Source organism: Mesoplodon densirostris, chromosome 15 (assembly GCF_025265405.1).
Source record: "Mesoplodon densirostris isolate mMesDen1 chromosome 15, mMesDen1 primary haplotype, whole genome shotgun sequence".
In the NCBI taxonomy this organism is placed as follows: Eukaryota; Metazoa; Chordata; class Mammalia; order Artiodactyla; family Ziphiidae; genus Mesoplodon; species Mesoplodon densirostris.
This window is the reverse complement of record NC_082675.1, coordinates 68341969-68414057: the sequence shown is the minus strand read 5'-3', so window position 1 is coordinate 68414057 and position 72089 is coordinate 68341969.

Here is a 72089-nt window from a genome sequence, read left to right as displayed (position 1 = left end):
GGGCAGGTGTGTAAGTGATATTCTTGCATCAGACACATGAAATTAGTACCAAGTTCCCCAGCCTGCAAAATGAGGCCATATGATCTAAATTGCAGATTTCCCCACCTGCTTCCCATGCAACACTAAAGGTGTAACTTTCATTACTGCCATGCGTTTTCAGTTCCTAAAGAACTGTTCTATGAACCAGAGAATAAGGACACTGCTAGGGCTGTGGGTCTCAAAGTTGGCTCTATATTAGAATTATCTGGGAGCTTTTAAAACCCCTGCCTTCCAGTCACACCCAAGGTCAATTACTTCAGCATTTATGGGAGTGTGATCCAGGCATCAGTATTGCATTGCTTATATTATATAAGCCTCATCTGCCAAGTGATTACGGTTTAAAAAATCTAGTTCTGGGTCTTTTCCCTAGAGATTTTGCTTTAATCGGTGTAGTGAGCAGCCTAAGTATCAAGATTTTCTAAAAGCTCCAACTTTTAGAGCTTGACTGGTCCAACTTAGGTCAGGTGCCTGCTGTTGGTCCAATCAGCTATAGCCAGGGTCATATAGTACAAACATGGCTGTCAAGGCCTTAACCCTCTTGGGAGAAATGAGGATACAATTCTTAATGAGCTGGGCATTTGGTGGGCTAAGAAAACACCCCAAAATTTGTCTGACAAGATGTGAGGCAGTAAGTCCAGAAACTAAAAGCACTGCAGAAAGACCAGAGGATGGACTGCACAGTGGAAGACAAAATTAAAGAGGAGTTGACCTCAACCAAGTATTACTAAATTAAAGCTGGGAACATCAAGGATAACACATCATGACCAAGTGCATTTTATCCTGGTAATGTAAGACTGATTCAAAATTCTTTTAAAAAAATCAGTGGGCCTCCCTGGTGGCGCAGTGGTTAAGAGTCCACCTGCCGATGCAGGGGATACGGGTTCGTGCCCCGGTCTGGGAGGATCCCATATGCCGCGGAGCAGCTGGGCCCGTGAGCCATGGCCGCTGGGCCTGCGCATCCGGAGCCTGTGCTCCGCAACGGGAGAGGCCACAACAGTGAGAGGCCCGCATACCGCAAAAAGAAAAAAAAAAAAAAAAATCAGTAAATGTAATTCATCATATTATCACACTAAAGAAGAAAACCTTGTGATCATTTCAGTAGATGGAGACAAATGTTCTGACAAAATTCAATAAACATTCACAATTTAAAAATAAATAATATCTAACTAGGGATTAAAGGAAACAATCAACTTTATACAAGTAATATATAAAAAAATCTGAAACTAACATCATATTTAATAGTGAAAGTCTGAATGCTTTTCCCCTGAAATGGGAAACAAAGCAAGAATGTCTTCCTTCCACTCCTATTCAGCATCACATTGGAGGTTGCAGTCAGTGCAGTAAGAGGTAAGAAAAAGAAATTAAAAACATACATATTAGAAAAGAAATAAAACCATCTCTATTAATAGACAACACAATTATCAATATGGAAAAATTGCAAGAAATCTGCTAAAAACTATAAAACTGAATTTGCAAAGTTGCAGGATTTCAGTACATAAAATTCAATTGTATTTCTATCTGTTGGCAATAACTAATTAGAAATTGAAAATTTAAGAATACAATACCATTTACTAAAGCATAAAAAATACACAATTCTTAGGGATAAATGTAACAGAAATATGTGTAATGTTTGTATTCTGAAAACTCCAAAACATTGTTGAGAGAAATCAAAGAAGATCTAAATACCATGTTCATAGATTAGAATACCTACTATTGTTAACATGAGAATTCTTCTCAAATTGGTCTCTACATTAAAAGCAATACCAATCAAAATTCTAGTAGGCAGAGTTGTAGAAATTGACAGATTCCAAAATTTATATGAAGGAGAACTAGAATAGCCAAAACTATTTCCAAAAAAACCAAAGGAAAGTTGAAAAACATCAACTGCCTGATTATGAAGACTTTTTTCAAACTACCATAATCAAGAGAGTGTAATACTGGTGAAAGGACAAATACCCGAATGCATGGAACAGGATAGAGAGTCTAGAAATAGAACTGTGTGTGTGTGTGAAACTGATTTTTGCAAAGGCATAGTCTCTTCAATGAATTTTGCTGAAATAATTGAAATTTGTAGACAAAAAGGAAAATTTAACACATGCATTGTACCTTGTACAAATGTTAACTCAAAATGGATCAGAGATCTAAAAGTAAAACCTAAAACTATAAAACTGCTAGACTAAAATATAGGAGAAAGTATTTGTACCCTTGGGTTGGGCAAAGACTTCCTGGATATAACATCAAAAGCATTATCCATAAAACAAAAATATTAACTTTGATTTCATCAAAGCTAAAAATTACTGATATTTGAGAGATGCTGTTAGGAAAATGAAAAGTCAACCTACAGACTGGGAGACAATATTTGTAAAATACATATCCGTTAAAAGATTATATCCAACATCCATAAAGAATTCTCACAACTCAATGACAAAACTTATTATTTTTAAAATGGGTAAACAATTTGAATAGATACTTCAAAGAAGAGATGATGGATAGAAAAATAACCACATAAAAATGCTCAATATCACTACTTATTAGAGAAATGCAAATTAAAACCACAATGAGATACCATTATTTACCTATTAGAATGGCTAAAAGTTTAAATATTAGATAATTCCAACTGCTGATGTGGATATGGAGCAACTAGAACTTCATACATTGCTGGTGGGAATGTAAAATAGCACAGCCACTTTGGAACACAGTTTGTCAGTTACTTAAAAAGTTAAACTAACCATATGACTCAGCAATCCCACTCTTAGATATTTATCCAGAAGAAATAAAAATATAGGTCAATACCCAAACTTTATTTGTAATCACCAAAAACTGGAAACAACCAGCCCATATTAGTTTTCTATTGCTGTTACAACAAATATGACAAGTTGACACAAATTTAATGGCTTTTAAAAATGCACATCTGTTATCTCAGTTTCTGTGGGTCTGGAGTCCATGTATGGCTTAGCTGCTTAGGTTCTTGCAAGGTTGCAATCTCACTTCAAGGCTTGACTGGGGAAAAATTTGCTTCCAAGCTCACTTACACTGTTGCACCCCAGCTTTTTGCTGCCTGTTAGCTGGAGGCTGTCTGTAGCTCCTAGAGGCCACCCTCAGCTCTTTGTCATGTGGACTTCCTTAGTATGACTGCTTACATTCTCAAGCCAGCAAAGGGACTTTCTAAAGTGAGTTTTCTAAGATAATCTTATATAAGGTAACATAATCAGTACAGTGCCATTGCACTACCTTTGCCATATTCTGTTGGTTAAAAAAAAGTCATGGGTCCCACCTGCACTTACGGGGAGGAGATTAATCAAAGGCATGAACACAGGAGCCGGGGACCGTGGGGACCACCTCAGAGTCTATCCACCACACCATGCGTCCATCAGCTAGAGAATGGATCAGCACACTGTGGCATATGCACACATGTACTCATGAAGTGTGAAATGCAAAGTGAAATATACTTCTCAGCAAGAAAAAGGAATAAAGTAATGCGTGCATGACATGGGCAGCTCTAAAATGCATCACACCAAATGACCGTAGCCGAAGTCAAAAGACTACCTGCTGAATTATCCCATTTATGTGATGTTATAGAAAAGGCAGTATAAGAGCAGACAAAAAAGATCAGGGGTTGTCAGGGGCTCGAGGTGTGGGGAGGGGATTGACTACAAAGAGGCATGGGGGAACTTTTCTGAGTAATGGGAATGTTCTCTACCTTGATTATGGTGGGTAGTTAAACAAATGTACACATCCTTCAAAACACATGGAACTATGCAACTAAAGGGTGAATTTTACTGCATATAAATTATACCACAATAAACCTGACTTTAAAAAAATAAAGGGACAGAGTGGCAGAGAAGCTGGCAACAGATAGAAAACATCCCTTTGATCTGGTTCCCAGTGCATACTGCCCTGGGAGAAATTTCCCGAAGGCCAATAATATAAATTATGTATTAGTACTATTCTAAAAAGTTTACTAATAGGAGAATCGCTTATTTTAGGTAAGATTCAAATGCTTTCATTATTAAAAGCACATTATATATGGACAGTATGACGTTGCCTAAAATGAAAGGGTTGATGCTCTGATGAGCCCAACTATTAAAATGAAAGTCAATTAGACTACTGAGAAACAAAACTATTTATTCAGAATTAACTTCATCACACAAGTTACAACAGAGCCAGACACAAAAGAGCCTCAACTCAAGTCATCTGCATGGCATCCTATCCCTGTATGCAGGGTTAAAAACCCTAACTCTGCCTGGCACATTTCTCTACCAGGAGGGACAGGAAAAAACTGGGGTGGAGGCGTTATGTTCCTGGACTCAGATCACCCCTCTGATCAAATGTCTGTTAATAACGCCCTGAATTTGGAAGCAATGTTGAGAATTTACCTATTCTTTTAGCAACAAAACAAACTGAGACACATCAGAGAGAGGAATTTTGACTTACTCCGAAAAAGCAATGATGGCCGTCAAAGGCGTATAAACATGGGGATGGCAGAAAAAGTTTTGTGTTTTAGGAAAGATGACACTTCAAACAGGATGGATGCTGGCCTTCAGGGGGCAACACTAGAAGCAAGGAGGGCAGTTACATGACTCCAGAAAAGAAAAGATAAACAAAGTTTGTTGCAATAGGAAGAGAAAGGAAGAGATTTTTGCAGCATTACTTGGGAAGTAGAGTTAAGAGACGATAGTGAAAGAGAGATGATGAAAGCTTATGCATATGGCTTGAGTAACTTCATAGATTCTAGAGGAATAAAAGGGAATGAGGGATTGAGAAATTCATGTTGGAGGCTCTGAGTGTGAGGTGCATTCGATGAAAGTTTCTGGTAGGCAGGCGGATATGGTCTGGAGTCCAGGTAAAAAGACTGGGTTAAAGAAAGGCTTGGTGCAAGGGCAAGTGGAGACTATGGGAGACCACCTATCATAAAGGGCACAAGCTATACTTAATAGACTAGGTAGTGAATGTAGAATAATAAGGAAATGGAAGTAATTGTGAACAAAGTAAAAGGGCTCGGCTAAAAGCTTTCTTCATCATTTCACTGAATGTTGGCAGATTTTTCTTCCCTCTTGATTATTTTGATTCAAGAAAACACAGAAGCACTGAGGAAAAGAGGAGAACATATGATAAGAAAGTGCTGTTCATATCCAAGTGGAGATAGAAATTACTCCAACTGGGAGATGGTAGAAGAACGATCCAATAAGAAGAGACCAAAGGTCCTTAGTCATAGAGCCACAGCACAGGGCCAAGAGGACCTCCGCTAACAGGTCAGAGTCACACCTTTGCCTGGTGGCTGTAAGAATGCTAACGTAACACTCAAGTTAACTAAAACCTGGAAGTCATCTAAGTATCTCTAAGTTGATTAAAGTTTGCTGTTGGTTCTCTTTCTTTTATAACCTTGTGGTACTTGCTTGCAAGTGAGGGCACTGCTCATTGACTGGTGAGGAAAATGACAGGCTTTGCAGAAATTTTCCAGCTGGCCTCAGCCCCCTGTGCCAGAAGGGGACTTGATCAACCATCCAGTTCATCCCTTTGTCTCCAAGGGAAAACAGCACGGCTACCAAGGCAACACAAGTCAATGGTCAGAAAAACTGCTGTGAAATGTTGCGTGGTGGGTAAAGCACTAATCTGATAACCTTGAGGAGGTCCTGGGTGGTCAGCATAAGTCTGCCACTGGCTGGGCGAGCTTGAACAAGTCGCTAACCTTCTCTGGCCTCAGACTCCACATCCACTAGGAAGAGGCTTGGCTGGTTTTGATAATAACTAGTTATTTTCTGGATCTAAAATTTAATTACTTGAATTATTTTTAGTTGCTTGCCTTCTTATGGGTTTTAATATCTCCACCCTTAAGGTGACTGAAACATAGATCTAAATTCCCGGCCTCTCTCTCTCTCTCCATATATATATATATATATATATATATATATATATATATATATATATATATGTGTGTGTGTGTGTCAAAATAGCTTAAGGGTGTCGTTTGGGAAACTTTCATGATATCTAAGCTAATAAGCCAGGGTGGAATCAAAAAGTAGGAAGTAGTGACCCATGCATATTTTACAATGAGGACAGCCAAGAGAACTTTGCATTATCAGTGATTCATAAGGAAAAACTGGTTCTTAGCTGGCCCATTTTGCGGTATTCATATTTGTTAATTTTGCATATTATATCATGTCCACTTAACAATAATGTTGCAGGCATGGGACACTGTGATGGAGTATTTCTGGTAACTGAATAGTTGTATATAACAGTTCCCTGTGGATTAGAATATAATTAACACCAGACTCAACACAGAGATAATACGAGAATCCAGAAGATTAGGATTCTGACACAAGTCTTCTGAAAAAAAGATTGATTGAGCAATAAATATTTATTGAGTGTTAAATACACATATATCTTTGTGGTAGGTATTACAGGGTTTCAAGTTTTTAGTTTGTTTGATCTCGAAAGGACATTTTAATACATTTTGACTTTTCAAATTGGGACCATTCCCATGCCTACCATGGAAGGTAAATTCTGTTCCATTATCAAGAAGTACCATGAGCAGTAAGGATCCCCTTATACTTAGATGATTCTTTGGTAATATGTTAGACATTCTTATCCAAAATACTAAGTTTTTTTTAACTCAAACATTCAATTTCTATTTATTCCTGTTTCCTTTTTTTTCTATAAGCATATATAAGTTTTAGATGACTGTAATAAAAATATAGAAAAAACCTGCATTCTTTCCAAAAGGCCTTCATGTTTCAAAATGTTCTTTATCAGAAAAACAAAATAAAAACAAGCACTTCGAATTTCCCCTTGAATACTTTCTCCTTGAGCCAACAGTTTGTGCCTGTGCTTCCTTTTGTGGTGGCTTCACTCTTCAGGGTTGTGCTGACATTTGCTTTCCGTGCAGTGGGCAAATCTCACTTGCTAACTGTCTGGTTTTGCTGCCTCCCATCAAAGCCCTGCAGGCTGACGCCCATGAAAGTTATAACTGCAGTTAAGTAATTAGACGGATGCCACTGCCCAGGCTCCTGGCATCACCCCAGGGACAGGCTTCTTAGCAACTGCCTGAACTTTCTGAAATGTTTGAAAATTGCTCCTTGGCCTGGCCTCACTGGTGACTCCCCAAGTAGAAGGTATTGCTCTGAACTTTGCAGTGACCCTTATCCCTAGGAGGCCTACTCCCCACCCCTAATCAGGTTTAACCCCTTGTCAGCCCAGCCTCACTGTCCAAGGCTGCCCAGGGCTCTCAGAGGTCTCCACCAACCAAGGCTGCAACCTCCCCTCCCAAACAAGAAGGCAATTTCGTGCATGGATAAATATTTGGGGAGTAGGACTTTCTCTAAAGAGCTGTACAAGATTCTAAACTGCTCTTCTTTTTTTTTTTTTTTTTTTTGTGGTACTCGGGCCTCTCACTGTTGTGGCCTCTCCTGTTGTGGAGCACAGGCTCCAGACGCGCAGGCTCAGTGGCCATGGCTCACAGGCCCAGCCGCTCCGCGGCATGTGGGAACTTCCCGGACCGGGGCACGAACCCGTGTCCCCTGCATCGGCAGGCGGACTCTCAACCACTGCGCCACCAGGGAAGCCCACTGCTCTTTTTAATGTTTGAATCCTTAGCACACACCTGAACAAACACTGGCATAACTGCTTTAAAAAACCCACAAAAACCAAAGACCTCTCCTTCAACAGAACATTGCTCATTCCTTATGCAACTATTTGAAAACTCTAAATGAGTAAATAAAATCTTCTGGTCTTTAAACCCCCATTTCTTGGCATTTAGATGATTACAAGTCTACTTTGGGGAAAGCATAAATGTTAACAAGTCTTTTCTAGAGTTAGTTCTAATAAATGGTGTCATAGAAGGAGGCTCAGACTTGGACTCTGAAAGACCCAGGTGTGATTCCCATTCCTACTTCTTGCCAGTTGTACGTATGGGTGAGGCTCAATTCATCCCTCTGGTACTTGGTTTACCCAGCTCTAAAATGGGGACAAGGCTGCAGTAGAAATTAAGATAATGCCAGAAGCATAGTAAAACCTGATACATATGCCAAGTCAGAAAAAAACATTTCCTGACCAGCCCAGTTGCAAGGGAGCTGCTTAGCCCTGGTCTCCTGCCACTCTTCCCCTCTCCCTCTCCTTTGGAATTCTCTCTGGGGCCTCACAGGTCGAGCATCACTTTATGTGTGTGTGTTTCTCTTCTTCCAGTACATCATGATCAGTTTGATCTTCTTTGTTGTTGTTTACTTCCCATAGCACCAAGTGTAATCCTTGCACCCAGCAGGCATTAAATAAATAGTAATTGGTTGATTGATTAAACTTGAATTTTAACACCTTCTCAGCACCTTCCTCAACTAGAGAAACCCTTATGTAAACACTAAAGCCATTTACCCAGCAAACATGAGTTTTTAGGGAAACTTTGCTTCTGTACAAAGAGCGTTGACTCTGGAAAGGAAAACACTGGTTGACATTCTGGTTTTGTCACATACTGAGTGACCTTTGCAAAGTTACTCAAACTGAGTCTTAGTTTCTCCCTTTTAAATGGAGGCAATAATACCTATTTCACCAATTGTTGTAAGGATTAAATAGAATAACCTATTGGAAAGTGTGTGGTACATCATTGATGTTAAAAATTGTGAGAGTCTGGGGGCTTCCCTGGTGGCGCAGTGGTTGAGGGTCCGCCTGCCGATGCAGGGGACGCGGGTTCGTGCCCCGGTCCGGGAAGATCCCACATGCCGCGGAGCGGCTGGCCCTGTGGGCCATGGCCGCTGAGCCTATGCATCCGGAGCCTGTGCTCCGCAATGGGAGAGGCCACAACAGTGGGAGGCCCGCGTACCGCAAAATAAAATAAAATAAATAAAATAAATAAAAAATTGTGAGAGTCTATGAAAAATATCATAAATAAATAATATGTAAATACCAAAAAGAAATTTCTTCTAATCCCTCATGGGTAAAACAATTTTAATTAAAGTAAGACATATTACTGATATCCACACATCCATGTCAAAAGTGCCTACAGCTCGCAATAAATAGCGGATTGAAGGTGGGTAGGCAGACCTCATTGGATATGCCTACCAACTACACAAGCCAGCAAGAACACTGACTACTGTCAACAAGTGTTTCCTTCGGGGGAAAAGCTTAGGAACCTGAATAATAGTGTGGCAATCAAGACTTAATGTCTGCAGAGCAATCTTTAACCCTAAAGAATTCCAAAGAATGGAATTTCTGAATTGAGAAGGAAAGAAAATGGAGGACTTATTGGATATCTGCTCTCCGATCACTGTTCTAGATACATAAAGCTCTCTTTCCTTAGTTGATTTCTTGTATTACAGGTAAAAGAACTGAGATCCAAATAGTTATTAAGACTTGCCTGATATCACAGTGAGAGTTAATATCAGGGCCAGGATTAGAAACCAGAAGCTGGTAATGAAGTCTTGGGCCCACATCATTTTCACAGTCATTTCTTACTCATCAAGCAGGAAAAGTCCTGTTTGGGCGAACTCCTGCCAGACCATGTGGAAAGAAGATGGTTCCTCTGTTCATCAGCATCATGAAAGGGTCCTGAAAACCTGCCATCTCCCACTCATGCCCCCACCTCCATGGTTCTGTAGAAGGTGCTACAGAGAACTTGATGAAATTTAAAAATACAGGGCGATGAAAAAAATGACAAGGAACAAAAAGATCTAATTGCATGCTTTCATTTTACACTGGAAAAAAATTGAGACCCAATAAAGCTAAGTAATTAGCCCAAAGTCACACAAAAAGACAGGAGAAATATGACTCCTATTCTAGGGCCCATATTCCGGGGTATTTCAGGCAAGAGACCAAGAATTCTATTTTTTCCATTATCTTTTATGTTTTGGAAACTATAGGTCAGTGGTTCTCAAACCTAAGCAAACATCAAAACCATCTGGATAGCTTCTTAAAGGATAGAACAAGGGATCACATCCCAGAGTGGCTGATTCAGAGGTCTGAATTGGGGCCCAAGATTCTGCCTTTCTAACAAATTTCCAGTGATGCCGATTCTGCTGGTCCAAAGACCCCATTCTGAGGACCCCCTTTGTAGAAGTGATGCTGGTTTCAATACTTTCACGCTTAGTACCAAAGTTCCTCCTTCCACTCTGGTGGCACAAGGAGTATAAATTCTTATCTGACTTCCTTGGGATTGCAAATGTGGAAACAAATACTCCTGGACCAGTGTAGTAATGGTATATGGACTCTTACTGGGAAACTTTTGGCCATAACCTGTGCCATCAGTGGCAGGGCCTCAGTGATCAAGGGATTCTTCATTTTGTCTATTCCATATTCTTTCAGAGCAGCCCCTAGCAACCTGTCCATCTGAGCAGTGCTTCTCAACCTTCTCCATGTTAGGATGTACCTTAAAAAGGTTAATGTTTGTACAGCACTGCAGTGAAAATATAGGCTCTACGTGGCCAGAAGCAGCCTGCCAATGTGTTCTGGACACCCCAGACTCTATGGCTAAAGGGATGAATATTTTTTTCTACCTGAACCGATTCATGGCACATGGTTGGGAAGCTCTGTTATATAATCTCAGCAAGCAGGACAGCTGAGGCTTCAGTACTAAGATTACACATATTATACATAGAAGACCCACCAACATTACTAGTTCCCTTCTTATTAATGATAGCAATGGAATCCCAATTATCAGAAGTAATTAAAATACAAGACTCTTAAGCAAGGAGAAAAGAAAGGTCATTCAGAGGATGAACATCTCTTCTAAATAGTAACTAAGGATATTAGAAATTGGGATTCCTTCCCAGTTCTTAAATTCTATGCCCAAATCTTAAGGTATGGTGTCTTTTTTACTGTATGAGAATTTTGACTCATTTTTTCATGTCATTAAAACCCCCTTGATGCTGATTCCACTGAATCTAAGAAAGCACTGCATGTTAGATGTACCATTACAGGATGTATCACTAAGAAGTAATTCTGCCAATAAAAAAACATGGTCCAATGCTTTTGTATCATCTAAAAGCAGAATTTTATAGAAAGAGCTCTTTTAAGCTCACTTAAACTTAGCCAGTTTCCATACATCACTCTGGGCATCCAGCAAGAGGAAAAATAAGCCAATTCTACCACTACTTCACATTCTGCATCTGACGCTTCACAGTCACTTCATGCCTCCTCCATTATATGTGCTCATTTCTACTCCGCGCCATGACTCAGTTCATCAAAATTCATTTTTAAATTGATGAACTGTTATCTCTAGGATATTCTGCCAGGTCCCTAACATTCATTCATTCTGCAAGTTTTGATGTCCATGCATACCTCAAAATGACCACTACAGCCCAATATCACTGGCCTATTATGACTGCAAGATGTACCCTAATTCATACATGTAAAAATATTTCTTAAATGTGTCTCGGGGTTGATGAAATATGGAAATTTCATTTACTATTGCTGAGAGTTCACAGGAAAGCAATGCCCCTGAGTTTAAGGACAACCACACTTTTGTTTACAGAAGGGTACCCTTTCTCAATGTAACAAAGCCCTTTTATGAGATTAAAAACCTGTTTTTTAAAAAATTTTTTGGAGTATACTTTTGAAGGAAACTCTCCTTTTGAGAGGGAAGGAAACCACACCTCGAAATCCTGAGCTGCTCATACTGATGCTGCCTTAGGAATAATCCTGCCATAGATGATTCTACTCAACTGCTTTGGTAGCACATAAGGCTCAGCAAACTCAGCCTTTTGAAGGTAGGAGACTTATTTTTTGATATGCAGTATAATATTTATGTGTCAAACTTTTTCACCTGAGCCTCTCCCAGGTTGGAATAAAACCCTTCCATTGGGCTTCCCTGGTGGCGCAGTGGTTGAGAGTCCGCCTGCCGATGCAGGGGACATGGGTTCATGCCCCGGTCCGGGAGGATCCCACATGCCGCGGAGCGGCTGGGCCCATGGGCCATGGCCACTGAGCCTGCACGTCCGGAAACTTCCATCTCAGCTTACTTCCAACAGGACTCCTGACTGAGAGCCATGCTAGACAGTCACCATGGGAAGCAGTCTTTTCGGAGTGAAATAAAAATCCAGGCTGCTACCCTACTAAGATAGTCTTCATTCAACAAGTACCTTGCCTGGGGAGTAACTTCCATGTGCTCAGCACCCTTTTTAAATCAGAGTTGCTTAGGAGTGAGGGTTAAAGATTATTATAGTAAAGACAGGGAGTCCTTGCATCAAGGAGCTGATGCTTTGGCAGAGAAAACAAGGCTTGGACACAAGAAATAAAGAAAAATCTAAGATTTATATCCATCTCAAATCTCCAATCAAACGTGAAGAAGTTGTACAAATGCCAAGCAGTAAACAGTGTGAGTGCAGTACTGACTGGAGTTATCAGGAAACATTCTGCGGTGAGCGTGGGCATAGCCAGCTCCTGAAGGATGCACAGAATTCAGTTACACAGAAGGACAGCTCAAAGGAAACAAACAAATTTCGGAGATGGGGACACTGGACAGACATTTACAAATGGAGTTTGGTAGATATATGCAGAAAATCCAGTTTGCACATGTGTTATCCTAAGCAAAACAAGTATGGAAGTGTAAAAAATTCACATGGAGATTATTCCACAGACAGAAGAATCTTTATCATCCTGTGCAGAAGAGTTGGCAAGGCTATGGAATAAAGTCTAAAAGACAAGTGTCATAAAAACACAATAGGGGAGCTACAAGATGGTGGAAGAGTAAGACATGGAGATCACCTTCCTCCCCACAAATACATCAGAAATACAACTACATGTGGAACAACTCCTACAGAACACCTACTGAACACTGGCAGAAGACCTCAGACCTCCCAAAAGGCAAGAAACTCCCAAAGTACCTGGGTAGGGCAAAAGAAAAAAGAAAAAACAGAGACGAAAGAATACGGATGGGACCTGCACCAGTGGGAGGGAGCCGTGAAGGAGGAAAGGTTTCCACACACTTGGAAGCCCCTTTGCAGGCAGAGACTGCAGGTGGCAGAGGGGAAGCTTCGGAGCCATGGAGGAGAGCGCGAGGGCAAAGTGGAGAGGTTCCCGCACAGAGGATCGGTGCCGACCTGCACTCACCAGCCCGAGAGGTTTGTCTGCTCACCCGCCGGGGTGGGCAGGGGCTGGGAGCTGAGGCTCGGGCTTTGGTCGGATCCCAGGGAGAGGACTGGGGTTGGCGGCGTGAACACAGCCTGAAGGGGTTAGTGCACCACGGCTAGCCGGGAGGGAGTCCAGGGAAAAGTCTGGACCTGCCAAAGAGGCAAGAGACATTTTTTTGCCTCTTTGTTTCCTGGTGCGCGAGGAGAAGGGAGTAAGAGCGCTGCTTAAAGGAGCTCCAGAGATGGGCGCGAGCCGTGGCTAACAGAGCAGACCCCAGAGACGGGCATGAGATGCTAAGGCTGCTGCTGCAGCCACCAAGAAGCCTGTGTGCAAGCACAGGTCACTTCCCACACCTCCCCTCCTGGGAGCCTGTGCAGCCCGCCACGGGCAGGGTCCCGGGATCCAGGGACAACTTCCCGGGAAGAACGCATGGCACGACTCAGCCTGGTGCAATGTCACGCTGGCCTCTGCCGCCACAGGCTCGCCCCACATCCATAGCCCTCCCTCCCCCCAGCCTGAGTGAGCCAGAGCCCCCAAATCAGCTGCTACTTTAACCCCATCCTGTCTGAGTGAAGAACAGATGCCCCCAGGCGACCTACATGCAGAGCCGGGTCCAGATCCAAAGCTGAACCCCAGGAGCTGTGGGAACAAAGTAGAGAAAGGGAAATTTCTCCCAGCACCTCAGGAGCAGCAGATTAAATCTCCAAAATCAACTTGATGTACCCTGCATCTGGGGAATACCTGAATAGACAAGGAATGATCCCAAATTTAGGAGGTGGACTTTGGGAGCAACTATATACATATTTTTTTCCCTTTTTCTCTTTTTGGGAGTGTGTATGTGTATGCTCTGAGTGTGATTTTGTCTGTATAGCTTTGCTTTTACCATTTCTCGTAGGATTCTGTCGGTCCATTTTTGTTTATTTTTTTAGTATAGTTTTAGAGCTTGTTATCATTTGTGGATTTGTTTTTTGGTTTGGTTGCTCTCTTCTTTCTTTTTTTATTATTTAAAATTTTTTTAATAATTATTTTTTATTTTAATAACTTTTTATTTTATCTTCTTCTTTCTTTCTCTCCCTTTTATTCTGAGCTGTGTGGATGACAGGCTCTTGGTGCTCCAGGCAGGTGTCAGGGCTGTGCCTCCGAGGTGGGAGAGTCAGGTTCAGGACACTGGTCCACAAGAGACCTCCCAGCTCCATGTAATATCAAACGGCAAAAATCTCCTGGAGATCTCCATCTCAATGCCAAGACCCAGCTCCACTCAACAACCAGCAAGCTACAGTGCTGGACAACCTATGACAAACAACTAGCAAGACAGGAACACAACCCCACCCATAAGCACAGTGGTTGTCTAAATTCATAGTAAGGTCATAGATACCCCAAAACACACCACCAGACAGGCATCTGCCCACGAGAAAGAAAAGATCCAGCCTCATCCACCAGAACACAGGCATTAGTCCCCTCCACCAGGAAGCCTACACAATGCACTGAACCAACCTTAGCCACTGGGGGCAGACACCAAAAACAAAGGCAAATACTAACCTGCAGCCTCTGAAAAGGAGATGCCAAAACCAGTAAGTTAAGCAAAATGAGAAGACAGAGAAACACACAGCAGATGAAGGAGCAAGGGAAAAACCCACCAGACCTACAAATGAAGAGGAAATAGGCAGTCTACCTGAAAAAGAATTCAGAATAATGATAGTAAAGATGATCCAAAATCTTGGACATAGAATAGAGAAAATACAAGAAACGTTTAACAAGACCTAGAAGAAATAAAGAGCAAACAAACAGTGATGAAAAACACAATAAATGAAATTAAAAATTCTCTGGAAGGTATCAATAGCAGAATAAATGAGGCAGAAGAATGGATAAGTGACCTGGAAGATAAAATAGTGGAAATAACTACTGCAGAGAAGAATAAAGAAAAAAGAATGAAAAGAATTGAGCACAGTCTCAGAGACCTCTGGGACAACATTAAATGCACCAATATTCAAATTATAGGGGTCCCAGAAGAAGAAGAGAAAAAGAAAGGGACTGAGAAAATAGTTGAAGAGATGATAGTTGAAAACTTCCCTAATATGGGAAAGGAAATAGTTAATCAAGTCCAGGAAGCACAGAAAGTCCCATACAGGATAAATCCAAGTAGAAACATGCTAAGACACATATTAATCAAACTATCAAAAATTAAATACAAAGAAAAAATATTAAAAGCAGCAAGGGAAAAACAACAAATAACATACAAGGGAATCCCCATAAGGTTAACAGCTGATCTTTCAGCAGAAATTCTACTAGCCAGAAGGGAGTGGCAGGACATATTTAAAGTGATGAAGGGGAAAAACCTACAACAAAGATTATTTTACCCTGCAAGGAACTCATTCAGATTCGACAGAGAAATTAAAACCTTTACAGACAAGCAAAAGCTAAGAGAATTTAGCACCACCAAACCAAACAACAAATGCTAAAGGAACTTCCCTATTCAGGAAACAGAAGAGAAGGAAAAGACCTACAATAACAAACCCAAAACAATTAAGAAAATGGTAATAAGAACATACATGTCAATAATTACCTTAAATGTAAATGGATTAAATGCTCCAACTAAAAGAAATAGACTGGCTGAATGGATACAATGGATAAAAAAACAAGACCCATATATATGCTGTCTACAAGAGACCCACTTCAGACCTGGGGACAAATACAGACTGAAAGTGAGGGGATGGAAAAAGATATTCCATGCAAATGGAAATCAAAAGAAAACTGGAGTAGCAATTCCAATATCAGACAAAATAGACTTTAAAACAAAGACTATTATAAGAGACAAAGAAGGACACTACATAATGATCCAGGGATTAAACCAAGAAGAAGATATAACAACTGTAAATATTTGTGCACCCAACATAGGAGCACCTTGATACATAAGGCAAATACTAACAGCCATAAAAGGGGAAATCGACAGTAACACAATCATAGTAGGAGACCTTAATAGCCCACTTTCACCAACGGACAGATCATCCAAAATGAAAATAAATAAGGAAACACAAGCTTTAAATGATACATTAAACAAGATGGACTTAATTGATATTTATATGACATTGCATCCAAAAACAACAGAATACACTTTCTTCTCAAGTGCTCATGGAATATTCTCCAGGATAGATCACATCTTTGGTCACAAATCAAGCTTTGGTAAATTTAAGAAAATTGAAATCCCATCAAGTATCTTTTCCAACCACCATGCTATGAGACTAGATATCAATTATGGAAAAAAATCTGTAAAAAAATACAAACACATGGAGGTTAAACAATACACTACTAAATAACCAAGAGATCATTGAGGAAATCAAAAAATACCTAGAAACAAATGAAGATGAAATCACCACGACCCAAAACATATGGGATGCAACAAAAGCAGTTGTGAGAGGGAAGTTTATAGCAATACAATCCTACCTTTAGAAACAAGAAACATCTCAAATAAACAACCTAACCTTACACCTAAAGCAATTAGAGAAAGAAGAACAAAAAAACCCCAAAGTTAGCAGAAGGAAAGAAATCATAAAAATCAGATCAGAAATAAATGAAAAAGAAATGAAGGAAACAATAGCAAAGATCAATAAAACTAAAAGCTGGTTCTTTGAGAAGATAAACAAAATTGATAAACCATTAGCCAGACTCATCAAGAGAAAAAGGGAGAAGACTCAAATCACCAGAATTAGAAAAGAAAAAGTAGAAGTAACAACTGGCAGTGCAGAAATACAAAGGATCATGAGAGATTAGTACAAGCAACTATATGCCAATAAAATGGACAATCTAGAAGAAATGGACAAATTCTTAGAAATGTACAACTTTCCCAGACTGAAGCAGGAAGAAATAGAAAATATGAACAGACCAATCACAAGCACTGAAATTAAAACTGTGATAAAAAATCTTCCAACAAACAAAAGCCCAGGACCAGATGGCTTCACAGGCGAATTCTATCAAACATTTAGAGAAGAGCCAACACCTATCCTTCTCAAACTCTTCCAAAATATAGCAGAGGGAGGAACACTCCCAAACTCATTCTATGAGGCCACCATCACTCTGATACCAAAACCAGACAAAGATGTCACAAGGAAAGAAAACTACAGGCCAATATCAGTGATGAACATAGATGCAAAAATCCTCAACAAAATACTAGCAAACAGAATCCAACAGCACATTAAAAGGATCATACACCATGATCAAGTGGGGTTTATCCCAGGAATGCAAGGATTCTTCAATATATGCAAATCAATCAATGTAATACACCATATCAACAAACTGAAGGAGAAAAATCATATGATCATCTCAATAGATGCAGAGAAAGCTTTTGACAAAATTCAACACCCATTTATGATAAAAACCCTCCAGAAACTAGGCATATAGAGAACTTTCCTCAACATAATAAAGGCAATATATGACAAACCCACAGCCAATATTGTCCTCAATGGTGAAAAACTAAAACCATTTCCACTAAGATCAGGAGCAAGACAAGGTTGCTCACTCTCACAACTATTATCCAATGTAGTTTTGGAAGTTTTAGCCACAGCAATCAGAGAAGAAAAAGAAATAAAAGGAATCCAAATTGGAAAATAAGAAGTAAAGCTGTCTCTGTTTGCATATGACATGATACTCTACATAGAGAATCCTAAAGATGCTACCAGAAAACTACTAGAGCTAATCAATGAATTTGGTAGAGTAGAAGGGTACAAAATTAATGCACAGAAATCTCTTGCATTCCTATACACTAATGATGAAAAATATGAAAGTGAAATGAAGAAAATACTCCCATTTACCACTGCATCAAAAAGAATAAAATATCTAGGAAAAAACCTACCTAAGGAGACAAAAGGCCTGTTTGCAGAAAATTATAGGACACTGATGAAAGAAATTAAAGATGATACAAATAGATGGAGAGATATACCATGTTCTTGGATTGGAAGAATCAACATTGTGAAAATGACTAAACTACCCAAAGCAATCTACGGATTCATTGCAATCCCTATCAAACTATCAATGGCATTTTTCACAGACCTAGAACAAAAAAATACACAATTTGTATAGAAACACAAAAGACCCTGTATAGCCAAAGCAATCTTGAGAAAGAAAAACAGACCTGGAGGAATCAGGCTCCCTGACTTCAGACTATACTACAAAGCTACAGTAATCAAGACAGTATGGTACTGGCACAGAATCAGAAACATAGATCAATGGAACAGGATAGAAAGCCCAGAGATAAACCCACGCACATATGGTCAACTTATCTTTGATAAAGGAGGCAGGAATGTACAGTGGAGAAAGGACAGCCTCTTCAATAAGTGGTGCTGGGAAAACTGGACAGCTACATGTAGAAGAATGAAATTAGAGCACTCCTTAACACCATACACAAAAGTAAACTCAAAATGGATTAAAGACCTAAATGTAAGGGCAGAATGTATCAAACTCTTAGAGGGAAACACAGGCAGAACACTCTATGACATAAATCACAACAAGATCCTTTTTGACCCACCTCCAAAGAAATGGAAATAAAAACAAAAATAAACAAATGGGACCTAATGAAACTTAAAAGCTTTTGCACAGCAGACGAAACCATAAACAAGATGAAAAGACAACCCTCAGAATGGGAGAAAATATTTGCAAATGAAGCAACTGACAAAGGATTAATCTCCAAAATTTACAAGCAGCTCATGCAGCTCAATATCAAAAAATGAAAAAACCCATTCCAAAAATGGGCAGAAGACCTAAATAGACATTTCTGCAAACAAGATATACAGATTGTCAACAAACATATGAAAGAATGGTCATCATCACTAATCATTAGGGAAATGCAAATCAAAGCTACAATGAGATATCATCTCACAGTGGTCAGAATGGCCATCATCAAAAAATCTACAAACAATAAATGCTGGAGAGGTTGTGGAGAAAATGGAACCCTCTTGCACTGTTGGTGGGAATTTAAATTGATACAGCCACTATGGAGAACAGTATGAAAGTCCCTTAAAAAACTAAAAGTAGAACTACCATACGACTCCCACTACTGGGCATATACCCTGAGCAAACCATAATTCAAAAAGAGTCATGTACCACAATGTTCTTTGCAGCTCTATTTACAATAGCCAGGACATGGAAACAACCTAAGTGTCCATCGACAGGTGAATGGACAAAGAAGATGTGGCACATATATACAATGGAATATTACTCAGCCATAAAAAGAAATGAAATTGAGTTACTTGTAGTGAGTTGGATGGACCTAGAGTCTGTCATACAGAGTGAAGTAAGTCAGAAAGAGAAAAACAAATACTGTATGCTAACACATATATATGGACTCTAAATAAATAAATAAATAAATAAATAAATAAATAAATAAATAAATAAATAAAAATGGATATGAAGAACCTAGGGGCAAGACGTAAAAAAATATGCAGACCTACTAGAGAATGGACTTGAGGATATGTGGAGGGGTAAGGGTAAGCTGGGACAAAGTGAGAGAGTGGCATGGATATATATACACTACCAAATGTAAAATAGCTAGCTAGTGGGAAGCAGCTGCATATCAATGGGAGATCAGCTTGGTGCTTTGTGACCACGTAGAGAGGTGGGATATGGAGGGTGGGAGGTAGGGAGACGCAAGAGGGAAGAGATATGGGGATATATGTATATGTATAACTGATTCACTTTGTTATAAAGCAGAAACTAACACACCATTGTAAAGCAATTATACTCCAGTAAAGATGTTAAGAAAAATAATAAAAAAAAAAAACGTACAATAGTCCTCGGATAGTTTTCCCATCTTCCAGGGATGTGTGAGGCATAACAACAGCTCGAGTGAAAACACACTGAATGAATATGTTCTATACAACCAAATGTAATTACTTTAGTTGTGTATATCTAAACACAATCAACTAACTTATACCCATATTACCAGAAGTAATCTTGTGGCATTCCTACCTCAGGCACGTTTTCCACGTAAGTCTACTTTATTCCCTTAACAAGAAGTTGTATTCTCCAAATGTTATCTCAATGTTTTGATGTCAGGCATCTCTTATTACAAAATATATACATATTTCAGTTAAGAATCTCCAATATTATCGCATTAGCCTTGTGTTTCTCAACCGGGAAGAATCTTGCCCCTCTCTGCTCCTTCCACAAGACATTTGGGAAGGTCTGGAGACATTTTTGGTTGTCCCAACTGGGGAAAGAGATGCTACTGGCCAGGGATGCTGTTAAACATCTTACAACACACAGGACGGCCCCTCACAACAAAGAATCATCTGGTTAAAAATACCGACAGTGGGCCTCCCTGGTGGCGCAGTGGTTAAGAGTCCGCCTGCCGATGCAGGGGATACGGGTTCGTGCCCCGGTCTGGGAGGATCCCACATGCCGCGGAGCGGCTGGGCCCGTGAGCCATGGCCGCTGGGCCTGCGCATCCGGAGCCTGTGCTCCGCAACGGGAGAGGCCACAACAGTGAGAGGCCCGCATACCGCAAAAAGAAAAAAAAAAAAAAAAAAAATACCGACAGTGCCAGCTTTGAGAAACTCTGCTCAACTCCTAACAGCTTATATACTAAAAAAATCAACCAGCCTCAAAAATGTAACTTCCTCCCCTTGCTCTCCCCTGGATATTTTAAGAAATTGCCAAGAAGTTATCTCAAATTTTTTTTCTCCAAGCCAAGTATTTTCAAGTTCAAGTAGCAAGATATCTCATAAACCATGGTTTTAAAAACAAGAGTAAGTTATTGTATATAAAAAGAAGGCTGCGAGGGGCTGGAGTCCAGGGCAGACCCTGCCCATGTCGGCCCCAGGCCGTGCTGCACCCCATACCATGCAGCCCCTACCTGTGGCTGCTCACATTACATTGCGGCCCAAGTGACATCCTGAGGCCATGGGACCTCATCAAAACATGACAGTATGACCACTCTCGTGTCCAACTGTCCTCAAAGGAGTGTGGTATTGGTAAAGCGGGTCTGGCCAGCTGTTAAGCAGGCAAGGACCCTGACAGGATCCGGAGCTGCGGACGGCATTGCCCGGCCCAGGTGGCATCCAAGCTGTGAGGCTCATGGACCAGCCCGGGCTCTCGCTGGAGAAAAGTGTCATCAAGGAGGCTTGGCAGGAGCACAGCTACCACCTGGCCCCCTTTGAGCTGATCAGCAACTGGGTAGCCACATCCAAGTCTGGCATGGGACTGACTGCTCCAGCCAGAATATGTTCTCCGCAGAGGTGACACACACTCAGGATGGCAGCATGGGGGGGTATGGTGGGGTGCCTGGCAGAGGAGGCTGAGCTCACTGAGGTGTGCACCTGCCCCTGGATGACGCCCAGGCCTGTACAGATAACCTGGATGTCCCCAAGACCCTTGGGGTCATCTTTGATGTTGGACGGTTCCTCAACCGTGTGACCCCTGAAGTCCAGTGGTAGCTATATCCAAGGCTGCTTAACTCAAAAACTCAGCGGCATTAGGTTTCCAGAGAGGCTTCTAAGTGATTTTTTTTTTTTTTTGGCTCTATCCTCATAGTCACTGCAGCAAACTGAAAAATGTCCCCTCCCCCCCCAAAATTCACATCCTAATCCTTGAAACCTGGGACTATTACTCTATATAGTACAAGATGGTCTTTACAGGTATGACTCAGTTAACTATCTTGACATGGGGAGATTATCCTGGACTATCCAGGTGGACCCTAAATGGACTCACATGTATCCTTATAAGAGGGAGGCAAAGGGAGATTTGACAACACATAGAAGAGAAGAAGATGTGAAGACGAGCAGAGAAAGATTTTCAGATAACGACCATGGAACTTGGAGTGATATAGCCATTAGCTCGGGAATGCTGACGGCCACCAGAACCTGGAAGAGGCAAGAATTCTCCCCTGGTGCCTCCAGGGGCTTGACTTTAGTCCAGTGATACTGATTTTGGACTTCTGGTCTTAATTGTGAGAGAATCAATTTATTTTGCTTTAAGCCTCCAAGTTTGTGGTAATTTGTTACAGCAGCTTTAGGAAACTAATACAGTCACAAAATGACAGTCTCAGACCCAGGTATCACCTTCTCATACAACAGATTCTGAGAGAGAAAACCTCTTCTCCTGCATTGATAATCCCCTTCCTTAAAAAGATAAAACTAGGTAGGAAAATCTTTCCCAGGAGCCTCCAGTGAATTTCTCCTTAGGTCTCTAGGGCCAGAATAATGTCATGTGCCTGCAGCTAAATCAATCACAGGAAGAGGAAAACAAGGTAACCACAATGAACTTAAATCAATTGTAGTGCATCAGTTATAGCCCAGGGGTGCCACTGTTTGCTGAGTGCATTGTTACCTGGTCCAGACAAGACTTTGAGACAAGGGAGACAGGTCAGACAGTGGTTGGTAGGCAAACAACAGTGTCTTCCCCTTGGGGCCCAAGCACCTGCCCCAGCCCCTTAGCCCTGCCACATGTGGTCACGTCTATTGTGGGCCCATGACTGCTCATGGAAGTGCAGCTGTTCTCACAGAGGCCCCCACCACTGCCACCACATGGGGCTCTGCAAGACGTCACTACCCTGTCCCCAGCTCCTCCATTTCAATCACTGAAATGCCCGCCCCTTTCATACAAGGGATGAGACCACTGTGTTAGTCTTCGTGGTCAAGAAATACAGTTCTCCTCATCATAGGGGAGCTGCAGTTTGAGATGAGGGTGATTTATCACCAGAAGAGAGGTGAGTGGGAAGTAAGATCAATACCTTATTTGGATTCACTTTTACTTATATCTTTTCTATAGATCTGGATTTTCACCGAAATTATTTTAGCAGCAGTGGTGACCCGATCTACACCAAGCTGACTTGGACTCTTTCCAAAGTTCTCTGTGTCCGGCAGAGCTTAAGACTGCATCTCTCTTTCCCCTTTAAGCCTCTTCATCATTCTCCTTCACATTCTCACCCACAGCAGCAGCACAGCAACAAGAAAAGCTTAATATAGTGTGTTCTTATGTCTTGGCTTTGATCCTAGACTAGGGGCGGTCAGGTCTAGGCTAGAGGCTGGTGCAATGTAACTCTCCCCCTACCCCTGCCACTGTCTTCCCCCTGCTGCACTATGAGGGCATCTGGGCTGGAGGGCGTGGGCAGGAGACAGTACTGTCAAAGGGAAGATACCCATCAAATGGCAAAAGCAACCTGCATTTCTCAGGTTACTGTGACCTGGCCACAGTGAAGCAGTAGAAGGGAAAAAAAGACTTGTTTATGAGGCGATGGTTTATAGGCAAGAGACTAAGATGTTGTCAACATCTGTAGCATACCCATTTATTCACATCCATCATAATAGTATAGGACCTTTGGTGTGTTAAAAATAGTCTTGAAAATAGACTCCTGTGCTTAGGAATCTCTTTCTAGCATCACTATAATAATTAATGTCTCTTGCCAGATTTATCATTCTCTGAACATATTCTGAGCGCCTTCTGTGTTCAAGGCACTGCGGCATGCACTGGGATATGAAGAATCCTCTAGGAGTTCACAATTCACTGAGATGCTTCTTCGATTTTTATTCTGAAATTCATACTTGCTATGTACTATCGTAGACTATTTGTATATCCTCAAGAACATTATATCAAGGGATAATTTCAGCAATTTATTTTAGGAAAAACAATAGGAATACTGACTTTTTAAAAAGTGTTTTGCCAAGCTTCACCCTCCCCAGAAGTCTCCCTGGGTGAAATGGGTTTGTTCCAGGAGCATCTGTGGTCCACATGAGTTCATTCAAGCTATGATGCAATGAAGTAATTTTCCCCAGGTTACCACAAGCTTGGGGGTCACTGCAGCACAGAGAATCTAGTAGGGCACCACCACCACCCCATTTCCCACCCTGCCTGAGGTTATTAAAATGCATTGTACTCCGGAGGATCCACATCCTTATTACTAGACACTTGGCTTTCTGATCACTTCATATTCAGTCAGAGATCCATGAATCCAGACTTGGCTAGATAAATGCAGGACAGTTCAGCAGAAGCAGTTTTAACAGGTGTCATTGCTAATGTCTTGAAGAACCTTCCATTTGTCCCATCCTGGAAAAGCATGTGTTATAGAGGATAACTAACTCTGTCAACAGAGAGTCTGGGGGCATATCTTGGTTCTGTCATTTGACTGGCTGGGTTTGCTTGGATAAATTAATGTCTAAGCTTCATTTCCATCTTATGATTTCTTTATAAAATGGGAATCATCATCATATCTACAGCTGAACCCACTGCTGAAAGAACATTTGCAGATTACTATTAATCTCAAGTAGAAAGCCTGAAAGATCGTGAAGGCCAGTTTATGCAGAGGAATCTTCTTTGCTTGAACCAATTCCCCAGTGATAAACTTCACCTTTTTATTTCTCTCTCCAGATGCAATCTAGACCCCAGGAACCTTGTTCTATGTGTTCATCGCTACAGCATGTTGGACATCACTATTTAGCTACTTCAATACCAGAAAAGAACAAGAATTCTACCTCAATAGAAAGAATAGAAAGAATTCTTTCTATATGATGAAGTCTGGTTCAACATGTAACAGAATGTGCAATGTTTTACTTATCTAACTCCTTAAAGTTTGCAAAACCCTTTTACATACATCTGTGGTTCTCAAATGTTAGCATCCTTCAGAATCACCTAGAGAACTTCTTAAATCACACATTATTGGCCTCACCCCCAGAGTTTGATTTATTGGTCTGGGGTGGTGCCTGAGATTCTTCATTTCCAACAGGATCCCAGGAGACGCTGATGATCTGGAGACCACACTTTGAGAACCCTGATGTATATCACAGAGAAGTGGTCAATGCCCTACCAGCAATTACAAGAGGCCATGAATAGCACCATTCCCCACTTATTATTTGTGTTCTTTGGCTGAATCACTCCTTTGGGTTTAAACAGCAAGAGTCCCACTAAAATGACAATGGGCTATCTGTGGTGAACAGTCCACTAGTCATCATCACCACTGCCATTTTATCTCAGATGTTTTTCCTTTACATTAGCTCAGGGATCAGGAAACTTTTTCTTAAAGGGCCAGAGAGTAAATATTTTTGGCTCCATGGGACATATACAGTCTCTGTTGCAACTACTGCAATCTGCCTTTGCAGAACAAAAACAGCCATAGACATTGGGCAAAGGAATGGATTCAGCTGTATTCCAATAAGGCTTTAGGCTGCCAGGCCACAGTTTGCCAAACCCTAGATTAACTTCACACTTAGGGGCCTTAAGGAAGATACAGAAGGGCCTGAATCCTTGTTTAGATAGGAGAGACTTAAATGCGAGCCTAAAAAGGGAAGTGATCCTTGGACCACCAATAAGCTTCTAAGGATGAGAACAGAGTCCCTCAGGGAGGTTGTAGAGAAGGATGGGAGGGTCTAAAAGAAAGAATCCTTCCCTCACTGACTTTAATACCAGTGACCTACAATAGGAAGCTAGGAAGCTGTGAAGCTGCAGTTCTGCTTCAGGTCCATGCAGGTACAAGTCAAAAGGGAGAAGCCACCATTAACCAAAGCACAGTATGCAGCACCAGGTGATGGAAAGGAGGGGTCACTGTGGGTAAGAGGACTCAATCATGTGGCCACCAGGGCAGCAGGAGAAAGATGAACCTGAAGCAAAACAATTAGCAGTGCTCTGGTAGCACTTCACTCTAACACAGGCACTTACAAGCAAACAACAGATAAGAAAAAAGCAGAATAAATACCTCTTTCAAATACTAAAGAGCCCTAAAGGTTGTCTTACTGGGATAGATAAACAAACAAAAGAATTACTTGAGAACAGACAGCTGCTCAGAGAATCATTTCAGCCTTTTTTGGAGAAAGTATTCCAGCCCCCAACGCGGTCCAGAGCAATGGAGCCCATTAAGGACCACAGAGGGGCTAAGCCTCCAGCATCACCAGCGAGCATCCTATCCAGAGGTTCTCCATCAGTGGGGGAGGTTTACCAACGCTGAGGAAACCATGCTGGTCCAGGGCCCATTAGATTTAGTTCTGGACTTGCAAATGTCTCATCAGAGCCTTCACTTGGTGGAGGGTCCAGAGACCTGATGGATTCAGGTGAAAAACACTGACTCACAAAGAATGTCATCTAAGGCCACTCAGCTGTGTGTGTCAGAAGCCAGATTTTCCCTTGAGTCTGTTCTGCCTCCAAAGCCTTCAGCCCTTCCACCATCCCATGCTGCCGAGAGATGGAGGCACACATTGTAATACTTAATACGATGTTTTAGCTTCATTTTAGATTTCCATTTCTTGCTCAGTTAACTGACCTGAAAAGAATTACAGTATTTCTAATATAATCTAAACTGTCATTTGTTGAGTGTGCTACGGAGAGAATTTCAATTTTCTTTCATATTAGTGTTTGCCCACTGAATATTTAATGGAAAAGAGAAATTATTTTCTCCTTTTTTGATTAGAAAAAGTTCAGAATGGTGCTGTGAGGAATTAAGGCATTCGTATTATCAAAATGCCCTGTCCCTGCCAAAAGACTTAGATGAATATTAACCCAAAACTGAAAATGAATTCTTGACACCCTAATGGTTGTATTCTTAGAATGGAAAAATATATATTTGAGGTACATGGCATTCTAAATAGGGGTTTGAGAGTGAGTCTCTTAGATAAAGATATTCAGGGACCTGGATGGCAAGTTTGAGGAAGAGACATTTGGTCACTCTGTCTCATATTTTAGAGGAGACTCCATCTGTTACACAACTTTTAGATATTTAATTTACACCTGAATTACCTTGCTCTAAGCACAGCTGAAATTAACAACAATGATCTCACTAAACTAAAGCCGGTAGAACTGACATAAGCCAAATTTTTATGCATACATACCTATACATGAGAGAGAGAGAGGGAGAAAAGGATAGAGAGACAAAAAGAGATATACACATATAAGCTTTATGTTACATATATAAGCTACATATATGATATACAATGTTTATAGAGATACAAATGGGGAACATGGCATAACCTCCAGATATGTTACATAGACATTAAAATAATCATGACATAATTTGAAACAAGTATATTGAGTAGGGTAAACAGGAAAATGTATATAAAGTTTTACATTAATTGTATTCTCATATTTAACTGCAACTTACCTGCAACTGTGGGGAATAATCACATTAATCAAATGGCATTTGCACCCCACACTGTATACATAGCAAGGCCCTTGGGATTTTGGGATGAGGAGGAAAACACAAGTTTTGTTTGAGCTGCCATAAAATAAAAATATAAAAAGCTCTGTGATGATCAGTCTTAGGAAAGTTGGGGATTGGAGGAAGAAGGACCTAAGGTGTTCCCTAGCTTGTCAGGATTCAAAACGTTTAGAAAATAAAGAAAAAGAATTTCCATATACCAGAAGATCAATTCCATTTTATCTTTCTGAAAATAAAAATAATTCTTTTTGTTATTTTTCTTCGATGAGGTGCCTATGAGATGTGTTGTACCTTAGCAGTCAAAAGTCGGGCTCTCTGCATGCTGGTGTGGATTTAATCGTCTTGTCTGATGTCTGTTTCTGTAGAATGACTGCTACTCCCGGTCCCACTTCCGAACAGATATACTCTGTAATGGGGAGAAAGACCTTTACGTAGCCGTCATGATTCAGCTGGTCTGTGTGGCTGCTTATCTGAAACCACATTCAAAGCAAGCTAGCTCTCAGCCCTCAGAATTTTGGATATTTTTCCAGCTTTAATGAGGTAAAATTGACAAATAAATTCTATAAATTTGAGGTGTACAATGTGATTATATATATATATACACACACACACACACACATATAATGTTGTGAAATAATTATCAAAATCAAGTTAATACATCCATCATCTCACATAGTTACCATTAGTGGAGGTGGGAGGCAAAAGATAAACTTTAAAGGAGCCCTATATTACATGTTAGAAATTTTCAAAGTATTATATGGACTCACAGTTAGTGTGAGTCACACTAACACAGTTAGTCTAGGTCACACCGAGAAAATTGTTGGGGATGGAATGGGGATTGGGGGTGGAATGAATGGTCTAAAGAATGCCTTACTGACCAAAATAAATCCATTCTTTCATTTACATGGCTTCATGTAAGTTCAGAAAAAACAAGTACTCAAGTCAGATGGAGGAAAACCTGCTTGACAGAAGTTCCTAGAATGAAAAACAATCTGAGTTTTGTTTATCAGGGACTCTATGTGGGCCAAAAAAAATTTTTTTTGACTTTTTTCCTGAAGGCAAATGCCATTTTTTAGCAAGTCAGAAGTATGGCCTCCCAACAGGAATAAAGATGCAGACATAGAGAATGGACTTGAGGACACGGGGAGGGGGAAGGGGAAGCTGGGACGAAGTGAGAGAGTAGCACTGACATATGTACACTACCAAATGTAAAATAGACAGCTAGTGGGAAGCAGCTGCATCACACAGGGAGATCTGCTTGGTGCTTTGTGACCACCTGGAGGTGTGGGATGGTGGGGGGTGGGAGGGAAATGCAAGAGGGAGGGGATATGGGGATATACATATGCATATAGCTGATTCACTTTGTTATACAGCAGAAACTAACACAACATTGTAAAGCGATTATACTCCAATAAAGATGTTTAAAAAAAAAAAAGAAGTATGGTCTCCCAGTTTGAGGTGGCAATGGCCGAAATCTGTCCGCATTCCCTCCTCCACCATCCCATTCCTCAAAACCCAGACCCTAGTTTTCCCCAGTAGTTAAGCTCTATCTAGACCACTGTGTTGAGTTACACGCATGTTTGAATGATTAGAACAAGTCTGGAAGGTTAACCTGGGGGATCAAAACCTGGAAACCATGTCGTAGAATGATGAAAACAATTAGCAGAGTTCATCTTGGAATAGAAAACGCTTAGTGGGGTGTGATGAATGTCTTTAAATACCTGAAAAGCTGCATTGCAGACAAAGCAGGAGATGTACTCTGTTAGCATAGAGATTAGAAAGGGGGTCAGTGTGACGATGACTTTCATTTAATCAAGTATGATTAACTAGATTCATTTAGTAATAAAATAAGACAATTTTGTAATGTAGTGGGCATCATCTCACCAGAAATATTACAAGAAAGTGTGGGTAACGATCAATCATTGATGTTATAAAAAAGATCAAAACATAGGTTTTAGGACTCAAAAATGTTCATTGTGGTTCAGCTTTACTTCTTATGCTGGAATCCTCTCCATAAATCCCCTGCCAGGTGGTTACTCAGCTGATGAGGATACATGTCCACTGACAGAAAAGGCAACCCTTTGGGAGGAAGATGGAGCTAGACTTAGATTTGTCACAGCGTGGTTGCAGGCTGTCTGTCTCAGATTATTTGAACTGATTGTCAAAACACATACAGATTCCTTGTTGCCCTCCATTACCAATCTCTTGCACGAGAATGTCTGGGATGGCACCAGGAATCTACATTTTCAGCGAACTCCTCAAATTATTCTGAGGCATATTAGAGTTTGAGAAACACTGAAGTAGATGAACATAAAGGTCTTTCTGATGCCAAGAGGCTAGGAGAAAGATCAGTAGGATAGGATTCTCAGTTTCCCAGTGAGGATTAATTCAATTCAGGGCAATAAAGATATTTTGTGTGAATAGACATCTGCAAGCTTTGGGGGCATGATAGTCTAACATGTAATGAAGGAGTTGCTTCTTTCCATGGAACAGTCCACTTTTCTCCAATGCCAGTTCCCTTGACACGATTTCCAGGGATTGTGACAAACTGGGACATCTTACACGGACACATTCTTGGCCTCGTTCCAAAACAAAAAAACATCGAGTATCACAAAATACTCGAGTATCATCGAGTATTGGCAAACGTTAATTTGCCTTCTTGGACCTTCAAATGCAAGTTTAAAACTGGGAAATACCAAATTTTATAGACCTTTAGAGAAACACCTGGTTAAATACGCAGGGAGGATCAGGCCCATCCTAACCAAGTCATGGGGTCTTTTCAGTCAGGACATTTAAGGTCTTGGAGACTCTGAGCCGGACATCCCCTTCATCCTTACCTCCCATTTCCTCCTGTCACAAATCTTATATACAGAATGACTTGACAGACATGAGAAACCACAATCATGCCCTGTGAATACTGAAGCCCCCCCTTGGGTAATGATGTGTGGTACAGTGGAACTCAGATGCTAAGTGCTCTAAGTCAAGTTTACAAGGGTTTACTGAGAACACACTTTATACCTGGGATTATAATTTGAGAGTTTAAAGGAAGAAAGATAGTTGAATCAAACTTCAGGAAAAAAATGAGATTACTTGCTACTCATTCCTAGAATTTTCACCCTCAGGAGACCTCCTCACAAAGAAGCAGGAAGTAATTTTCATCCCTTACAAATGCTTCCTCATAAAGTTTCTTTTCTCAAAATTCTGCCCCTTAGCCTTCATTAAAAAAAAAAAAAAGACTAACATTTAGTCTACACAGAATAGCAGCTCCAATTTTCTGGGAACAGTCCCACTCCTATGTTAAATGTGGGGTTTGAATATTTGGGTATCACCATAGACTTACTGACAGTGTCCTGGGGTGACCACTGATAGCTCTGGGCCTTATTCCTCATCCAAGATGAGTCAATTTACAGTACTGCTCAATGCTTTTCACATTTGGATAGAGATTGACTTTCCAGGCTCTCTGTAGAAGCAAGGTGAGAGATACAGGGCTTCAGAGCTGCTGGTGGCCAGGATTCCAGCCCTGTGGCAGAATGTAATTTGCATCAATGAAGCCAACATACAGAAGAAGCAGAGAAGAAAGAAGAACTGTTGGCACCCACCCTATATTCAGTTGCACTGAAGCATGACTATACATTTGTCCTTCTAACACTGTGGTTAGGTACAGAAAATCTAGCAGGTTCCTTTCTGCATCCTAGTTTGAGCTGATTGTTCTTCCTTTCAACCAAGAATAGTTTTACTAGCCAACAGAGAATATAGAATTTCTAGTAACTGAAGTCCTGTTGTACACAGACTCATAATTCCCTCAAGTCTTATGCATTTAGGCATCTTTTCTAAAGACTGATGGAGAAAACCCTGTCAATATGTAGATTCAGTCATAATGTTAGCTCAGTAAATAAGACCTGTAGCTAAGGGAATATTCTTGGAAATCATTAGAAGTTGCAAAACACTTTTTATTTGTTTTTAAATGTAGATCAAAATAAAGGATTTTTAGAAATAGTTTGAAAATAAGAAGGGGTTAAAGATTAATACTCCAGTCAATGTCGTCTGTTGTAACTCAGAGATGCATATTCAAAGTCCTGTGATACAGTGGAATCTTATAAAATCCCAATTCTCTCCTAGGCTCTGTGCCCAGGATAAAAATCCATATCTTATTAAGATGTTTTCCTGACTGGGGGAAGAGTATCTTTAATCTTAACAACAACAAAAAACCTAAAGAAATTCACCACAGAAATGGAACACAATATCAGTATTAGTCCATAAACAAAATAACAGAGTGTTTTGGTATGTGGTATATTTGTATATTGGGGTAGGTAAGAGGGGATGGCCAAGGGTAGTAAAGACAATGCAAGGATAGGAGGGGTAAGAGGAAGTGAAGAGAAAGAAAAATTGGAAAACTTTTGGAAAGCAAATTAATGGTTAAAAGATACCTTATAGCTACCTGATGTTTACTGACACCCTGGAGGCTTACTTAATGCAAGATCTTTCTGATCTGGGTTTAAATATACACCAAACTAAATTAGAAGGAAAACCATGGATGGCTGGAAGGCATATAGCAATAGAATGGAATATAGACCTAAAACTAACATTAACCAGATAGATGAAGGAAATTTATCCCGGGGGAAAAATATCAAATAGGAAGATTCAAGTTTCTTTCTTTAAGTCATCCATCCATCCACCTCTCTGCCAGTATTAAACACCTATTATGCTTCAGACACTGGGCTAAAGACTAAGGAGAATACAGCCATGGATCAGACAACCCCTGCCTGTAACAACCACCCCCGAGAAGGAAAAAGAAGATGTGAACAAAAATAGCTCAAGACCTAAGACAGCGTGAGTGTCATGAGTGACCTAAAGTATTCTCAGGATTTGGAGCAGCAAGAATCCATTTCCTGCTAAGAACTTCATGGTGAAGGTCGCATTGGAATGGAACTTTACAGGATGAGTTCACCTTCACAGCCACTGATCCAAAAATAGGGGCCCCCAGAGCATGGAATAAAATCCCTCTGTGCATTCTTGATGGCTCCTAATATTCTGAGAGCATTGTAATTGACTTGTTTCCCTTCCATTTCCAGCTGTGAGGTCACGGATGTTTCATCTACTTACCACTCCCTCTGGTTTCTTCAGAAGATGGGATTGTTATAAAATGTGCTTTTCGAAAAACTGCTTTGATAGAAAGCAAGAGAGCTCAGCTCAGAGAGGAGGGATCTTTCCTGCATTTCATGTGTATACATCAAGTCTCAGACACCAGACCCAGAATGTGAATTTCCTGAATAATTCTTTGAGTTGTGATGTTCTCTTGAAAACATGATCCAGATGGCATTCTGACCCACAAGAGGTTCTAGACCACAAGCAGAGCTCCTCACGTTCTTCATAACCATCAGAATCTGGGCGACAGGAAGATGCCCTCCTCCTCTCCTACACCCCACTCATGTCTATTTCCTCTGGGAGGGCCTCTAGGGCAGTAGAAATGCAGAGCAGAGGATGAGAGCTCCCAGATAAATGCCAAATGGATTTTTTTTCACGAACAAATAGAGAATTCCTTAAAACCAAACAAAATATTTATTGAAAAATAGATATTTGCCCTTAAGTTAAAGAAGGTGAGGGACTTCCCTGGTGGCGCAGTGGTTAAGAATCCACCTGCCAATGCAGGGAACGTGGGTTTGAGCCCTGGTCTGGGAAGATCCCACATGCTGCAGAGCAACTAAGCCCGTGTGCCACAACTACTGAGCCTGCACTCTAGAGCCTGCGAGCCACAACTACTGAGCCTGCGCTTCACAACTACTGAAGCCTGTGCGCCTAGAGCCCATGATTCACAACAAGAGAGGCCACTACAATGAGAAGTCCGGGCACAGCAATGAAGAGCAGCCCCCCTCGCCACAACTAGCGAAAGCCCACATGCAGCAATGAAGACCGAACGCAGCCAAAAATTAATTAATTAATTAATTAAAAAATAAAGAAAGAAGGTGAGAGGCAGTTCTTTTCCTCCCCTGACACTCTTTCCACCATCACAAGATCCAAACTGTTAGTAGCAGTGAGGAGATAGATATAAAAGGGTAATGTGTGCTTATTATCTTTAAAAAATAAAACAAGGACAAGAGAAAAATCATATAAGTGCAAGTTTAGGGCATTCCCTGGCAGTCCAGTGGTTAGGACTCAGCGCTTTCACGCCGTGGCCCCAGGTTCAATCCTTGTTCAGGGAACTAAGATCCCACAAGCTGTGTGGTACGGTCAGAAAAAGAGAGAAAAAAAGCACAAATCTAAAGGAATCAAACTGGCATCATTCTGTTCATATGCAATCCTAGAAGCTTGAGGACCACGTGAAAAAAAAGAACTCAAGAGAGAAAAGAACAAGAACTCAAGAATTCTATACCTAGCAGAGTTACCATTCACCTATCAGAGTAAAATTAAGTTATTCAAGGATAAATAAGAACTCAGAAAGTATTTTACCTAAGTATCCTGAGGAAAATACTTGGGGGATGGTGGGAGGAATATTAATGAAACAACAAATGATCCAGAAGGGCTTTCAAAATGAGGAAAACTTAAGAGTAGAGAAAACTACAGTAAAGAATAAATAATATAATATACAGATATGATTATATCTAAAAGGGTACAGGATAGGCCTCATATCTGTGTAGAAGCATGTTAGTATGACTCTCAGAGACAAATGTCTAAGGATTTTTAATACAATTTCACAACTCTGAGCTCAGAATGTACTTAGACCAGGATGCGTCAACTGGGGAAACAGTGAAAAATGAGAACTGGGTTAGTGGCTGAATGGACCTTACTGGGCTGTTCTCTTTGGTCAAGTCTATACTGTATAAGAACAGGACTGAAGAGGTACATCCAAGGTGACCAATTCACTCTGGTTTTCCCAAGACTTTCCTGATTTTAGCACTGAAAGTACCATGTCTGAGGAATCTGCTCAGTCCAGACAAAGGAGATGGCTGGTCACCCTAGATACATGTAACCCAGATGAAGTTGCCCACACAAATAACCTATGTGTGGAGCTTCTAGGCCTGGAATAAGACAACTGTGGTTTTTAAAATGTATAAAGCAGATGTTAATTGGAGTTGGGGAAGCGTGGGGATTTTTCCCCACCACAGGACATCTGGCAACACCTGGAGTTATTTTTGGTTGTCACAACTGGAGGGGGATGTGAAAGCCATCTAGTGGGTAGAAGCCGTGTGATACTGGTAAACAGTCTACAATGGATAGGATAGTCTTCACAAGAAAGAATTATCTGGTCCCAAATATCAGTAGTGCCCAAGTTGAAAAACTTTGATATGGAAAGCAAAATCAAGCATAAAAGTTCTAACATTAAACAAAAATATACTCAATTGCCCTATTGAAAGACAAACTGTCAGATTGGATTAAAAGCAGATCCTGACTATAGGCTATTTGGAGGAAAGAGCTATACAATAAACTGATAAAGAAGTGTGATATGGGGCTTCCCTGGTGGTGTAGTGGGTGAGAGTCCGCCTACCGATGCAGGGGACACAGGTTCATGCCCCGGTCTGGGAAGATCCCACATGCCGCGGAGCAGCTGGGCCCGTGAGTCATGTCCGCTGGGCCTGCGCGTCTGGAGCCTGTGCTCCGCAACGGGAGAGGCCACAGCAGTGAGAGGCCCACGTACCGGAAAAAAAAAAAAAAAAAAAAAAAGAAGTGTGATATGAAGAAACGAACCAAGGGATACCAGTCCAGTGAAAACAATATCAAGGCAAAGGAGGCAAAATTAATAGCAAACAACTTGCTTCTAAAGATTAAAAACAATGAACAAGGTAAAAACCGTCCATTTAAATAGTAAACAAACACCTTTAAAAAAAGATACAAATGGTCCTAAACTTAAGCTGTGTAAACCAAATAATGTATTAGCTAAATATGTAAACCAAAAAGTATTAAAAAAGCAGGAATAATTAGATAACTGTAAAAGTCTACTGGGAAACAAAACTCTCTCCAGATTAGTCAATTCCACTAGATCAAAGCTAAAAATATAAATGAAAGTAAAAATACAGTGGAATTAAGTGCTACAAAAGAACCTTAAATCTTTCAGAGAACATAATTTTTTATATATTCTTATAATATATCAAAAAATTAAATATTTGAACACAAAGAAAACCTTAAAACTTACAGCAGACATTTGTAGGCCATATTCTCTGATAAGGCAATAAAATTAGAGAAAAAAAATTGTGACAAAAATATGTTAGCTGCTTCCAAAAATTGTTTTTTAAACTACTCACATAGTTCTGGCTAAAATTAAAATGGAAATTATAATTTATCTATAAAGCAAGTAGTTAAAAAGAAAATACATTATACCAAAACTTACAGTACACAAGGAAAAGAGTATTTAGGAGAAAATGGATAGTAAAAAACCTTCATAATTAAAGAAGGAAAACAAAACTAGAACTAAGAACTTATTTTAAGAAATTTGGGGAGAAAGGGGAACATTGATTGATTCCAGAAAGAGGGAAATAGAGTAAAAGCTGAAATTTCTGAAATGTGAAATAAAAATGTAATAGAAAAAATAGAGATATCCAAACCTAGATCTTTGAAGGATTAATACATTATAAAAAGCCATTTGTAATCCTGATTGTGTAAAAAGAGCAAAAATAAAAATGTCTGGATCTGAGACTGCAGTTAAAAGCAGAGATAGCCACTGGACCATCAGGGAAGTCCCTAAGACTCCCAATGCAGGGGGCCTGGATTTGATCCCTGGTCAGGGAACTAGATCCAGCATGCCACAGCTAAGAGTTCACATGCCACAATTAAAAAGATCCCACACTCAGCCGCAAAGATCCCTAGTGCCACAACTAAGACCCGATGCAGCCAAATAAATAAATAAATAAATAAATAAATATTTTAAAAAATTTAAAAAGCGGAGATAGGAGAGGAATTCTATTTGCAACTGTGGAGCAGCATATTTTGGGGTCCTGGAGAAAATGGATTGCTTCTTGGTCAAACGTAAACTACTAACATTTATTAAGAGCCATCAAAAGTGAGATTATATCAATAATTATAGAAAGAATTAGGAAAGTCATTCGATATCTGTCTAACCTTTAGAAAATTAAGAAAAAAACTGTTCTAAGCAAAAGATGGGAGTCTCTAATTCAGTTTTGAAATCAGCATGACTTTATTACCAAAAGTCAAAAAGATAGTATAAAAAAGAAAACTATGGACCAATTTCATTCATGAATATAGTGAAAATTCTAAGTACAAATTTATGAAACAGAGTCTGACAATACATGAAACACAGTATACTATGAAGAAGCTGAATTTACTCCAGGGAAGCAATAGTGCTTTAATACCAGAAAACATATTAGCAGAATCCAAAACATAAAAATAGAGAAATAATTATACTTCGGGTTCTGAAAAAGCATTTCACAAAATTCATCAGATATGCCAAACAAAAGATTATAAATAAATCACATATTTAATTAAGTTTGTTTATCAAAAACCACAAGAAGCATATGTAACAAAAATATTTCAATTAAAAATCAAGACTAAAAAAAGAAAAATCAAGACTAGAGCAGAAATCCATGATCACTACTGCTATTTAAAATTGACTTGGCAGTTTCAGTAAATTCAATAAAGTGAGAAAATTAAATAACATATAAATATTAAAAGAAAATCTGTATAATTTTATGGAGAGAAATTCATGAGATGCCAGTAAAAAAAATAATTAAAACCTTATCATACTAAGGAGAGTTTTGTAAGATGAAGAGACGCAGGACAAATATATAAACAGAAAATAGAGCAATGGAACAGAATCGAGCACCCAGAAATAAAGTTACACATATGTGGTCAATAAATTTATGACAAAAGAGACAAGAATATACAACAGGGAAAAAAATTTTCTTCAAAAACTGCTAAGAAAACTGGACAGCCACAGGCAAAATAATCAAATTGGACCCCTATCTTACACCATACACAAAAGTTAACTCAAAACGGATTAAAGACTTGAGTGAGAGACCTGAAACCAGAAGACTCCTGGAAGAAAACATAAGAGTTAAGCTCCTTGACACGAGTCTTAATGATGATTTTTTTTTTTGGCGGGGGGTGGAGGGGGTAGAATTTGCCCCCAAAAGCAAAGGCAACAAAAACAAACAAGCGGACAAGTGGGACTACATCAAATTAAAATGTTCTGCACAGCAAAGGAAACCATCAACAAAATGAAAAAGTAACCTACTGGGTGGGAGAAAATATTTGAAAACCACATCAGATAAGGGGTTAATATCCCAAATATATAAAAAATTCCAACAACTCAATAGCAAACAAACAAATAAAACGGAACTATCCAATTAAGAAATGGGTGGAAGACCTGAATTGACATTTTTCCAAAGATGACAACCAGGTGGCGAACAGGTACATGAAAAGAGGCTCCGCCTCACTAATCATCAGGGAAATGCAAATCAAAACTACAATGAGATATCACCTCATACCTGTTAGCATCGTTATTATCAAAATGACAAAAAATAACAAATGCTGGCAAAGATGTAGAGAAAAAGGGACCATTGTGCCCTGTTGGTGGGAATGTAAACTGGTGCAGCCACTATGGAAAAAAGTATGAAAGTTCTTCAAAAGTTAGTGAGAAAAGGATCAACTATTTCATAAATAAGCAGGCACAGCTGGTTGTCCAGAAAACAAAAATGAGCCCCCATTTTACATTAAAAATTTTATATGGATTTAAGGCTTAAATTTTAAAGCTAAGTACTTAATAAACATCATGAAGGAAATAAATCAGGAAGTCTATTATTGTACAATGTGGGGTTCAGAGAAACTTTGGACTAAAAATTCAGAAGCTAAGAATTTACATTTTCGGAAAATTAAAAGTTAAAGAAGGGTGCACGTAGAAAGATACCACAAATAAACTCAATATCACCTATGTGGAGGTAAAATTAACAGATGTAAGAAGAAAATTTTCCTTAATATATCCAGAACTCTTATAAATTACCAAGAAAGACTATTCAGGAGGAAAAAAATTATGGATAAATGACATAAATGAAAATTTATGAACAAAAAACTAAATTGGACAAATATGTGAAAAGATTCTCATATTGATGAAAATTGAGGTAAGTGCAAAATAAATAATAGATTTTCATTTTATTGACATCAGACTGATACATACTAAAAGGGACTATAGTACCTAATGTTGGTAGGGTTATGGGGAAAAGGGGTTCTTAAATTAGTAGTAGAACTTAAAATGCTGTGGCTCTTTTGGAAAACAATCCAATAATAGCTGTTAAATTGTAATAAAGTTTTTACTCCAACACTTTCTAATTCTTCCTGGAAACCTTCTGCAGAATTGTTAGGAATGGACAGAAACTGGAAATAAATTTTTTGCCTACTACTAGAGAAGAGGCTGAACAATGTTTCGCACTGTCACACTAGTGAATATTAGGTAGTCATTTTAAAAAATTAAAGCCACCAAATGAGAGATGTTGATGAAGTAGAGTACAAAAAGCTGTAGGAAAACATTCCTTATATCATTTAATTCCAAACAAAGACTCAAGGAAAAACCCAGTATGTACATATGTGAGTATAGGCGCCTTAGATGAGTAGAGGGAAAACATGAAAGGACACAGCAGATTGTGCTGTGAGTTACTGGAAAAGGAAGGAGATATTGATACTGATGTGCAGACTGGAGGGAGAAAATCAAAGGAACGAAGTTTTAAAATAAATGTAACAATTTGAAAAACACGATATGATGAATAAATTTATAAGTTTAATTTTATGTGAATAAAAGTAACATGAAATCTAAGGTTACATGGCAAAGTGAAAAAAAATAAACTTCTACTATTAGTCCTGCTACCTTTCCCCAGTAATGTGACATAGTAATCACAGAAACAGAGAGAATGGCTCTACTTAGTAAATGAGGAAGTTTACCTTAGATCAGACAAAAATCCACTTTGGCATTAGAAAAATCAAATCATGATTCACTTTGTTATTCACTTTGTTGCAAATCATTCGCATGATTCACTTTGTTAAGCAGAAACTAACACACCATTGTAAAGCAATTATACTCCAATAAAGATGTTAAAAAAAAACAAACGTAAGAACATGTAGGGAATGTTCCTTGACTTCTGTTTCTCACATCTCAGCAACTGCTTAATCTTCTATCTAAGATTTTTTCAATCTTCATATAAGAGCACTGCCACTTTTAAGAATTTTGGGGTCTGTCTGAAGCTAAGTTGCAGTATCTGGGTGAAATGGCTATTTTGTTTTGCAGATGAAGAGAGTGATTTGTAATCTGCCTGGGATTACAGGCAACATAGAACGTGGACACTGTTTGGGAACATCAGGCTCCCAAAGCAGCTCCTCGTAGAAACCGACTAGTCTTCCCAGTTTATTCTAACCTGGGATGTATGGCCCCCTCCTTGCCTCACTCTTGTCCCGATCTACCCCATTAGCCACCTCCAGATGCCCTTTTACTTGAAACCCTTGAATCCACTTCTTTTTTCTTATCATAATGATGATTTCTACGTAAATAATCAATCAGTCAGCCAAGCATTCGATCCCATTAACTGGCCAGGGCTGTCCCGACTACGAAATTTTGCTAAGTTCTATCTGACACATTCCTCTATAGAAGCAAATACATTTTTCCCAAAGCAATTATTAGACACTTTATTTTAGTTCCTGATTTAATCTTTTTTTTTTTTTTTAGTAACAGAATCTAAGCAGCCTGATTGGAATTTCAAATGATTGTCACACTGAATCTGAAAGTCTTACACAGAATGTAACATTTTTCTTATATTTTAACCAAGTAGAGGCAAAGGGAAGGTCCTTTTTTTCTAGCTGAACGTATGTTCAATATTATTAATTCAGAGAGAAAAAAGAATATCCCACATCTTTGACTCTTTCATAAGATTTTTCAGTCTTTTGTTAGGTTCTCACTTGCTCCCTCTCTCAAAATTAAGTATACTGATTTTCCTCGCTTTCGGATCTGGTTTATTCTTAAGGGGTATGAAATCTCTGTTAGCACCTGCCAGAGCACACAAAAACTAGTTTGTTAGAAAGCAAGCAATTGCACCCTTTTATTTATTTGTTTGTTTGTTTATTTATAAATTTATTTCTAAACAAGAAAATGAGTTTGAGTTAAAAAAAAAAAGAAAAAGCAAATCGAAGACTCTGTCACTATCAAGATCCATCGTGACAATTTCAAGAATGGGGTCTATCCCTTGTAACACATAACCTAGTCCTAGACAGTATCTGGTCCAGTCTTCTCATTTGACAGTTGAGGAAATTAAGGTCCAAGGAGGTTTTAAGTAATATTTCCTAGTGACAGAACTTAACAGAGCAGAAATGGACCTAGAAGCTACTCCCTTCTCCAGGGTTTCCTCCAACACTCAGCCCTGTCCCTTATCATTCTACGAGGTCCCTGCCACCCAGGGTTTGGGAGAGTTCTTTCAGGGTGGGACCAGCATGAAGGAAAGAAGTGGAAATCAAGGGAATGCAAAGACCTTGCCCTCGTAGATGGAGGCATTTTCTTTGTAAGAGAGAACTGTGTCATCTTATTAAGAATTCTTGTACCAGAAACAGTGGATCACAGGGTCTCCAGAAGCTCTGCCCATTGACATGTGCAAGTCATGTCCCTACCAAACCTTTACACACCTACCAGTTAACCCTTACTTTTGCTCAAATGCTCAGGCCCCAATCCCAAAGCCAATTACTTCTTCAACTCAGAGTCGATACTTTTCACACATCCAACAATTGTCTACTATTTCTACATGAGTAATGAAATGCTCAAGTCAAAATATGTAAAATTCCTATATGGGAAAAGAATCTGAAAAAGAATAGAGATATGTATATGTATCACTGAATCCCTTTGCTGTACACCTAAAACTAACATAATATTGCAAATCAACTATACACCAATAGAAAACAAAATTTTTTTAAGTACATGTAAAGTTACTCTCTCATCCCTTCATAAAGAAACAGACCCAGTTGACATGAGTTAGCTGGTTTACATAATGAATACAGGTCACAGACTCAAGGCCTGTAAGTCTTCCTGCAAGAGACTAAAATTTCAAACTTGGTTATCTATGTGCCTTCTTTACCAAAACTATCAGGAAAGAGACTATGGATCTCTTGTTGCCAATACAGTATATCTCCCAGAGAAACAAAGTAGGTGGAAAGTGTAACTATTGCATGCCAAAAATGACATGTTTCCATTATGAGTTACATAGTAGAGATGTGAGGCTAACACACGTCATCCAAGCTGAACAGTTCCCCGATAACTCCATCAACAATTATCAACTCGTTATTCCAAGTAGTGGTACTGGACAGGGTCTACGTGAAGACTACAAATCTTAAAAGTTATTTATCTCCTTTGTGACTTTTTCCCTCATCTTCCTCATCATAAAATAGGTTGTTTTTGGCTCCAATAGAACATAGTTCATAAAGTGGTTAGCCTAGTATCTGGCATATGCAAGCACTTTATTACTGAGGTAACACTGGTTTATAATATTACATGTTTCATGTGTACAACATTATATTTCTACTTCTGTATAAACTACAGTGTGCTCACCAACAAAAATGTAGTTTCCATTTGTCACCATTCAGTCGACCCCCTTTACCCATTTTTGTTCCCCCAATTCCTTCTCCTCTGTTAACCACTAAGCTGTTTCTGTATCTCTGTTTTTGTTTGGTTTATCCATTTATTTTGAGAATTTTTGGTTTGTTTTTTAAAATTCTACGTTTGCGTGAAATCATATGGTATTTGTCTTTCTCTGTCTGACTTATTTCACTTAGTATAACACCCTCAAGCTCCAACCATGTTGCAGCAAATGACAAGAGTCCATCTTTTTTATGGCTGAGTAGTATTCTTGTGTGTGTGTGTGTGTGAGTGTGTGTGTGTGTGTGTGTGCATGCACCACATCTTTATCCATTCATCCATTGATGGGCACTTAGGTTGTTTCCATACCTTGGCTATTATAAATAATGCCGCAATGAACATGGAGGTGCATGTATCTTTTAGAATTAATGTTTTTGTTTCCTTTGGCTAAATACCAGAGTAGAATAGCTGGATTATCTGATAATTCTATTCTCAATTTCTAATCTCCATCCTGTTTTCCATAGTGACTGCACCAATTCACATTCCCACCAACAGTGCATGAGGAATTTCCTTTTCCCCACATCCTTGACAACACTTGTTATTTCTTGCCTTTTTGATAATAGCAGTTCTAACAAGTATGAGGTGATCTAATTGTGGGTTTGGTTTGCGTTCCCCTAATATTTAGTGATGTTAAACATATTTTCATGTGCTTGTTGGCCATCTGCATGTCATCTTTGGAAAAATGTCAGATCCTCTGCCCATTTTCCAATCAGGTTGTTTGTTTTTTTTGTTGTTGAGTTGTATGAGTTCTTTATATGTTTTGGGTATTAGCCCTTTATTGAATATATAATTTGCAAATATCTCCTCCCATTTAGTAGGTTGTCATTTTGTTTTATTTTCTTTTACGTCCAGAAGCTTTTTAGTTTGACGTAGTCCCATTTGTTTATTTATGCTTTTGTTTCCCTTGTCTGAGGAGACATATCCAGAAGTGAGAGCCCAGAAATAAACCCGCATATCTGTAGACAAGAAATTTATCACAAAGGATCAATGAACATATTCAATACAATAGAGAAAGGATAGTCTCTTCAATAAATGGTGCTGGGAAAACTGGGCAGCCACATGTAAAAAAGTGGAATGAGACCTCTATCTTATGCCATAATAAAAATCAACCCAAAATGGATTAAAGACTTGAATGTAAGACTTGAAGCCATAAAACTGCTGGAAGGAAACAAGCTGTATGCTCTTTGACATCGGTCTTAGCAAATCAAGCACTTTAATATAACTATTATCATTTATATGAAAAGTCTTTATGTTGTATGTTCAACCCTATTGGTAAGCATTGTTCAAATAAAAATAGAGGTAAGTGTTACACATACACCTGGAAACAGAGACAATTGCTGAACTTACGTTATGTGGTGTGTATTCTGAGGGTTTTTTGTTTTGTTTTGTTTTGAACATTAGAAGGCAGGGAGGTAGATCGAAGAACTGGAGTGATTGATATATACACGTGTTACAAATCCATGGGTGAGAATCTCAGCTCCTTGGAGAGATCCTATAAGAAGAAGCTGTCCTGTGGGCATCTGAATCTTTTATGTGGGTGTCACGTTTAGAAAAAGAAAGAACCATGGAAACGTTTTCCTCAGGAATTCAGAAAATAATTTTCACAGCTGAGTTGTCCAGAGCAGTGGTTCTCAGACTAAATCAGAATCACCTAGGTGGCTCATTAAAGCTCAGATCACCTGGCCCTTCTCCAAGATTCCAAGTCAGTAGATCTGAAATGGCTCCCACGGACTCAAATTTCTAACAAGTTCTCAGGTGCTGCGGCTGCAACTGATCTGGAAACCACATTTTGAGGACCACTGCTCTGGCTTATTTGCCTCAGTTTCCCAGTTTGCTTTGCTGATAAAGGTCTGAATAGGGAGAACTGGTTCTGAGTAGAGACAGTCCTAAGCACAGCATTCTCACAAGCTTCTTCAAACCTTTCCTTGGTCAGTTACCAGGCTCTATGGCCTTCAAACGTTAAGTCAACAAACAGCTTTTTTGAAAAGGTAGTGAGGGAGACAAATAGGATTAATCTCTTAATTTGGGGAATCTGGAGAAAAATGACTCCTGTGGTTTGCTATAGATTTTGACATGTAGCCAGAGTTTGGTTCTGAAAATGAGAGCGACATCTCTACTCCAGGAGCCATCCGAAGCCACAGTTAACACTCAGACAGGCCCACTCAGACTCCACCAGCAGCCCAGATTCTTGTGCCCCCGGGAATATTGATCTAAAGAATCAATTTTGCTTATAAATTAAAGGGGGTGAAAAGATCTAATCATTAAAGCATATGAGATTTGGTTTAAGTGCAGAACAATTATGCTATATGATATGATAGCTTGCAAATCAATCATTTGGAAATTTTTTTTTTTGAACTCGGGGAAGCTTTAGTAACCAAAGAAGAGGTGACACATTCTAAGGGATTATGCACACGTTTCCAAAAATGGGCTGCAGGTTCAAGAAGTATATTAAAGAAATGATGCAACATGGATTCTTTGTAATATTTGTGTGACCCAAAATGTCCACTATTTTAAGAACTTATTAAGAGTAGAACATCACTCGACATAAAGGGCTGCCAGATATTTCCAGAGTCCCCCCAAGGTGTGGACTTCTTTACTAGTCTTTTGTCCCATTTTCCCACTCCATCTGTAGCTCCCACTTGGCCATCTCGGCTGCTTCCTGCAAAGCTCCTTTTAGATGATGAGCAACGGTCACTGGTGATAATAAAAAGAATTCCATTGTCCACATAAGTACTGTTGCCTCTGGAAGCCTCCAAATCCCAGACTTTGGGGCTCCAAGTGCTGTGGACATCAGGAATAAGGGCTTTCTCTCCTTTCTCTACTCTGTGCCCCACTCTGCACCTACTTTGCTGAGCCAAGAGTATCTGCTGAGCATAGCAGCTCTTGAACAAGAGCTCATTTATTAGTTTGCTCCAGCTGCCTTAACAAGATGCCAGAGACTGGGGGGCTTAAACAACAGACTTTTTTTTTTTGTTCCCTAGCAGTTCTGGAGGCTACAAGTCCAAGATCAAGGTGTCAACAGATTTGTTTTCTTCTGAGGCTTCTCCACTTGGCTTGCAGCTGGTGCTCATAGGTCTTTTCTCCATGTACATATACCTCTGCTATCTCTTCCTCTTCTAATAAGGACACCAGTCATACTGGATTAGGGCCTCACACTAATGGCCTCATTTTAACCTAATTATTCCTTTAAAGGCCTTATCTCCAAATACAGTTACATTCTGAGATACTAGCGATTAGAACATTAACATATGAATTGGGGGACAGGGGCTGGGGACGCAATTCAGCCTACAACAAATAGTATCAGCTTCCTTCTTTAATGCTTCATTCCATAGGAGTCCAAAGCCCATTTGAGGGACCTGGTCTGAGGGGCAAAGTCCTTACACCTTTCTCTTCCCTTTTTCCATTGAAACATAACTCTCACTCTACTATAAAGTGAAATTTCCATAAAAGTGAATGTAGAAAAATGGATTTTGGTGGAGGTGTGTGCTGGAGAGAGGGATATTGTCTGTATCATCCAAAAAGGTAGTGTTATGTTGACTTAAGTCTAGATATCAGCCTTTGAAGATGAAGTCTCCCTGCCAGACTATCTAAACCCGACCCCTTCTGTTACGGACAAGGGAAAGCCCAGATTGATTAGGTGACTTTCTCAAGATCACACCCCTAAACAGTGATAAATATGACTCTCCCAATTCCTAATACTCTGCTTTTTCCCCACCACACAGAGTTTCTTTCTAGAAGATGCTGGGAGCACTTGCTCATGGAAGAACACCAGGGTCCCCTCTGCTCTCCTTGCAGCCCTCAGAGCCCTCTCAGGGAGAATTCAGGGTGTGATGTTTCTGAGGAGACCTTCCATCAACATCACCCTCCCACAAGATGCCTCAAAGAGGCCAGGGTTTCAGGGAAATGAAAGGAGCCCCTAACCACGCACCCATAGGTTCCAGGTACCTGGATGATATAGATAAGAATTGCGGCTTACATACCTGAGAAAAACAACAGTGGCTCAGGTTTCCAATCAGAACCCAGTTAATCCATCATCACGTAGGCAACAACCTTTGCCTATCAATTAGCTGTATCCAGTCACACATATTGCCTTAATGTGAAATGTCTAGAAATTTGAGGCCGGGAAGTTATGTTTAACCTCAAGCTTTAGAAAATTGCCTCAATTGTCCAATTATAGCAATCTCTTTTAAAAGACAGAGTCTGCAGCAACCCCCAATAGGCCGCCCACTAGCAATGACTGGGTCATTATGTTTGCTCCCTCTCCCCGCCAGTTAGCAATGCCTTCTCCTCTTCCTCCCCTTCACCCAAGTCCTATTATTCTTCAGCATTCATTCATTCATTCATCTGATATTTAACATACATCATGTACCAGGCATATTTCTCATCAGCTGGGAAACGGTACTCTTACTTAGCTCAAAACATCCTCTTCTGATGTGTCTTAGGGTCTTTGTCATGCCCACAGCCTCCTGCTGAAGGATCTCTTATGTACAAATGATTGTGGTTAATACCATAGGACCTCACCCACCACCCTGCCTACAGCTGATGGAAACAGAGATCTCTGCGACTGTCTGGTAAGAGCCAGGGATATTCAGTATTGGAGAGTAATGTGCAAACTCAATAAAAGGGGCTTTTAATGTTAGAGACACAGGTGTGTAGGCAAAAGATAGAAATGAAATTGGGGAGACACGTCAAGAGAAGATAGTAACCAGAAGCCACAAGACATTAGAAGTCACAATCTAACAGAAGCCTTGACTAAGCAGAAGGCATGACTTCGAGTTTCTAGCAGAGACAAGAAAAAGAGGCAGGTGAGAAAGAGAAGCAAAGATGGGGCTGCTGCTGAGTCACAAAACAATGGTCTAGAAAAGTATTATTAATTCACAAGAGCTGCTACTGAACATCCAAAGTTATTGTAACCTAAATGATAAACAAGGTTCGAGTCTTCCAGTAGGACTGCATCCACAACCACGGAGTATTTTCTTTGTCTTCTGTTATTCTCATAACCCTAAGGAAATCTGAGTGTGCCTCTTCTGCTCTTAAGGAAAACATAGAACCTATCTTAGCAGGTAATGGAGGGAAACACAAATATACCAAATATTACAGTACAGGTTGTAAGTGGGTGTTTCAGGAGCACAGAGAGGGCCTTAAACCAGGGAGGTATTCTTTCTTGGGCTGAGTCTTGAAGGTCTGATAGGAACTGAAGACATGAAGAAAGGACACTTGAGGCAAAGATCATTGGGTACAGAGGGGCTGCAGCAGGAGATAGTCTGTTGGTTCAGGAAACTCCAAGTGTTTTGATCTGGCTGGAGTGAATGCTAACTTGTGGGTGTGTCCAGAGATGAGGCTGGAGGGAGTCAGGGGCTGAAAGACAGCCTGGTGATAAGGGGCTTGTTATTAACAAAGGCTATAATTAAGCCCTATTGACCGTTGGGTTAAATTCTGCCTGACAGCTAATAGCCATCTGGAAAGGCACAGGGTACAAGACAAAGCCTAAGTTATTAAGATATCTCATTTGGAGCCTCCCTATCCCCATTTCTTTCCCACCAAGAAAATCTGTTTCCATGACCCCTGACCTCATCCCAGCCATTCTCTCCTTGTTCACACCTTTACCGCTGCTAAAAATGGCCTATTTCTTTCACTCTGTTGAAGGTTTCCTTTCTTCACTGCCTTATTAATACTCAGCTAAAACTTTCCAGCCTGGATCTGAGTGATAGGTCCCAATTAAGTACTTTAATTCTATGAGACACCCACCATATTGGTTGACAACACTGGCATTGCTCTGGAAGCCTTCCAATGACCCATAGCAACTTATGAAGAAGGAGACCCTTGAATTATCTACCTAGCAGTGTTTTGAAACTATCACTCCTGAGACTACTACTTCTTGGATACTTTGGATGCCCTTACATTGAGTTGTTCTCTATTCCAGAATGTGTTTTATTCTCATACACTTGTTTCAAGATCCAGCTTAAAAGTCCCTTCCTCTGTGGAGCCTTCCCTGACAACTTCAAAAGGAAAGCTCTCTTATTCCTATGAGCTTCTTAATTATTTGTTGGTTCACTTGTAAATCATATACCAATTACCATATTCTGCAATACTTTTTACATCATCACCTTATATTATTTAACATGCATCTTTTTTTTTCATGTTTCTTTTGTCTCAATGGGATCAATGGGAAACTCCAAAAGTCATGCTGTATGTCTTCCATATTCCCTACAGCCATGTAGAATGCCTCATACCTAACAGGTGCTAAGTAAATGTTTGCAAAGTTGACTTATTGCTTAATAAGATCATAAGCTGGGACTGCCTTGTGTGCAATGTCAGACTTTTAATTATAGTGACAGTGATTTCCAAAAGTTATTGAACATTAAAATCACCTAGGAACTTTAAAAAATTAGGCTGAGAAGGTTGCACCCAACACTAATTAAATCTGAAAGTCTGAGAGTGGGAGCCAGACATAAGTATTTTTTAAAGATCCTAGGTGATTTCAATGCACAGTAATGTCTAGAAACAAGTATATTAACCTCAATGACTGGAGCTAGCCCTCCATTTAACTGTGCCCCAACTTTCATTTCAATGAAGAGTTACAGAGCCCCAGCCAAGTGCTAGACATTGCATTTGGTGGTGGGTATATACCGGTAGACAAAGCAGACATGGCCTCTGCATGCATGGAACAGACAATCGTGTGAGTCTAATAAATCTGTAGCCCTCTCTTTCACTAGCACTCCTTTAGTGTGTCAGTGTCATAGATGACCTATTTTAGGATGTGTGTCATTTGCACGTACTGACAGTTTTATCAGAATGATAATATACTTTCCCCTTTTGTTATAAACACTCTCTGGGCAAACATGGGCTTCAATTTTCTTTGCAACTTCCTTCAAAGAACACAGAACAGCATTACTCACACAGCAGAAAATGGTGATCATAAAGAAGACGATGATGATGATAATGATGATGCTGATTATGGTTGTGGTGTTGATAGAAGTGGTGATTTAAAAAAATAAGAGCCACTAAATAGAAAAATTCTTTAAATTTCAGGGTCTAATTATATCTGTGTAAAAGAGAGAAAAGAACTAGCCAAAGGTTGTGAATTCCTTTTGAATTCCCCATAGAAGGAGATTCTTTCTTTACATTAAACCTTGAATTAAAGTAATGAGTATAATTTTATAAGCCTTATTTGCTACCCTGAAGAGGAAATGAATTAGATGGATCAATGTTGAATTGATACATCCAAATGTTTTGTGCCTTACTGATGCTGTGATGCAAGCATACTAATTGGAAGGCTGCTCTAAATGAATCTTCTGGAAAGACAAAAACTAAATTATATTAGCCTAAATTAGCAGATTTTTCTGATTTGGAGTCTTTCATCCCTCCTGATCCTTTGATTAATTCACCCACCTCCAGCTCATTTTTATACTTCTGATTATTCTCCACTGCAAGTGTTCTTGAAGCCCATTTGAGATGCTCTTTGCTCCAGAAGGGAGGCTGTGAGAACTGGAAGAAGAATCTGGTGCCAGATCATTTTGCTAATGGAAGATAATTATTGTGATTATCTCATCCTTGCTTAAAAGCTCTAATGGTAGCAGAGCAGCCTCCCTGACAGGGTGAAGTTTCAACCAAAATATGTTGACTCTCTTTGTGGAAAAACTTGTCATATTCTTCTGAGTGAGGAAAGACTACAGCTAATTCTTAGGGAAAGACTATTCAAGTCACAGAAAGGATGCACCTGGGTCATTATCAACCCAGGTGCCATGTAACCTTTAGTTTCCTCCTTGTATTAGAAGGGGTACTGGGGAAAAAAACAGTGTAATGGGCACAGGCATTATTTGAAAAACATGGTGTGATCTTATAAATTGATTGTACTCATATATATATACAAGTTATACATGAGGCAATTTTATAAATTTAAGGGATGTTATTAATATCTAGTGTCTTATTTTGGAACAAATGCTCCAGTCTCGGTAAGTATTTCCTAATTCAGTGGACAAAAATCATAGCTCTGTTCTTTAACGGATGTATAACCTTGGGCAAGTTACTTCTTGCAGCTTCAGTTTTGCCATCTTTACGATGGGAATTAGTTATCCCTACCATGGGAAAAAGGTTCAAATTCTTCTTGTAAAGGTAGAATAAGATTGATACCAAAACTGGATAAATACAACTGCCCACACTTTCAGTAAAAACAAACAAACAAAAACCCCTCTTACCATTTTTACATATGAATATTGATTCAAATGAACAAGAAATTAAAAATATTAAATCTATAGTACATAAGAAGCATAAAACACAATGACCATTTTTTTTTTTTTTTTTTTTTGCGGTACGTGGTCCTCTCACTGTTGTGGCCTCTCCCGTTGTGGAGCACAGGCTCCGGACGCGCAGGCTCAGAGGCCATGGCTCACGGGCCCAGCCGCTCTGCGGCATGTGGGATCTTCCTGGACTGGGGCACGAACCCGTATTCCCTGCCTCGGCAGGCGGACTCTCAACCACTGTGCCACCAGGGAAGCCCACAATGACCGTATTCATTTGGTAAAGTAAATGTGATACAAGCCAGAAAAACGATAAGAAAAAAAAAAGTTGGACTTTTTATCCAAAAATAAAACGTTTTTAAAGTTAAAATAATTTAAAAAATTTTAGTGCTGACTCAGGAAATGAGACAAATTGAACAGAATTGTAATGAATAGTCCAGAAATTATCCAAAATGTAGAGAGGAACTTATAATATTGTAAAGACGATTTTTAAATAAGGCAGTGAGAAAACGACTCAAGAAATTATGTTCGAACACTTGTCCAGCTATCAATAGGAGAATTAGAACTTCAGTTGGATCTCAACCTCATTTCTTATATAGAAACATCTGAAAGCTTTTCCAAATAAATCAGAGATACAAACATAAAAACAAATATACAAAAGCTTGATTGAAATTTTTTATCATTTTGGTAAGGAGAAAACCTTTTAGCATTTAAACAGATGCCATGAAATGTGTTTAAACTACTGGGGAAGAAATGAATGAAAAGTATATATAACAAGTTTGAGAAACATTTCTAAGGCATATGACAGAAAAGGGCCTAAGGTTTTAATGTATAAAGAGATTTCATAAATCAAGAAAATAAAGAAGAATAACTCAGTAGGAAGAAAAAAACAAAACAAGTATACAAGGAGGTATTTCACAAAAGGAAATGCAATTGGTCAATGAATAAGAAACTTGTTCACCATCAAAAATTTTAAAAACTGAGGTCCATTTTTCTATTCACTTGCTGTAGATTTTAAAGGTTTAATGATATTCAGTGTTGACTATATTGTGAGTCATAAACCACAGAAGGAGATAGAATTGACAGAAAATATTTTTCCCACGTTGGTAGAAATGTAAATTAGTACAACATTTTAGGCGAATAATCTGGCCTTGTTATGACATGATTTCTTTCTCGTTACGATTCCTACTCACCTTGTGTGAAACTTAAGATTTAAGCTGTGTTAAGACATGGTAAGTAGTTCAAAATGGAGTCACACTGGCCAACATGAACTTTCATATTCGTTGTTTTGAAAAGTCAGCTGTAGGACTGCAAGTGTCTTAGAGGGATCAACTGTTACTTTAGATAACACTCCAGACCAGACCAGAGACCACAGCTCCTGCTGAGAGGCCTCCTTCCTGAACTTCTCCTTGGACTGGTTCATTACCCCCCTTTCCCTACTTTGACTAACCTGTGTTGTGTTGTCAATTGCGTGCAATATACCAAATGATTTGTGACTTGACCGTGAGCTACTGTTTCATATTTCTCCAATCCCATGATTCTTAACCTGCCCTTCCTGCTGGGCCCTGACAAAGAGGCCCTATTTATCAACATCAAAATATGGATGTTCTTCATCCCAGCAATTCTACTTCTAGCCATTTATTCTCTCAGTATTGAAAAGGACACTTAGGAAACCACTGTAGCTCTTATGAGTTGGTTCGGGGATGGATAGTAGTTGGGACTTTTCAGTTTACTCTTCAATCTCCTTTGCAGACTTAGAATTCTCTGTATCATTTGATTATTTGTGTGTGTTTCTTATGTACAAAATGTGACTCTTCTGATATTTTTTAAAGTGGTTAATGAAGACAATAGCACCTACTCTAAAGAGATGTTGTGAACATTACTGATAGTATGTACTGTGCCCCGAACATTTCTGGGCACATAGTAAATGTTAGAGAAAAAGATGGCTTTCATTAATATATAATTTTGTGAACAAGAAACATTCCAGCTCTTTTCCCCGACTCTGCCTTCTTTACTACCATCCTTCTTAGGTGACCATTTAGCAAAACCATAAAATATCCTCATTTCTCTTGTCTAAGCAATGTTACCCCATTAAATCTGGGAAAGGAATAGAATTACAGAATAGAGCATACTAGCACTAGAGGAATCTTAGAGAATGTTTGTTTCAACTCTTTTGTCCTATTGAAAGATAGATAAATAAGATGGTTAACACAATTCCCAGGGAGGGGAAGTGACTTGAAGGACTCAGCCTTTGAAGGCTGGGTAGAACCAGAACATGCACCAACGAAATATCCTGTTAGTGTTTGGGAGGAATGTTTAAGAGTTTTTAAGAATATTCTGGAAAACAGAGAAGTCTTATTTATGGGGAAGCAGGGACAAATGAAAAGAAATGCATATCTCCTACAAGTACCATGCATTAGTTCTGAAATGATAATTGTCACCACGTAAGAAGAAACCAACCTCAGGAGCCCAAAAGAAGTGCTCACTGTAAAGTGGGAATAAAGATGATGGCCTGCCAGGCACCGCCACTTCTGCTTTTCTTCTTTAGAATCCATATGATAAAGGGCAAAGAGCACTGGAATAAGAATCCAGAGTCCAAGGGCCCAGCTCTTTCTCAACTTCCAATTAGCTTTGGAGTTTTCTTAGTCACTTAACTGGAAAAAGAGCCGACATTTCTACTTCACAGTCCTGTTTTGAGTGTCAGATAAAAATAGTTTGTTCAAGGGACTTCCCTGGTGGTGCAGTAGTTAAGAATCTGCCTGCCAATGCAGGTGACACAGGTTTGATCCCTGGCCTGGGAAGATCCCTCATACCTCAGAGCAACTAAGCCCGTGCACCACAACTACTGAGCCTGCACTCTAGAGCACGCGAGCCACGACTACTGAGCCCGTATGCCACAACTATGCCTAGAGCCTGTGCTCTGCAACAAGAGAGTCCACTGAAATGAGAAGCCTGCACACCGCAACGAAGACCCAATGCAGCCACAAATTAATTAATTAATTAAATTTAAAAAATAGTTTGTTCAAGTGCTTTACGAAATCCAAGGATTGTTCCAATATAAGATACAGTTGACCCTTGAACAAAGGGGTAGGGATTAGGGGCACCACCCTGCCATGAAGTTGAAAATGCACGTATAACTTACAGTCTGCTCTCCATATCCTGGGTTCCTTCGTATCTGCAGATTCAACCAACTGCAGATGGTATAGTATTGTAGCGTATATTTATTGAAAAAGTCCACATATAAGTGGACCTGAGCAGTTCAAACCCATGTTGTTCAAGAGTCAACTGTACTGTCACTGGTTAGCTTTCTTTTCTGGTTATGTGTTGCTTTTACTGAACAACCTCATTTAAATGGCACAGAGAGATGCATTATAAGTGTTTTCATAAAAAGTGGGTACACAGAACACACAAACACACATAAAAAGTGGATACACAGATGCATTATAAGTGTTTTCATAAAAAGTGGATACATAGAACACATACACCAAGGGAAGACTGCTTGCTTAGGGTGCTGAGGATAATACCCCAAAGGAAGCAGGCTGTGAGCCCAGTAAAGGCTCTGATGTTGCAGATTAACCCTGGGTGTTCTCAGCTGGCTGGCTGGCCCTGCAGCTTCCCAGATTTGAACAGCCTATGGTCTTCAGTCCTCAGGGGTTGGTGTCCAAGAAGGGTGTGCAGTGATGCTCCCCGACATACCACGCAGACTCTACTGGAGCCCCAGAAGTGAATTTGAGGGTTAGAGTCAAAAATCTTATTGCAATGAACTCAACAGCAATTTCCACAAGTCTTTGGTTGCACCTGAGGCAACAGCCTAAATTCATTGGCCTAGAATTCAAGATCTACCTTGGGTTTCATTCATTTATTGTGCATTTATTCTATTTCATATTATATTTTATTTTGTGTTTACTGTGCTTACTTTGTATATCACTGAGATTGATCATCCTAGTAGCTCCCTAATTAAGACAGCATGGTAGACAATGCTTTAAGACCTTGCATGTTTGAGACATGTCTATTTCTACTCACTTGAGGATCTGGGAATATAGAAATCTAGGTCTTCCGACCTGAATTGTTGTGATGGGTAAGCTCAATTTGATTCTAATTTCTGACCTCTTGCAGACAATTGCTTTTGTTGAGTTTCTGTATTTGTACTTGTTTTTCATCTCTTGAAAACTTTAGGATTTTAGCATAATCTTTCATGCTCTGAAATTATACTATGATGTGCCTTGTTATCTGTTTTCATATAATTTTGCTGGGTACTTGGTGAGCTCTTTAAATATGGAAACTCATGTTCCTTAGTCCTGGAAAATTTAATTATTTCTGATAATTTGCTCCCATCAGTTTCCCTCTTCTCCCTGTCTGAGTCCCATTAGCCAGATGGTGGGCCCATTTGAATGATCCTACTTTTCTCACCATTTCTCTCCTTTTAAGGACCTTTGTTAGTGTCATTGTTAATGCCCTGCTTCCTAAGAGATTCTCAATTTTATCTTTTGTGTTTTTTTATTTTCCTGCTACTTTTAATTTTCAAAACCTTTTTACCCTCTGAAAGAATTGTTTTAATGGAATCTTATTTGGGGTCATATATGCTGTATCTTCTAACTCTTTGAGAATGCTAATAAAATTGTGTTTCTCTATGTGCTTGCTTATGTGTGTGTCTGCCATCTGCCATGTGATGTTGGCTTTGCTAGAAACATGACTGATGACTCTTGGCTAGCCTTTCATATGAAAGAGTGGATCACTCAGAAACTAAATAATTAGATTATTTTCTCTTGTATTAATCAGATCCAAGAACATTTCAACCTCTGCATGAAGGCAATTAACCTAGCTGCAGTGAGGGAGCCTAGTGAGGGAAGGGATTTGGGAATTTCAAGGTTCCTAACAATACTTCTACATTATCTGGTAGTTATCAACTTGTTACCCCTACCCTTGATGTGATGAGTTCCCAGCAGAGTCTAGGTATCCACTCTCCTGAGGATAATCCACCACCCTTGTACCTGGGGTTGAGGAGGGAAGTCTTCTAGATGGAAAGAGTAATGATGTGGGATTTAAAATGCTTCTTCAGACTTTCAGACTTCAGACCTATCCTATTTTCAATCTCACTTTCGGGGGTACCTGATGGTGTTAATTGCTGTATCTTTTAGGGTTTCCAATACAAATCAAACTCTGCTCAGTTTCCCCCATTGCTGTCTTACATCCTGCCAAGACTGCTAAGTCATTTACCTCCTGTCCATAGATTACTCTCCGTCTGATACTTAGATGCTTTTGTCGTTCATCTCTTTGCCCTTCAGGGTTGCAATTGTTTTTATTTTTTATCCTTCTTGTTTTTTTAGTAAGATTCAAAGACGGCATAAAGATATATCTTTGTGCTTGATCATATTTATGTTTTAGCATATTTAACTAGAACTGGAAGAGAGGTTTTGAGGACACTAAAAGGGTGAGGGGAAGATCAAGCCTCCAGTGATTCATGAAATCTAAACAGCTTATAGGACACTCATTAAGCAGTCACTTTCTCTTTTAAATACCTCAATATGCTGTCCAGTTATCTATTTTAACATGTGCATGCAACACAGCCAAATTCTAGGTTTAAAGTACCAGAATCTTAAAGGAGATCATATTCAAATGAAGGTCATAAATAATGGCTTGTTGAGTTTTCCAGATACTCTGAGAGGAAGTTAAAGAAAATAGTGCCTCTGAGCCAATAAATATTTAAAGGTACTATTAAAATGACTAAGTTCAAAATGCCATAAAAAATTACATCAAGATATAAATAATTTCTCCCTAATGGTTGGACAGTGTGCTTTGAACAGTCTTCGGGCTTTAAATTAAGGGACAACGAAAATTTAAAAATGCAGTTAGTTATTTGAAAATGGGTCTTTCACGATTTTACCTTCTCACGTTTAACAACAAACAGGTAGCGCTGGAACTTTTCATTTTTGTGGAGGAGCTGAACTTTCTTATTCATACTGAGACTGAAATATCAGAAACATAAGGCTGTACAAAAAAAGCCATTCTCATAGGCGACCCCAAATTTATGAAACACCCCATCCAATATGGTGCTCTCTGGGTCCTCGGGGATAATTCCAAGAATTAAGTTAAAACCACTGACTTCAGGAAATGAAATTTAAGTAAACAACATTAAACAGCCTGGACAGACACGGGGGAATTATTAGTTTGTTGTTGATTTTCCCCTAGCTTTTCCCTATCAAAAGCTTGGCATACACCTTCTACATTAATAAGAGATGAGAAAACATGGTGTATACAGAGAGCCTCTGATCTTATTAAATTGCAAGAGTATTGTTCGTTTGGCCAAGGATTCAGGCCCTAAATCCTGTGGCTATCCAAAGACCTAAGAATAGCCCTCACCAAATTATGTCCACACACAATCTGTCTTTCAGCTCCCACACAACATGTTACAACATAAACGATGTCACCTCCTCCAGCACTGCATCCAGAACTCCAATAAACAACACCTGTCAACCAAAGTAGCTCTTAAAGTGCCCCCACAGCCTCTGGCTACCAATCGTCAAGGCTGGAAAGAGCAGGGTCTCATCCTGTCAGGCTCCAGAACATTGCTCTACGAAATATTCTTCATGCTCTTGTTCTGTGATCACTCAACATCCACATGAGGAAGTTGTGAGGAGAAATCTGTTTTGACATGATGGTACTAATTGTCCCCAAAGTAAAATATTTTTATGATGACAGCTAATTTGAAGAACTGCTGAATGTGTCCTAGAATAGATAGGTAAAATATCATTATTAGAATGAAAATTTTTATCCTATTTCTCCTTACGGAGGAAGTCATATGTAAGAGGCAACATCTTAAACAGACTCCTCCAAAAGTCAACATTATCTCTCAATGGAAGAATTGCTTAACAGGTAAAGAGCTCAGAAATGGGTGTTACCTGCTCACAAGGCTACTCGAAATCCCCCCACTTCCCATCTCTCTCACACACACATTGTAACATTAGCAGCGATGTTTATGAAAATAGTGAATACTACAAATGCTTACTTTTTTAACATGATTGATTATTTCTGGGGTACAGAGCAATGATATTCAAAAATATCTATAGCTACCATTTTCTCTTTTAGCTTTATTGAGGTATAGTCGACAACTAAAAATTAAATATATTTAAGGTGTACAACTTGATAGTTGGATATATGTATCCATTGTGTAATCACCACTGTCAAGCTGATTTACATATCTATCAGCTCCAATAGTCATCATCTTTTCCTGAGTGTGGTGAGAACACTTAAGATGCACAGCAAATTTCAAGTATAAAATACAATATTATTAACTATAGTCACAGTGTTTTCCTTTAGATCTACAGAACTTATTCATTTTGCATAACTAAAACTTTGTACATTTTATATCCCAATCTCCCCCTCCCCTCAGCTCCTGGCATCCACCATTCTACTCTCTACTTCTGTGAGTTTGACTATTTTAGTTTCCACATATAAGTGAGATCATACTAAATTTGTCTTTCTGTGTCTGACTTATTCCACTTAGAATAAAGTCTTCCAAATTCATCCATATCATCAAAAAGACCAGATTTCCTTCTTTTTAAGACTGAATAGTATTCCACTGTGTGTGTGTGTATATATAGTATTCGACATAGTATACTATTCTGATAATAGCATTCTAACAAGTGTAAGGTGATATCTCATTTTAGTTTTGATTTGTATTTCCCTGATTATTGAAGTTCAGCACCTTTTAATATACCTGTGAGCCATTTGCATGCCTTCTTTTGAGAAATGTCTATTAGCTCCTTTACCCATTTTTTAAATTTAATTATTTGTTTTTTTTGCTGTTGAGTTGCATGAGTTCCTCATGTATTTTGGATATTAACTGCTTACCAGATATATGATTTGAAAATATTTTCTTCTATTCCATAGGTTTTCTTTCCACTCTATTGATGGTTTTCATTGCTGTGCAGAAGATTTTTAGTTTAATGCAATCCCACTTGTCTACTTTTAGCTTTTGTTGCATATAGTTTTGGTGTCATATCCCCAAAATAGCATTGCTCAGACCAATGCCAAGAAAGTTAATCTTCTCTTTCACTATCATGCCTCATCCAGTATTTCCCTACATTTCCATTGCATTTCTCAAGTAATTTTCCTGACTCTATTCCATACCATATACTTAAAAATAATTCTATCATTATCAGACATTTCATATAAAATATTGGGGCAAAACAATGTTTAGTTACTCTGAAAGCCAAGCACAAGAATATCTATATGGAATAGCACTAAGTAATTAAAGAATCACAACAAAAATCAAAAAAGTAACCAACTTTTTTTAGGGTTCACACAGATTAAAAAATGAATGAGTACCTTGAGACAAATGAAAATGGAAATATAAGATACTAAAACTTGTGGGATTCACCAAAAGCAGTTCTAAGAGGGAAGTTCACAGTGATACATGTCTACATTAAGAAACAAAAAAGATAACAAATAAGCAATCTAATTTTTCACTTCAAGGGATGAGAAAAGAGCAAACTAAGCCCAAATTTATTAGAAGAAAGGAAATAAACAGCAAAGGCAGAAATAACTGAAATAGAGACTAAAAAGACAATAGAAGAGATCAATAAAAGTAAGAGCTGTTTTTCTTAGATAAAATTGACAAGTCTCTAGCTAGAGTCACAAAGGAAAAAAAAAGGAGGACTTAAAATTAGACAAGAAAGAAGAGACATTATAACTGATACCACAGAAATACAAAGGGTCACAAGAGAATACTGTGACCAATTATATGCCAGTAAGTTGGACAAGCTAGAAGAAATAGATAAATTCCTAGAAACATATGACCTACCAAGAGTAAATCATAAAGAAATAGAACATCTGAATTGACCAATTCCTGATAAGAAGATTGAATCAGTAATCAAAAACCACCCAAACAAACAAAATTCCAGGACCAGGTGATTCCAGTGACCAATTCTTTAAATGTCTGATAGAATTCACATCAATCATTCTCAAACTCTCCCAAAAAAATACAAGAGAGGGAAAAACGCTCTAACTCATTTATGAGGCCAGCATTTCCTTGATACTGAAATCAGACAAAGACAGTACAAGAAAATTATATGCCAATATCTCTGATGAATACAGATATAAAGATCCTAAACAAAATACTAGCAAACTGAATTTCAACAATACATTAAGAGGGTCATAAACCATGGTCAAGTGAGGTTTATTCCAGGGATGCAAGAATGGTTTAGTATCTTCAAATCAATGGGATACATCACATTAAAAAAGAGCATAAAAATAACACGATCATCTCAATAGCTGCAGAAAAAACAGACAAAATTTTACATCCATTCACTATAAAAACTCTCAAAGTGTGTATAGAAGAAATGTACCTCAACATAATAAAGACATGTATGACAAGCTCATAGCTAACATAATACTCAATGATGAAAAACCGAAAGCTTTTTAAGTTCAGAAATAAGACAAGGATGCCCGTTCTCACCACTTTTATTCAATATAGTACAGGAAGACCTAGCCAGAGCATGTAGGAAAGAAATAAAAGGCACCTAAATCAGAAAGGAAGTAAAATTGTCACTATTTGCATATACATGCACTTGTACACTGAAAATTTTAAGACACTGATGAAAGATAATCCATGCTCATGGATTGGAAGAATATTGTTAAAATATCCATACCACCCAAAGCAATCTACAGATTCAATGCAATCCCTATCAAAATTCTTACAGTGTTTTTCACAGAATTATTGCAGTAACTATTTTGCAATATATACATCTACCAAATCATTGTGTTTTACACCTACAACTAGTAGAATGTTACACCAATTATATCTCAATTTAAAAAAGTGAATGAATAGTTGAATGGATTAATGAAGACTAAACAAGTATTTCAATAATTCTGGGTAATTGTATCTTAAAATTGTATCTTACATTTTACTTGATGCTTTAAAGGATGACAGACAATCAAGCAGATTAGTATGAGGTAATTGACCCTTGGAGTTAAAAGCAATATACAGAGTGTCTATTCTAAGCTTCTAAACTTTCAAGAAAAAATAAATATCAGAAAAATTGATTTATTTGAAGTATGGAATTCAGTCTTTGTAGAACAAGAATTGGCTTTCTTGTTTCTCATACTATACAACACTGTCTCATAGTGATCTCTAAGGATCATCTCAGAGTACACAAGGGAAGGTCTGATGTTTGGTAGTTTCTCCCCACCTCTTGAAGAGACCCTTGACAGCATTTATAAGAAGGGAAATTTCCTAGCTGTCAAGTCATCTTTTCATCAAATAAGGCCTACTTATTGACACCTCTGAATGATACCACAGAAACTCCCAGTAGAGTTGGGTAATTTCTACTGTTGGATCTGGGGCTCAGGGAGATCAGAAAACTGAGTAGGGTCTGTGTTGATCTCAGAACTGTTACAAACCCTCTTGAACTAAGCATTGTATCCATACATAACTGCATTAAAAAATCAGAAAGTAGAATGTGACACAGGGGGAGACTTCTTTTTTCCTTATATCTTTTTCTAGGGAGGGAAACTTTTTCAGGACCTTCCAGAAAACTTCTTTTTGTGCTACTTTCCATAACTTAGTTGTATGTCCACTAATACTTGTGGTGGGAAGGGCCTTCCCTCCAAGATCACATTGTCAGAGGATGGAACTTCTAGAATGGGACAGTAAGGACCTCTAGAAATTCCCTCCTTAATGAAGGCAAGGAGGCTACTGGCTCTATTATTTGTCATCAAAAACATCCCTAAGTGACAGAGGTATAAGATGAGAGGTGGGGCTACTTATGAAGTCTCAAAGTTTGAGTGAGCAGAGTCTGTCAGGGTAGAAAAGGAAGAGGCATGTGGTGTTGGCCTCAGATTCAAAAATGACTTATTTTCCATTGAAGTTATTTCAACGTAGACATGTCTAGAGTTGAAAAGAGATTTATTTTTCTTTACGTTAATGTTCAGTCATACCACCTAGAGTGTACAATGAAATGTTAATCTTTTGATCATCTTGAAAGTAGAACAAGACTTCCTACTATTTTTTAAGTGATAGAAGTTTCAATGTGGTGAATGTTAAAGCTTACCACAGTTTTGTTTTGTTTTTTAATAACCCTTCCTTGGCATTTCTTCATATTAAAATAGACTAGCAATCACAAAAATGAAAAGGCAGGGCCCTCTCTTGACCACTGAAAGGCCCAGGTCCTCTGATTGCAGTTGTCTCTTTATTGACAATCTTGGTGTCCCAAGAGAGAGCAATGTGCTAAAAATCAGAAATTTAGGCAGCTCAGGGCAAAACATACACAGAGATAGTCTAGGAGATCTCAGTCACACAGCTAGGGAATGGTGCCTTCTTGGAACCCTGCTACTCAAGGTGTGTTCTGTGGACCAGCAGTATCAAACAACTCCTGGGGGTTTGTTAGAAATGCAGAATATCAGGCCTCATTGTGAAAGTTTTCTAAATCAGACTCCATATTTTCATAAGATTCACAGGTGATTCAAATGCACATTAAAATTTGAGAAGCACTACCTTAGACAACTTTTAAACTTTTAACCCAATGACTTTTTTCCAGAGGAGGAAGCAGTTTTGAAGAGGATAAGTGATTGGACAAGGACTTCGTGGTAGGAGATTTAAGATGTAATCCCAGTCTGCTCTGATCTCATCAATCTATTGTCGTCTTTTGTTATGAAAGTTCCTAGAATTTCAGGTACAAAGTGGAGAAATGACTAGCCCAGTGACCTGGAAAGGTGATGAATGGTACCATCAGTGAATTTGGATTTAAAATGTCCTTTTTAGGCAATTCATCTCTAAACTCGGCTTCAAATAAATAAGTAAATTTATTTACTTAAATAAATAAATAAATAAATGGTCAGTTGGCTCCATTGTTTCATTCATACATTCTTTACATAAGCATTTTTTTGGTCTACTGTTTCAGGAATTAACCAAATTCTTATCAGTATTTCTTAGCAGTATTGGATGGGAATTTTCTTTTAAATAGTACTTCATTACAGGGCTAAAAGCTAGAGCTTAAAAAAACTTAGTTTATCATGTAGTAGACCTAATTTTATTCATTAAGCTTAACTCCAACAGAAAATCCAAAATAACAGTAGCTTAAACAAGTAGAAATTTCTTTTCCTCTCATGTAAATGTTGGCAGTCCAGGGCTGAGCACTGGGGACAGGATGCCTTCTCATTACCCTACCATACTTACCAACGTGGTCTCCACATAAAATATAGTAAGAAGGAAGAAGTAGAATTATCTTCTTCCTTAAAGGACTCCTCTCAGAAGTGCATTCACACCTGTCACTTAATTTCACTGACCACAACTTAGTTACCTGGCTGACACCCAGCTCCCAAGGGAGCTTGGTAATCTAGGCTTTATTCCAAGTTGCCGTATGCCTATGACATGAGATTTTTCCTTCTAACAAGATATGATATTATGTGATAGTTCTTGATGAGCGTTGTTGATCAATAATGTGACTTCCTTCTTTTTTTAACTATTCATGCAGCCTCTACACTAACAACAAGAAGACATGAGAAGGAAGTCCATGAACTTCTGCCACTGTGAGCTGTAGAGCTCTCCTTCATACAGAACTAACTCCCAGAAATGAATCCAGGTGTTCTAGCCCTCCTATGACTCCTCTTTTTGGATTTCCTTGCAATGCCTCTTTATCTTAAATCTGTGTCCTTCCATTTGTATGTAGAACTGATTAAGGCCGATTGTCAATTCACCAACACTTCCCAGATGTGTGTTAATAATACTTTATGGTCTGAGATCACAGTGTAGCTTTTCATACTCAGAAATCTGGCTCTTTTTATCAAAAATCCTGTCTCCATATCTGTTGTATTTATAGCACTTTTAAGGAACCCGTTTTGATGCACTGAAGCTGAGCACTGATACCTTTGTTCCTTTCTCAGACACCCTTGCTCTAAAGCCATGAGAGGGCTCCAGAACTGCAAGTGCACTAAAAGGGGTTGTGATGATGGAACACATTGGTTAAGATTTTAACATACTATTTGTCTCTCACAACAAAATACGGAGTCTAGAGTTTCTTAAAGTTAACAGAGAACTTTGTGAGAACAGATTAGAACACACTGTGTTTAAATCCTAGCTCACCATTCCTTTCCCATGCAATACTAGCATAATTATGCCAATAGAGGATGAATAACACCTTCTTTTGGTCTGTGTTTTGTAGATTTTGGATCCCCCCCTCCAAAAAAAAAGGCGGGGGGTAATAGGTTTTTACCTTGGGTACAGGCTGCAGTAAATTTTTTTTTTTTCATTTGCCTTAGAGGAACTAACGACACTTTCTGGTGTAGTTTTCCAATATTTTCACACAAGCTGTGGGGAACCACCTCTATTAGTACACCTCTATTAGCCCCTTGTCCCCAATAAGGAAATAAGTACTTTTGGCTGGGAGCGGGGAACAGTGGGAAAGAAAGATGGGGCGGGCTTAGGACCATTCCAATTAAAGATGTATACCTCCACTGGAAAGCTGGAAGCAGAGTAGGTAACATCTTGACATTGTTTCATATTCCTTCTGATACAAAGTAGGGGAATCTGGAACCATTTGGACAAGTTTTTACCTTAGTTTCCTGTGATTTACACTCACTGCAGTTCAAAGAATTGAAATAAAACCTCACCCAGGAAAGGAAGCTTCCCTAATTTTGGCAGATCTGAAAACAGATAGCTACTAAACATTTAGATCAGGGAATTGGAATGATCAGAGCAGTATTTTATGAAGATTTATTTCTCCTAGGTAAGAAGAAGCCAAAAGTGCTAACATTCCTATTAAAACATGAGATTTTACACTGTATCTGTGTAAGTCATCTTTCATGGGTACTATAACTCAAATGCATTTAAAACACATCTTTCAAGCATTTATTGAGGTAATTTAAAGGATCCATCTCATGGGTGGAATTTCTCATTTCTTTAATGACATTGGTCTTCCTAATGGATTCTGGAGTATACCTGAGTAGATAACTTCTGATCCTACATTTTCAGTTGCCTTTTGGTGGTCTTGGCATCTTACCCTTGTCACGTATAAAACTAACCTTGTCATTTCTCATGGAGAGCAGCCTCTTGCCCTCTCAATGTCTGAGGTTCTTAGATAGCTCTATTCAAGGTCATCTTTGGCTCTGCTTTCTGTTTTCTAGCTGCCCATGTCCAACAAATCCATCTTGCTTCCAAGATGTGAAAGACATCTACCCCTGCCTCTCCATTCACTGTCCTAACTCAGTCTTTGGTGATGTCAAATATGCTGCCACCTCTTTCCCTTTATAACTGATTGTGTTCATCACTGATAGACCTTCTTGTACAGCCTTGAAAATGTCATTCTTCTTTCAAAGCTTTTCGCTAGTTCCATGTTCCTTACAAAGTCTGTAAGAAAGGGATCACTATATCTATGTATCTGGATATATATGTGTGTTTTAACAGTAAATTTTTTTATAAAAGTACAGTTACACATAAAATAGATTATAAAAGTATCAGAGGGCTCCTAATGAATCCAAGAGGAATAACATAACAAGCACTTCCCAATTCGACTTCCACTGGGGGCCTCCACCCCTCCACAAATGCTTTAGGGAAAACCTGAGTCATGTCTAAGAACCATATTTTGTAAAACACTTTTTAAAAAAATTTTATGATTTTCTTCTGGTTTCACATTCTATGATTAACGCATATAATCTCTAATATACAAGAATCTTTGTAATTCCTATACTTACAATGCATATAATATACTTAAATACAATGTCCGTAGTGCTGAACCTTCTAAGGTGATGTAATCTCTCCTCATTGAACTCTGCAGACTAGTTAGAATTTATTAATCTCACGACAGTTTTCACCTTCTATCTCAGAACAAACTGAAAAGTTTTTTGAAGCCAGGAACTCTACTAATTTATCTGGTAGAAAAGGACCTTCAAACTAGTAAGTGATTTATTTAACTGAACTGGATAGAATATAACCTTTGGGTATATCCCATAATGCATCAGAGATCAAGGAGGGCTCACCTTTCTCCACAATTTGGAAAACATTTAAATTAAATGACTATGAGGTGACTCCAGCAGAAGCAGATGGGCCCCTAAATAAAAATGAGACTTCCTTTGACCAAAATCATAATGATGCAAAGTTAGAGTCCACAAAACCACCTTCACTTCTGACACCAATTACAAGCCCAGGGGTCCCCAAGACCACATTGGGATTCAACAATTTGCCACAAAGATTCATAAATTTGCTGAAAGATTTATACTTGTGGTCACGGTTTATTACAATGTAAGGGTACAGATTACATGAGCCAGAGGAAAAGACACATGGAGCAAAGTCCAGGAAAGTTCCAAGCACAAAGCTACCAATTGTCATCTTCCAGTGGAGTCATGGACAGCACTACTTTTTCCAGCAATTATGAGTGACAATATTCCTGGAGTATTACCAGTCAGAGAAGGTCACCTGAGCCTCAGTATCCAGAGTTATTATTGAGACTCCATCACATAGGCATAGTTGACTGCCCAAGCACCTGATCTCAGTTTCTAGTCCCTCTGGAAGTCAAGCTAATATTGTATGACCCAAAGTACACACTCTAAATCACATTGTTAGACCCTAAGATGAGGCTAGTCCTCAACTTGTATCACACTTTTAGATTATCTAGTGTGACCCAAGGCCTTCAGACAAACAAAGACTTTACAAAGGTTTAGACATTATCTTCCAGAAGCCCAAGGCAAAGGTCTGGGTGAGGTTAAATTCTTTACTACACAAATGGTAACTGCGTAACTGGAAAATATAAAGGGAAAAATTCTTCACAGAAGCAAGCACTTTCACAATGCAGATTCAACTATTTAGAATGGAAGGGGAACCATGTGAGTGTGAGTGTCCAGAGCTGCACCTTCTGGTTAGAAGATGCAAATGTGAAATAACGCACCATCTCCTCCAAAGTGGTCATTTGGTTTCTTCCTTAGTGAATCTAAAACGTTCTCTCTGGTTTCTTCTTTTTTTAAAATAAAAAAGAAGCTCAGGGGTCCCCAAGACCACATTGGGATTCAACAGTTTGCCACATCCCACCCCTCCAGGCGGTCACAAAGCACCGAGCTGATCTCTCTGTGCTATGCGGCTGCTTCCCACTAGCTATCTACCTTACGTTTGGTAGTGTATATATGTCCAATATATATGGGTGGGATAGGGAGGGTGGGAGGGAGATGCAAAAGGGAGGGGATATGGGAACATATGTATATGTATAACTGATTAAATTTGTTATAAAGCAAAAAATAAAAAAAAATAAATAAATAAAAACAATTTGCCACAAAGATTCATAAATTTGCTGAAAGATTTATACTTGTGGTCACTTACTTTCCTTCCTTCCTTCCTTCCTTATTTATTTATGCCTGTGTTGGGTCTTCATTTGTGTGTGTGCTTTCTCTAGTTGCAGCGAGTAGAAGTTACTCTTCATTGCAGTGTGTGGGCTTCTCATTGTAGTGGCTTCTCTTGTTGCGGAGCTGGGGCTCTAGGTGAGCAGGCTTCAGTAGTTGTGGCTCACGGGCTCCAGAGCACAGGCTCAGTAGTTGTGGCACACGGGCTTAGTTGCTCTGTGGCACGTGGGATCTTCCCAGACCAGGGATCGAACCCGTGTCTCCTGCATTGGCAGGCGTATTCTTAACAACTGCACCACCAGGGAAGTCTCTCTTTCTCGTTTCAATCCCAAGGATGTTGGGATAACAAAAGATTAGAGAGAACTTGGAACAGCTGATTCCAACCCAAATATGACTGTTGGGCTGCACCCTGCAGGCCTAAAAGCCTTGTAGTTGCCCAGCCTTGAGACCACAGAAAGAGCCCAGAGACAGTGATGGGGATATCAATGGCATATTAGACAGGGGATCTAACACACAGGGTCCTGGAGCAACACTCCACCATGTGAGGCAGACAGCAGGCAGGACATACCAGCAGTCTTTGCTACTCAGGGGAGAAGGAGGCTACCATTTATAGGGGGAATTATGTCAGGTGGGCTCATTGGTTACCAGGGGCTAATTAAGCCATATAATTAAGAGAATTGGATAGTCATGTGAGTGAAGCAAGGCCTGGTCAAGGAGGGCATGTACAGAGAGCAAGAGAACAGCCATCTTGAATGGCCTAACCATACAATGACACTCACAGAATAATTCTTCCTTTCACAGCTAAAGAAGTATTTAAGACATGATGCCTTGGCAGAAGTGTCATACTCAAACACCAAAATAGTAAAGACATCAGGAGGTTTTGCAGGAAACAAATTTCCTCCCCTGGGTTACAAGTCCAAGAGGCTCCCTCTCCTCCCTTTGGCTACTCACTGCAGTACTGGGACAGGGGAAGGAGAGATAGGGTACTATCCTATGAGGAGAAGTAGTAAGCCCTATCAGACCCCCCAAATCACACAGCTACAGCTTATTCAACCACCACCCTTAGGGGACGCAATTTCCCCACCTACATCAGTGCTCCCCTTCCTCACCGGAGACTCTCCCAATGGCTGACTACTACTCCTCTTTTTAACAGGTGTGTTACCCCGCAAATTCTTATAAAGACCCAATTTCTCAAAGAAAGAGGTATGATATTATTTTCAAATTCAATAATGACAATACATTGAATTCAAACATTAGAATTTTAAAAGCACAACTAGAGATTCTGGTGCAGTGACTTTAGTGCAATACCAGAGCACAGTTCTTTTGACAAAAGCCCTCCAAGCCCTCTGATTGAGGCTTCTGGTTTACAGCCCTAATTTATACTGCATGCTAAAAGATGAGTCAGCGTTAAGAGCTCTGCAAGATGAGAATATTTCCTCAGTTCTGCTTAGGCAACTTCACTTGAAATACTTGACCAAGATGTCTAGAGCTCTCTTCTGACAGGAGTAACTGCAGCTATACGATCTCACTGATTTTACACATACGAATAGCCAGTCATCTAGAGACCTAGGACTGGGGTAAGAACCACTGGGGCTAGAATGGCTAAAGTTTTAAACAAAACAGAAGAGACACTACCAGGATCAAGAGGTGGCCAGCATGTGGAGCATCTGAGAGTCTCATATACCATTTGGAGGAGTATATATTGTTACAGCCACTTTAGAAAACAGACAGGTTCTACATGCCTGCCCCATGATTCACACTGTTAACATATAGCAACAGGAATGTAAATATATGTTCATCAAAATGTATGCATAAGGATGATCAGAGCAACACGCTTCATAGCAGCTCCAAGTTGGAATCAGCAGAATTGATAAATTGTGAGGTAGTCATATGATGTGTGACAAGACAGCAATGAAGTAAGCCAAATACTGCTACATGTGACAACACAGATGAATGTGATTATGAACCAAAGAGGCCAGACACCAGAGTAAACAAACTATATGATTCCGTTTATAACAAGTTCAAAAGCAGACAAGACTAATCTATGTCGATAGAATGAGAATAGTGGTTACTTTGTTGGGGTGGGGGAGGCCATGGGGGGTTTCCTGAAGTGCTGGTCATGCTTTATTTCTTCATTCTTACTGTGGTTTCATGAGTGATTCACTGTGTAAAAGTTCACACTGCCCAGGTGTGGTTTGTACCTTTTTCTGGCTGTATTTTATGTTTATCATTTTATTCAGTATTTCTTAAAAAGAGGAAGAGAAGCACTAGTAAAAACTTCTGTACCTCTTCAAGTGGTGTCATTCATGAGTCGCTACCCAATAATACCTGGGAACTGTGCAGAACCAAATAGACCACAGACGGTAGCTGATGGAAAACTTCCCATTTGGGATTTTCCCCAAGTTCCCAGCAAACCCTAGATCCTCAGTTTTCCCCATTCACATATCTGATATTTGACCCCCCACTGCTCTAGGAAACAGGTGGGCCTCCTGAGCTCAGCCCTCCTGAGCCCTCCGGACACTCAGATCTCTTTGGAATGCCCCTAACACTCCTAACCCAACTTTAACCTGTCAGCAATTGGGGACAGAAACTTGTTCTCCTGTATGCACTCCCCTTTTTTGATCCCTCTAGTCTAGAAAAAAGTGAGGGTCAGGTCATAACTTCCTATCCTGAGTGATGAGGGTAAACAGTTGGTTGAATGGGATCAAGGGTCATCCTTGATGGACACAGGGACCCTTCACCCTCTGCGGCAGTAATGGAACACGTGCTCCAGACACTGAAACGATGCACACCTACCCAATGCACCAGCCTCTCCCAAATAAATCTACAAATGTATCTCAGCCTTTGCAGGTACCTCCAGTGACAGGAAACATCACTTCACGGAAAGAGTTTAAGTTATGCCCTGACAAGTGCAAATATGGATAGATACGACAATACCCAACGCTAATATAGTGCTGCTTATATGCCAGGAAATGTTGAGACAGGCAGGCAAGCAGACAGGCTTGCTTAATACTCCTGATGAATCCCACGAGATAGGTATTATTCTTCTTACCATCATCATCTTTTGCATATGCAGAAACTGCAAGGAGAGGTCACAGACCTGACCACAGAGAGCAAGTGAAAGGAATTAACACCACAGGGCAGTCTGACTTCAGATTCTGTATTTTTAACTGCTGCATCACGCAGTCTCCAAAAGGGGAGAGGAGCAGTGTACACCTTTGATTCTTCTCACTTTGGCACTTGTTGGTGCCCAGGCAGCCCTCAGAGATGTGCCCCCACTTACCCACTCACCACCAGTCCAGCCCTGAAGGACCCTCCTGACTTGGGGCCCATAGCTTTCCAAAGCAGGAGGGATGCTCTCCATCTCTATGCTCAGCTAGGGACCAAATGTGCTTGCAGCTCAAGATTAATACTCATTTCCAGGACACTTTACACAGACATTTTTCTCAAAACACAGCCAAAGCTGGACATTGGGGCTTAACTCTAGGTGCACCTCTTACCCTTGTTGGGGAGGAAGAAATTCTCTACCCTTCTAGGTTCTTCTGGCTGGTCTGAGAACTAAATTGACATCCAAAAGATTAACAGGAAAAAAAATCACATCAAAGTTTAATAACATGTATACATGGGAAAGACCCAGGAAAACTGAGTAACTTGCCAAAAGGGCTGAAACTGTCCCCTTAAATAGCATCTTCAGCTAAAGATAAAAGAGGATGTTGCCAGTAGAGGTTTGGGACTCCAGAGGGGTGGAAGGAAATTCACATGGAGATGGAAAAGCAGAGGACTGGTAAATAAATGTTTGCTGGACAAGACAGAGATAATGGAACGCAGAGAGGAATTCTAACCAACAGACTTTGCTAGGTTCCTAGGTCTACACACCTAGTTCTTACTATGGTGATAGTTCCCTTCCTGGAACAGGTTCTCTGTCTACATTCTTTAGGCAGTTAAGGGGAAGGTCAAAGTTTCTACCTGAGTCTTTTGGGCCTTGCTTGCTTTCAGCTCAAAATAACCGACATGCCAAAGAAACATTTTGGGGGTGGCAAATTTTGCTCCCTTACACACTCTATCCATAAGCAAAATTCTGCTGTTGAAACCATCTAGAATTTCCCTTTCCCTACATTAAGTTTCTCTCTAGGACCACTGTTCCCAGCATGGCACAGCTGTCCCCATCAAACATAATTTTGAACATCAAAAGGAGACTTTAGACCCAGTCCCTTTTCTCTCAGAAGGCTCTCCTGGAATGCCTGGTTAAAATTTGTGACTCCAAATAGAAATGGAGAAAAGGGCACTTACATAGGCAGCAACGTCTACATTTTTAGATGCCAATGGAACTGGCGATAGGAAGCTGCCCGCCTGCACCATCCAAAACCCTGACCCATGCCCAAATTAGTGTTTCCAGAGGGGCCACCATGCCCCCAAGCTGTGATGTACTCTGCTGAGCACCAAAGCTGTGAGATAGATAAGTCCCTGAAGGCAAAACCACCAACTAGTGAGTATATATGAAGTCAGTCCACAATGATTTCCTGAGCACCGTGTGATGGATGCTTTTTAGAAAACTTACGGAATAAAAACAGAGAACGTGTAATTTTACTAAATGGCATACTGTATGTTATGATCTAATGGACGGAATTACTTTGTTGGGGGAACACTATCTCCCCATCTCAATGTATTTCTGGATATAGTGACCTCCTTTGGAGGAACACTTCTGGCCTCTCAGTGATTCTTTATGGTGTGACTAAACTCATTTTATTGCAGAACTGTCAGGACTCAGCTAAACCTCTGCTATCTTTTACCGAAATCTGCCTTCTCTTTGGGGATCTTGGTCTACTTTGGCCTGCAGTAAGCTTAGCATGAAAGATTCAGCTCCTGGAGCCAGGTCAGCAATTTTCCAACTCTTCCTGAGACCAGATACGTATGTTTCCTTCTGGGATACAGTATAAGCCTGCCCTCTGTCATCTGGGTGAGGCACATGTCCCAAATAGATTTACCTCAATTAAAGATAAAATATGACTCCTGGGTATAAATCCAAAAAACAAAAGCCAAAGTACTAATTTGAAAAGGTACATGCACCCCAATGTTCATAACAGCATTCTTTAAAATTGCCAAGATATGGAAGCAATTTGTGTCCATCAACAGAGGAATAAAGAAGATGTGGTGTGTGTATACACACACACACACACACACACACACACACAATGAAATACTACCCAGCCATGAAAAAGAGTGAAGTTTTGCCATTTGCAACAACATGGATGGACTTGAAAGGTTTAAGTGAAATAAATCAGACAGAAAGACGAATACCGTATGTTACCACATATATGTGGAATCTAAAAAATACAACTAGTGACTATAACAACAACAACAACAAAAAAAACAGACTCACAGATATAGAGAACAAACTAGTGGTTCCCAGCAAGGAGAGGGAAGAAGGGAGGAACAAGGTAGAAGCAGGGGATTAATCGGTACAAACCATTATGTATAAAATAAGCTACAAGGATATGTTGTACAAACACATGGGATACAGCCAATATTTCATCATAACTATAAGTGGAGTATAATCTTTAAAAATTGTGAATCACCATATCGTACAGTATTATATGTTACAGGTGTACATCAACTATTCTTCGAATAAAAAAGATTAAATGGGGCTTCCCTGGTGGCTCAGTGGTTGAGAGTCCGCCTGCCGATGCAGGGGACACGGGTT